This window comes from Larimichthys crocea, chromosome VII (assembly GCF_000972845.2).
Source record: "Larimichthys crocea isolate SSNF chromosome VII, L_crocea_2.0, whole genome shotgun sequence".
In the NCBI taxonomy this organism is placed as follows: Eukaryota; Metazoa; Chordata; class Actinopteri; family Sciaenidae; genus Larimichthys; species Larimichthys crocea.
The window spans coordinates 14,810,488-14,871,435 of record NC_040017.1 but is presented as its reverse complement, the minus strand read 5'-3'; the positions used below and the strand labels follow the sequence as shown (position 1 = coordinate 14,871,435).

General features: G+C 40.0%; 5 protein-coding genes across 8 annotated transcripts; 3 read left to right on the top strand and 2 right to left on the bottom strand.

The window, feature by feature from the left end:
- The first annotated feature begins 4,450 nt into the window (after positions 1-4,450).
- Positions 4,451-11,358, top strand: foxn1 (forkhead box N1). 2 transcript variants are annotated; one of them, XM_027280679.1, is made up of 8 exons: positions 4,451-4,585; positions 5,303-5,572; positions 5,665-5,760; positions 5,852-5,973; positions 6,156-6,252; positions 8,409-8,616; positions 8,800-9,228; positions 9,984-11,358. In XM_027280679.1, the coding sequence occupies exons 1-8, from the start codon at positions 4,466-4,468 to the stop codon at positions 10,259-10,261; spliced, it is 1,620 nt and encodes a 539-aa protein (XP_027136480.1). In that variant the 5' UTR covers positions 4,451-4,465; the 3' UTR covers positions 10,262-11,358. The 2 variants fall into 2 exon arrangements, with proteins under 2 accessions (XP_027136480.1, XP_010734128.3); XM_010735826.3 differs by having other exon boundaries at positions 5,300-5,572.
- An 822-nt stretch (positions 11,359-12,180) lies between these two features.
- unc119a1 (unc-119 lipid binding chaperone a1) lies at positions 12,181-28,143 on the bottom strand. 2 transcript variants are annotated; one of them, XM_019272480.2, is made up of 5 exons: positions 27,767-28,143; positions 15,035-15,148; positions 14,732-14,825; positions 13,281-13,453; positions 12,181-13,147 (listed from the first exon to the last, which is right to left on the bottom strand). In XM_019272480.2, the coding sequence occupies exons 1-5, from the start codon at positions 27,888-27,890 to the stop codon at positions 13,035-13,037; spliced, it is 618 nt and encodes a 205-aa protein (XP_019128025.2). In that variant the 5' UTR covers positions 27,891-28,143; the 3' UTR covers positions 12,181-13,034. The 2 variants fall into 2 exon arrangements, with proteins under 2 accessions (XP_019128025.2, XP_019128026.2); XM_019272481.2 differs by having other exon boundaries at positions 14,732-14,822.
- Positions 28,144-29,645: 1,502 nt separating this feature from the next.
- On the bottom strand, positions 29,646-33,263 carry crybb1l3 (crystallin, beta B1, like 3). 2 transcript variants are annotated; one of them, XM_010735798.3, is made up of 6 exons: positions 33,184-33,263; positions 32,075-32,148; positions 31,853-31,971; positions 31,625-31,757; positions 30,799-30,941; positions 29,646-30,628 (listed from the first exon to the last, which is right to left on the bottom strand). In XM_010735798.3, exons 2-6 carry the CDS (start codon positions 32,138-32,140, stop codon positions 30,460-30,462), a joined length of 630 nt encoding a protein of 209 aa, XP_010734100.1. In that variant the 5' UTR covers positions 32,141-32,148; positions 33,184-33,263; the 3' UTR covers positions 29,646-30,459. The 2 variants fall into 2 exon arrangements, with proteins under 2 accessions (XP_010734100.1, XP_027136466.1); XM_027280665.1 differs by lacking the exon at positions 33,184-33,263 and adding an exon at positions 33,017-33,120.
- Positions 33,264-36,419: 3,156 nt separating this feature from the next.
- On the top strand, positions 36,420-39,405 carry cryba1a (crystallin, beta A1a). Its single transcript, XM_010735800.3, has 6 exons — positions 36,420-36,497; positions 36,942-37,008; positions 37,179-37,297; positions 37,542-37,683; positions 38,268-38,410; positions 38,877-39,405. The coding sequence occupies exons 2-6, from the start codon at positions 36,970-36,972 to the stop codon at positions 39,022-39,024; spliced, it is 591 nt and encodes a 196-aa protein (XP_010734102.1). The 5' UTR covers positions 36,420-36,497; positions 36,942-36,969; the 3' UTR covers positions 39,025-39,405.
- A 2,355-nt stretch (positions 39,406-41,760) lies between these two features.
- cpda (carboxypeptidase D, a) lies at positions 41,761-60,380 on the top strand. Its single transcript, XM_027280205.1, has 21 exons — positions 41,761-42,572; positions 44,010-44,257; positions 48,284-48,426; positions 48,564-48,733; positions 49,126-49,538; positions 49,636-49,827; positions 51,506-51,673; positions 51,983-52,092; positions 52,305-52,407; positions 52,809-52,951; positions 53,047-53,216; positions 53,314-53,616; positions 53,805-54,000; positions 54,254-54,389; positions 54,560-54,706; positions 55,130-55,228; positions 55,328-55,392; positions 55,550-55,681; positions 55,862-56,047; positions 57,805-57,907; positions 58,096-60,380. Exons 1-21 carry the CDS (start codon positions 41,923-41,925, stop codon positions 58,320-58,322), a joined length of 4,104 nt encoding a protein of 1,367 aa, XP_027136006.1. The 5' UTR covers positions 41,761-41,922; the 3' UTR covers positions 58,323-60,380.
- The last annotated feature ends 568 nt before the right edge of the window (positions 60,381-60,948 follow it).

Here is a 60,948-nt window from a genome sequence, read left to right as displayed (position 1 = left end):
TAGGTGAGTTTGACACTTCTCCAAACTTCGAATGTTGTTTGTATAAACTGACTGCAATACTTTTGCTCTTTTTTGCTCTGATATACTTTAACACTCTTATTTACTTCATGTTAATACAGTAACTAAGACAGAACAGAGCACCTGATACTATTGGCACTGCTGTAGGTGTTGATGCTTGTTAACCTCTGTGAACTTTGCAGCGGCATCTCTGTCGTGCCAGCACTGCAATGAGTCAATATAGACATTAAAGAATTAGCTGTACTTAACTAAATGGAAACATTTGTGCAAAGTTTACATGCAGTTGGAACCATTCTGCACTTGAATTGTTTCTTTAGTAAGACATCTTTCAAATCAGTTTAATCACAAAACATTTTAAATGTAAATGCTCCCTTACGTTTAGCACATTTTAAAGAAGTTAGGGCGAATATTATTTTAGATGAATATGAGTTCAAATATTATTCTTGTTTGAAGAACAACATTTTGTGAAGATTACTTAAGGTTGCTGACAGATTCAAACTAAAGTGAAAGTAGCAACACAACAAAGCAAAATATTCAAAGATCCAGTATTCAAAATGTTACCAAAGTAAAAATAAAAAAGTATAATCAGCAAAATTAATAATTATAATAGGCCAGCACAATGGCCCCTGTCAGTGGTCTTATCAGACCACTGACAGGAGCGTATTTAAAATTTGTCTGTAAAGTTTAATAGCTCTTAGGGAAAGAGCACAATATTTCCCTCTAATACATTTCAATACTGCAAATGGCTGCAATATCTTTTGCTTTTGTTAGATGACTTTTAGGTGATATTTGTGATATTAAAACTCTCTATCTACCTACGACTACAAAGCTACTGAGAATCAACGCTGACAGCCAGGATGAAAAATAAATCGAAAAATAACTCCCAGATCAGTGCAGCAGTCTTGCAACAGTTTCCATCGGAAATGTCGGTAGACGTGTTAGCTTGTTAGTGTGTTGGAGCTAACCACAATCACACATCATGCTGTTGAATGAAGGCGCTAGTGCCTGTTTCAAACAAAACACAGAAACAGGTTTTGCTTGTTGCAATAATTCCTCCTGTTCGGTGTGATGATTTAAGATTTCCTCCTAATATGCAAATTCCACTCCAAAAGAGATGAGATGTAAATAAAAACATAATTTAATGATTTTCTCCTTTATTCCTCCAACATTTAAATACAGTGCAGAGGTAAGATATTTATTGTTCAAACTGAAAAAGCAAATATAAACTCTGATTACGGAATTTGATGCCTGCAACTTTTTTCCAAAAAAGGGACAGGAGCAACAAAAGACTGGGAAAGTTGTGGAAAGCACACGAAACACCTCAGGTAAACTGGTTCAACTGATTGGGTGTAAAAAGGGGCAACCTTGAGAGAAAGAGCAACTTTTATTATATCTTTATATGCACAACTGCAAAAAATATGCATTTGATCATCAGCTCAGGGCTCACGACTCTACCATGCCAAAAGAAAAGCCATATACCAACATTATCCACAAATGCAGCAGATTTCTTTGGGCCCGACCTCATCTGAGATGGAAAAGTGTGCTCGGGTCTGATGAGTCCACGTTTCAAATTGTTTTTTTCTTGGTTATTTGGTCAAAAGTTGACCAAATATGCTTTGGCAGTCTAATTTTGACAAAACACGTGGACATCTTCCAAAGCTACTTTTGAAACCTTATACTTATACACGTTGCCAGCTTGATTGATGACCTAATTGTCAGACGTGGGGCATTGTTAATAAAAATGGATGCAACAAAACAAAAACCACTGATTGTTTAATTACCTTGGTTGTTACCTTGTCAACCAGTAGTTACTGACTGATGAATGATGCATCTAACATCCTGGCAGAAAGACAAATGGAAGAATTTGTTTGTCTTTCTGCCAAACGAAAGAATTGGTTTGTCTTTTGCAACCTATTTTATCATGTTCCCTGATCCCTGTCTTTTAGTATTAGCTTTAAATAAAGTCATGTGAGAAAATAACCAAGAGGAATGATTACAGCAAGCAAAGCCTCTTTCAGTGTTCATTTAGGAACTTGATTCACGTGTCGGGTTGATAAACTTTGAACCTGTCTTTTAAGATCGGGGCAGAGGGGATGTTTCTCTTCCTGTAAACACGACCTTATACAGAGCATCATACATGCCGTACGCCTCACATTGCTTATTCTGCTCGGATTACAAAAAATAATTCAACTCAAGTTGCTGATTACAGTTAATATCTATGAAAACTGAAATACATTAAAACAAGAGCACATCATCAGAGTCATTCCTATTTCAATAAAATATTGGATGAAAGTGAAAAAGTAGATGTTTATAGTCCATTAGTTGTGTCAGTCAAAGAGTGCACGCTTGCCATTTTTCAAGGCTGTAATGGCTGCAAACAGAAACCAGCTAAGATCATTATGACACAGAGAGACAGCAGTGTTGTTTCTACAGTGATGTGCCAGTATATCTTATAAGAGTGGGTTAAATCTAGAAAGTTTAATACTTTTTACTTATTCATTTGTACACTTGAAAAATGCCTCAAACATTTTGACTGAAGATACAGAGAAAAACCACTCACAACCAACTCATGATCAAGGACAGCATTGTTTAGGATGTACCAAAGTATAAATGGCTAAAAATACAAACTAATGCCAAAAAAAGAGAGGATAAAAACAAACTAATTTACTGCTTTCATATGCGTACCTCTCGTGTATTGTAACATTTCCTTCACATCACAGCATGTATCTGATTTCCTGAAAAATAAATCCAAAGACAAAACAACAATATGTTTTTTTAACCAACATTTCATGTTATGACTGTATTTCCTGTATCCAGGTAGCTGAAAATGACACGTGTACTTGCTCTTCGTGCCAACATTTAGTTTATAGTTCATACTGTACAAATTGAACATCTATGTTTGGATTAGGCTAAAGTGGCATGACTTTTTGTTGTTTTAATACCTTCAGAATTGAACTAGCATTGTACTAAATGTTTTATAATGTTTGTTTTTTTAAAATAGTTTTACCTGGAGAATCAATTTCATTTGTACGTGTCACGCCTGTTTATCTAGGGATCATCCAGGGGACGAAAACAGCCAGAAAGATTTGTTCACTGCTCAGTTTATACTTCCCTGACTCTAAGTGCATGCGTTCTGGCTGGTGGCAGCGTGTCTGTCAAACAGATGAGAGGATTTGTTGCCACAGTGGTGAAAGGGGAATCTCTCAACTTTCACCTTGACACTTTAGCCTCCTTTGATCACACTATAGGAGAGGTCGACACCACTTTCTCCGCTTCAGCATTATTTGGCTTTACGTGACCTAACAGCCATGGTTTGTTGGCAGTTTTAATGAGTTTGGTTTATGTCGAGGGTTGAGGTTACCTTTACTGGAACCTGGGCCACGTGTCTGTCACCTCCGCTGGGATCAGATAACACCGGATAAACCCCTGTGCCATGTACATCCACTAATGTCAGGTTTTTTTTTGGCAGTGAATATGAACTAAACTGTTCCCACGCCTGCACTCATGCTGTCAGGGACACAGTATAGTGTATCTAGCAGATTTACTGGAGAATAATGACCCAGTAGATATGATCTTATGGGATCAGTGACGAGAGGTGCTTTGTCAGAACACTTCAGATATGCTTCCTGTCATGTGCCAACAGCAACATACAGTAAATCAAAAGTAGAACATAAGAAACAGATCTTTTCGACACTGGTTCCACGGTTTGAAGGACTTGCTTGACATTTTCTGCTTTCTTGCTGAGGTGATCAATACCACTCAGATGTCTGTTTGGTAAATATAGAGCTGGAGACAGCAGCCGGTTACTTTATTTTAACAAACACACTGGAAACAGTGAGTCTGCCCCTGTTGAAATGTAACAAAATCAGCCAATAACACATTCCTCTGACAGAACCAAGGTGTCTGTATGTTTCCCTGTTTCTAACCAGCTTAAAGCAAACAAGTACATTCCCCAAAATGTCATTGACTACCTTTAACAACTTTGTGTGTCCGTCCGTCCGTCTTTTCCCACTTATCCGAGGTCAGGTCACGGGGGCAGCAGATTCAGCAGGGAAAGCAGACTTCCCTCTCCCCGGCCACTTCGTCCAGCTCTTCCAGGGGAACCCCAAGGCGTTCCAGGCCAGCCGAGAGACATAGTCCCTCAAGCGTGTCCTGGGTCTTCCCCGGGGCCGCCTCCCGGAGCCATCTCTGAACTTTGTGTGGCCCTTTTTAATTTGAATTGATGCTGCTAATAACGGAAGCATGTCATCCATCACAAATTATACAAACCCCTGTTGGGCCAGGCAGTAATCAGATGCATCATCTGCCTGAGTGTGATCAAAGCCTGGCCAGAAAATGCCAAAGACTGAGGATGCATAACAGTTTTCTTCTCCCATCTCAAATTTAGTCTGTTTTTTTTTTCTTCTTTTTTTTAAAATCTCTTCACAGAAGCAGGTTTTGGTGCAGAATGTCAGACTCCCCACCATTTTGCCCCAGCAGCAGCGAGTCTCAAGGATCAAGCCCTCAGGCTGACATACACACCTGTGACCCCTGTGGGACCTCCTGCCAGCAGATGGCAGAATCACAGGTACTGTGCTGCCTCAGGCTTTTCTGTTTTAACCATAGATAGTATAAAACATTTTCACCCAAAACATCTTCTTCTGTCTTACACTGGAAATAGAAAATCAATCCTGACTCTGCTTGGAGTCATGTCCAGCTGCTGTCTGCAGTCCAGTATGCACAGCCCGAGGAGGTGTTTGTAAATGAAACTGAACATGACGAGTGGTTTGTGCTTTTCATGGCTTTTCCAAGAACAAATGTTTTAACATGACAAAGCATACTTCCAAAAGTGTCCCAAAAGTACTCCTCTAGCCATAAGTACTGGACAAAACACTAAAATTTGTGAGTATAACACATACAATTACACAATACAGTCTCATTCATAGATTCATATACGTTATCCTTGATAGGCTGCACAGAATAAAAACCTCAACACATGCTTTGGGCTTGATCATATCTACATACATTCATATTGTTTAAGGATTTCACAGGCCAACACGCCCCACAGAAGCAAGAGTAACTCACAACATTGTACTCTGTTTATTCCTGTAGGATCATCTATATGCTTTTATTTTTGTACATGGTTGCACTTTTCAGTCCCTGGGGCTGTTATGTCATAAAACCAACATAAACAGCTCATTGTGGTTTATTCTTTCTTCATTCTTTCTTCACACTGCTCAGACCTGATTGGTTTGTCAAGAGTTAGAACAGAGTGTGATTTACAGATTGTTTTATCACCCAGCAGGAGAGCAACACCTTCAACTCGAGGACTGCGGCGGTGAACAGGAGGCACAGTATTGATGGGACCATCAGTTCAGGACGACGAGGCACTGTTGATTCTGACCGTTTCCATCCGTACCGTCGTCCTCTCAGGGATGATCTCCAACAGTGCTCGTCCTCCTACAGCTGTTTACAGGAGGTGTGCAGCCCTGACACTTGTTCAGACAGCCCGAGCCACGAGGCGCCATCATCCTGGGACCAGTACAATGGCAGCTTTCAGATTTCAAGACTTATGGTACATTAAAGTTATCCTCTCCTGTTATTTCAGTTAAAGCTTTGTTATGTCGCCTGTATTAGGCTAATATTGTAACACTCTTATATTTGCAGAGTTCATATCCAGAACTACCAGCTGTACCAGTGGAGCCCTCCTGCTTCCTGTCTCAAAGCTATCCCTCCTACAGCTCGCCGAGCTCTCTACAACAGGTGAGTCAATGTGTTGTGTGAACCACTGAGGAGTGCTGTGTATTGGTTCTGAAGGTCATGACATTTGTGTGTGTGTGTGTGTTCTCCACAGGCCTCATCAAGACTGTATGGTAATAATGACCAGTCCAACAGCACAAAATACTCTCTGTCCACTCAATCACACCAGGAGAGTGTTACACAGTCCCTCTTCCCCAAACCCATTTACTCATACAGGTAATTTTACATCAGATTGTAGATTTTTGCTCACATATATCCTATTTATGTCTAGAATTATTATGTAATAATCATCTACAAATTAATATGATGGCATTAGTTTTTGTTAGAAAATGAATATGAGTGGGAGTATTTTGTTTGCAACAGATTTTAATGTAAAAATGTTTCCTTCATGGCTGCAGCATCTTGATCTTCTTGGCTCTGAAGAACAGTAGAACAGGAAGCCTGCCAGTCAGTGAGATCTACAGCTTCATGACTGAACACTTCCCTTTTTTCAAGGTGGTATCGCAATCAATTGAATTTTTATTTATATAATCACCTGCTGAATTTAACCCATTGAAATAACCTCAGGATCATCAGTGGCACAAACAAAAAAACACTGTATGTACAACACTTACAAACAACCCATACAAATACTCTGGTCTAGTGTGATCATGCTCTATTAAAAACTCAGCTCATATACTCTATAGTTCACAGTCATAGTTTTCCTATTTTGCTGCTCCTGGTTTAGTTACATCTTTTTAGTTGCAGGTGGATGGCATGGAGCTGGAGCTGGTATTTTTTAAAATGTCCAATTATCTATTACTATTTGAGCATTTTCCTTTTAAATTATTGATTTTTTTTGTTGAACTGACATTTGGGCTGTCACATTTATTGGTCAGTAATGAATGCCTGATTTTTTTAGTTCATCTGTTCTCAAACATTGGTGCCATCACTGGCGCTATGCGACCTCCCTGGTCTCGCTCTAATTCAGTCGTCTTAGCTCACCGGTGAAGGGTTCAAGTTTTTGTTTTTCACAGTGTTTTGTGGTCCCAAACCACATCTGTATTGTAACTGACATTCTCTAATGAGTAATAATGGACTGCAAAATGTGTGCTACACCTCCAGCAAGTGGCCCTGGACCAGCTGGGTAGTAACCTGTAGAGGGGTGAGACCGGCATGGGGAGTAAAATGAGGAGTTGTTTTGTATCTACTTGATATCAGTTAAGTGTGTGTGTGCGTGTATGTGCAGTTTGTTAAGATATTGCAGAGGCCGAAGAGATGGTAGATTAAAACGTGTTATAAATTCATCATCCTGTATTTGACCCTGTAGTTGCACCTTTTATTTGGGTTGCCACGTACTAGTATTTTCGAAAAGATTCCACATATCTACAAATCAAAGAAGTTGAGACTCACATCTGGAAAGAGCTCAAAGACTTCTTGCCATTCAAATAAAAAAAAAGGTGCTGTATAGATGGCTACTTTCCAAGCAGCTGCCTGTCACATTAAACTCAGGCTGCAGGGCCAGAAAATAAATGAAGCAGATGATTTTCTTTTTTTTTTTTGACACTTGCTATGGCATGCAGATATTAAACATTGCAGATGGTGGAAAAATTAATGCATGTTTTGATATTCCCTCCAGCGAAGGCCGGGTTTCTGTACATTTCACCTTTCTGTGAATTTATAACATTTCAAACAATTTGAACCCACAAAGTGGATGCGCACACGCCCATTTTCACCCTCACTGCTGTTGTGGCGAAACTGTTGAAATCAATGGTGAGGTGGAGCCACTGTTATCTGTTTATGTTAATAAAACGTCAACGGCAAGCTATCTATTATGTCTGTGAAGACAACATAAGGTCTCCTCGACCCTGGTCACCACAACGTTGAGATAGGCTGGCACCTGCTGTCCTCAATCAAAGTCAAACAACTAATACTGCCGAGGACCTCAAGGCCCACACATCACCCCGTGTAACCTAAGGATAGAAAATTCCATAACAATTGCCATATTGCAATTTAACCATGCTTGTTCATTTTAGCAATAGGTCCATCATCAACATCGGATTTTGTTTTGTTGCAACCTCAGAAACCCTCAACATTTCTGATTGTTGTTGTTTATTGGGTTAGTTGTTGTTTATTGGGTCAGTTCTGCGTTCCACAAGTTAATCTTTTCCTTTCGTTGCTACTTGCCGCATCCACCATGTGATCTTGAGACAAGCAGGAGTTACTCAACCTCCTGCCGGACTTACAGGACAGTCTGGATTGACTCCTGCTGATGGAGCAGTTGCTTTTTGGCTGTTGATGTTAGTGTGTAGTTGTGTGAATGTGATGTGTAGAACAATGGTATAAAAAAAACCTGACTAACTGTTTAGCTGTTTACAACTATGGCAACTATTTTCATTACTGTTGTCACAAAAAGATGTAGAAAGAACATTTACAGGTTCCAGCAGACAAAACAAGCTATTGAAAGAAGTCACTTGGTGATTACATGATTTATACCTCGAAAAAGTTTTGGAATCGCAGTGTTTTAAGATGCATATGTGGCAGCACTATTGTTAACTCATTACTGTCCTTCTTATACCTAGTCTGACGTGACATATATAACACTTATGAACAGCTAGTTTTAACCTTTTCTTTCCCATATTCTGCTTCTACCCAACCCTCTCTGTTTTCAGACAGCCCCTGATGGATGGAAGAACTCTGTGCGTCACAATCTCTCCTTAAACAAGTGCTTCGTGAAGGTGGAGAACAAAAATGGGAACTCGTCCCGCAAAGGCTGTCTGTGGGCCCTGAATCCAGCGAAGGTGGAGAAAATGCAGGAGGAGCTGCACAAGTGGCGTCGCAAGGACCCAATCACTGTTCGCAGGAGCATGGCGAGGCCAGGTGCGTCTGATAAGCTTATCGAAGGATATGTAGTTCACAAAGTCAGTAAGAAAGGAGAACAGATTAAGCAAATTAATTGGAAAATGATGTTCAAGCTTTTAATCAGTTTTTGTTGATCTGACCCGCACGTTAAATTGATCACAGCTTGATTTAAACTTACTTTGATACACACTTTTTCTACAGAATGCCTTGATCGTCTCCTGGGAGATGAACCAGACAAACAAAGGTCATTGCCACTTTACACCAACAACGCTTTGTTATCTAGAGTGAGCCCTATCTTTTCCACCACTTCATCATCTCGCACCCCACCCCAAGCTCAACCACCTTGTGTATCCATTCGGCATCCTGAGTATGCCAGTATTCAACCTCAGCTGCCCTGCTATGTTCCCCATGCCGCTGCTTACCCCAGCATGTACTCACCCTGTGGACAGCCAACAGCCAACGGGAGCCTGAACTCACCCATTGCTGGTAAGATACCATCCGCTTACAATGGCACAACGCAGGCTGACTGCAGCGATGGCCCGAGGAGCATGCAGGAGTTTCTCTTGGAGGGAGACGCCAGTTATGATGTCGACACGCTCAACCCCAGTCTGACTGACCTGCAGCTGCAAGGTAACACACATTATGATGGCTAAAAAACCTCATCCATCTTCTGCAACTATTCACTTTAGATATCGAATATATTTTCATTATTGATATTATTATTGTTTTTATTATTATCGCATGATACAAATTATTTAACATTTATATTTATTCAACTGTTTAAAGAAAAGAAAAGAAAGGCAGATGAACCTGAATCTGAACCTGTGTTGTCTTAAGAAAATCTAGACCGGTACAAAACATTTAGTCACAATATAATATTTGACCTTTTTTTGTCAAGTAGATGAATCAGGAATAGCAGTGGATTTACTTGAATTGGACCCTTTGCAGGGCATATGTTTGACACCCTTAGTTATTTTCCACTCATAGCATAGTAGTTGCTCTTTTTGTAACTTAGGGAGTCAAAATGTAGCATCATATTAATTGGGTACAAAGTCAATAGATTTGTCAATTAACACAAATCCTGTAAATTAAATCTTTTTGATGCTATCAGACCACAATAGACCTCAGCAGATACTTTGATGTCAAAGAAAAAAAGCACACATGCAATTAGTTATATCATTGACAGCTCTGTGCCAGTTTTTTCAGTCCCATTTATTCTCTGTCATCTTAAAAACAAACAAGTTAGGTAGCAACATGAGGCAAATATGTGACCTCACCTTTTTTCCTTAGTATGATCAAGAAGTGAATTCCAGTCCGGCATGAATCATTGTTTACTACTGAGCAATGACTCCTGAACACACCTCCTATTTCTTCATTTTCCCCAGGCAACATATGGGAGGAGCTGAGGAAAGACAGCTTGGTATCTGATTTGCAAATCACCACCACAACACCGACCATTACCTCTGCTCTGCAGGACCACCACGTTCAGAGCAGCTGCCAGCAGGTCACAGCTCCTACTGTCTATCGACGAAAAGCAGAGTATGAGGACGGAAACACAGGCAGTGCACGGGGCTGTTGGAATGGGTTGCACCCTGTGGTTTATTCAGGGATGGAAAGTCTGGCTGGGTATCTGACCTGCACCACGTCCATCTCTTTAATCTAACTGTAACCCCCTGACCAATTATTATTATTTTAGGCAGCTTCAGTATTAGCCTGGTGGTTATTTAACCCATCATTTAATCCTCTGTTTACCACTGTGTGACCGACTCAATTTCAATTACTGTAATCTATTACCAAAGGATTATTACCAGCGTGTTGTTGTAGCGTGAAAGTGAGTGTTATCTCTCTCTCTATGCGTCTGCCCTTTGATTGTCTGGTGACCTGTCCAGGGTGTACTCTGCTTCTTGCTCAATGTCAGCTGGGATCAGCGCCTTGTGACTCTCCAAAGGATAAGGATTACCTAAAGGGATATAGCTGATAGAGGGACAGATAGTTCACCCGTATTAAAAACATAAACATATGTAAATTATTAGAGGATGTCCTCTACTTAAGCACCTTACCTGAACTGGCTATAACCTGCAACCTTTTTTAAAAATTAAATGAGCTTTATAGCGACTTTCAGCTCATTATTTTGCTGTTCACGTGCAACTTTATTAATCACTGTTCTCATAGAGTCATTTTTGGCAGTAGCAGTCAGCTGTTTACCCACAGTGCCTGTTTAGCAGCATGGTGGATCGTTTAGTAGTAAAGGAGCCAAATATTTCCCTCAGGAGTTAGTGGAAACCAAATAAAAAAATCAGGTGGCCAATAACACAACCCACTAAATCGACTCAAAAGTTGATGTTGTGTTCACATCTTCACATCATTCGCATTGTAAATTTTTTCTATTAAAAACAAACCAGTGACATAATCTGTTGTATATTTTAGATGATTGGCTCCATTGTGATGTGGCCTCAGCACAAGAAAAGTTTTCCATTTGCTTCAGCTGATGTTAAATCACAAGCTTACGTTATGGACGATGTTAGAGCTGCTGTGATGGCAACAGTGTAGTAAGTCTGTTGTCACAGAAGATGGCAGCAAAGACACTTTGTGACCTGCAGCTTGTTTCATGTGATTCATGTTGTCATCTGATTTTACAGTCACATCTTTTGCTTTATTTTCTACTTACGTTGTCCACGTTAAACAGCCTTGACATGATGAAACGTACAACAAACAAACAACCTGCTAACTTTATATGAGATATTATTTTAGCAACTACTAACTAATGACTACTGTTTTACTTTTTATATATATGTATAAGTATTGTCATAAACTGATGAGTGTTGTTTTTTTAAATAAATCTGCAAAATTTTCAGTGTAACTCTTTTCAGTTTTAATGTGTAAAGTATTTTTATGTGTTAAACGTCCAGTGTGTAAGATTCAGAAGTATCTATTGGCAGGAATGGAATATAATATTCATAACTATGTTTTTATTAGTGTATAATCACCTGAAAATAAGAATTATCATGTTCTTATTACCTTAGAATGAGTCTTTTATATCTACAGAGAGTGAGAGCGGGTCCTTTTCCACAGAGTCTGTCACGTTGAACCGCCATGTTTCTACAGTAGCCCAGAACAGACAAATCAAACTGGAGTTTTCCCTACATGTTTGGAAGGAGAGGGTGAGGCATGGGAGACTATTCATTTGGTTGCAGTCTCCACTTCACAGCTAGATGTCACTAAATCCTATACACTGGACCTTTAAAACACATCTGGACAGGATCTTTAGTCATTATATTATAATACAGTATTTCCAAATCCATGTCTGGAAATCAAGAGATGATACCTTATATATTTTATCTATTGAATCATCATTTAGAAATACATTTCCATCCTACTAATAGAGATTAGTTAAAGCTGACAGTATACCTTATATTTATTGGTTTGAATTCCTTTTACTCTGTTTGTACTAATTCTGATTTTTTGTTTAACAGTTTATTGTTGTATATATGTTGTATATGTTGCTCAGCATTTCGATTCATCTTTTGTGAAAACAAACAAACAAACAAACGATGGATATCAAGATTTCGAAAAAATCCCATATTTATTGCAGTGATGGAATTTCCGCCAGTCAAAACTTTGATGTACTTTTTCATTTTATACTTAAAACATTTATCATAATTAAAGTATACACAGTGTTCAGTACTACAGAGAACATACTGGATATCAAAATTGGTATCTGACTTTTGGCTAACGTAGGTTTTTTTTCCGACACTTCAAAATGGCTATTTATTTAAAAAATACTCCTGAAGTAGTACTATGAACATGAAAACATACAACAAATGACACACTCACATAGACAAAAGTACACGTTTCTTTTTGGTCATTCAAATAAACGATGACAGACGATGATGGGAGGAATCATTCAGATGTGTGCTACTAGAAATTTAAGAAACTTCAGGAGTAAAAACGTAATGACATTCCTATACAAACTATATAAATGTACATCTCAATGAATTAATTATTATCAAAGGGTAAATTCATTTCTCTCTTGGTCTCATGATGTTTTTCTGGTTCAGTGAAGACAAGCAACACTCAGTGTTTTCCTGATAAAGTGGGACCCACATATACAGACTGAAATCATGTACAGACACTGCATGTGTTTGCTGCCCACACACTCACTCACTTACACACACATACACACACACTGATGCAAACTGATGATGATGATGATGATGATAATAAAACCGACTTGCTGTTCCTGCAAAGACAGAAATCTATTGGTCTGGCAGCTGAATACCTGAATGGAAATTCATGGAGTTAACAGGAGTGAGACAAGAGTGTTTAATGCCAGCAAATTGTCCATCAGTTCATCTGTTTCTGGTCCTGAAGTGGTACATGTGGATGGTGGAAAATGTCTAGAACCAGAAGGACTGAAGGGTGCAGGGGTGGTCTTCCTATGGGCCCCCACTGTAGGAGTAATCTGCCTTGTTGTGCATCACCAGCTTGTTGTCCACAAAGTAGAAGCTATCAGACTGCGTCTCGTAAGGGTGAAGAATCATCTCACGCACTGAGAGAGAAAACAGACACTCAGGTTTTGCATCATCAAATCCTGTTAGATCTAATAAAACAGTGTCTATGTGTGGGTGTGTTTGTCTCTTGTGGTTACGTGTGTGTGTGTGTTGGAGTACTGCCACACTCACTGATTTCCTCAGACAGTGCGGGGAACTCGTAGATGTGCTCGCATGTGTTCTTGCTGCTGGGCATACAGAAGCCAAACTCGAAATCAAAGCTCTTGAGCAGCTGATCGCGGAAGTAGTGTCTCTCAATCATGCGGAAGTTGTTGATGGGTGTGTCTCCCACTGTGAACTCCACTCTGCAGAGACACAGTGGAGGAAATTAATTAATAGAATTTTTTTAGGACTGCTCAAAGGTCAGATAAAGGTTAATACAGTTTATTTTCATACATTTGGCCATCACTTCTAGCAGTTATGATTGAACATTGTACTTACTTACTTACAAATTATTAATTAGTTTGTTTGGCTGTCTATTTATGTATCTTAACCTGCTTTTGCACCTTTAATTTGGATAATTTACTACATATTTAATTTTTTAAAACTTTTATTTAGGAGAATTAGTTTATTTTATTTTATTTAATTATTTTATTGATCATTTGTAGTCTTTTATTTTCTTTTTTTAAAAAAAACATGCCTCCAATGTTGCCTCACTGCAAAATGATGAGACCATAAACTGATGAGATTCCTCACTTTATGTTCTGCTTTACTGTGGCGGGGTTGTTGTGTGAAGCACTTTGTGTTACCTTTTGTTTACGTGAAAAGTGCTATCAGGGCAAGAAAAATGAGCATTTAACCAAAAAAGTATTAATGAGTAAGAATCAGAAAGGTTTATTTCCAAGTAGGTTTTCACATAGAAGGAATTGGCCTTGGTGTATTGATGCATAACAAATGAAGAAATATAAATATATGTACATACAATATGTTTTTTTTTAGATATTTTAAATGAAAAGAGCTATTATCCAAATATCTAATTTGTGCACAACAAAATGCAATATTGATAATTATCCATCAACGCATAGAGGAACTCTACTACAACTACTACAAAAAGTACATTTGTGACCTAAGCCTTCATCGTGTCAAAAGTCAAAACATTATTTATTATCCAGGAGCCAGTTGTGCTCTCAGTTATGTCCAATTTCTGTCCAGAATGAGGTTTGGTTGGGGACAAAGAGTGCATCATGTTTCTCAGGTGCTTTTTTGAATAAAAACATAAAACTTCTACCATTATATGATGCACAAAACACAGAATATTTAATACGGATGGAGCTTTTTCATTGAGATTATCTAGATGAGTCAGTAATTGGGTTAGATTGAAATCAGTCACAGAGTAGGAGTTCGATGATGAACAACACTCAGGAGCCCTGACTCAGCAGGTGGGCTGGGCCGCTCTGTGTATTCACTCTCATCATCGTCAGCCTGTCATCCCACACTGACGCCCACACACACCTCCTACATCCGGTACATGTCTTCTGTAGTTGCAGCGGGGCTGGCCGGACATTATGGCAGCATTTAGCTCAGGATACACAGATCTCTCACTCTCACAGATTGTCATTTGGATTGGATCAAGGTTAACTTACGTGGCTCCAACCTGCCGCAACTGGAGGAAGGCTGGGGTGAACTGGTATCTGACAAAACGGCCGGCGTTGGGGTCACAGTGTTTTTTGCCTCCTGCTAAAGACAAGACATTTACAAGAAAAGAAGCAAAACAAAGTAGTTTAATTTCGTCTGCAGAGTCATGGAGACAAGGAAAACATCATACAGTAACATTTAAGTTAAACCTTTAAAAGATGGTCTGTGAGATAAAAAAGTTGTTCACATGTAATAAAACATCGACTGTGTGGCTCTGTCCCATAATCTGTTATCTGAGATTTTAAGATGACCTGGTGTTGGAGGTTTGGTGATCTCAAACAGGACTGTCCCTGTTTCCATGTCACGGATCTTAAACCTGGTGAAGTCGATCATATGGACATTTTCTTCTGGAGAGCAAAGATAATCTGAGAAAGAAATAAAAAAAATATTATATTCTCATACAAAACAGTCACTTCCTTCTCTTTTCATGTTATGACTGTGAATAAAGCAAGCCTTTCATGTCAGGAAGCAAGCTGTCAATTAATGAAATATCGCCACCTCAGTAGTTTTCTGCCAAGACACAATAATATCTGGCGTTATAGGCATGTCTAAACTGATCTTATTAGCATTTATTCAAGTCGGCCCCATGCTGTTGGATGCACACCACTGCAATGTCACAAGGATGGCTTTTTTTTACCCGCCAGATCTTTGTCTGTGTCAAGGTACGACCACAACAAGTGGTGCACATTACCTGAGTAGCTCGGCTACATTACTACAAGCTCAGAGAATAATTCAGGTTCACACTTTGTTGGATACATAAAAATGAAAAATATTGTGCGTGAAGTCAGATGGATTAAAAAAAAAAAAAAAACTTTTGGAAAGACATAGTCTGACCCGAATTCTCTTCTTTATCTGAGATAACACACCCATCGATCAGAGCGCAGCGGCAACCTTACAACCACAATTAGTATGATATATTCACACATAACATACACGCTTGCGTCACATCATGTGCATATGTTCTTTTTGTATATTTTCAGTCATTATGACTTTGCTGCAACAGGTTTTTATTTGCATTGACACCCACTGAAAGACAGAAACCCGAGTCCTGCTGGCACTCTGCATATGTGTATGAGCATGTGTGAGACACTACCCTCCCAACAGGGCAGGATTAGACCTAAGAGGCTTATTGTGTTTTATCATCACATGGGCCGAGTGGTTGGGAAACACACACACACACACACACACACACACACACACACACACACACACACACACACACACACACACACACACACATACACCTACTATCTCATTAGGGTTATGGTAGGGACAGTTATTATTGGCAGTCTACGTTACATAAAGGTTGAAGGGTCTTTTGTATTGATGACTTCATGCAGCACATTTCAAAAGACAGTAAAGGGGGTGAGATAAGATAAACACACATATGCATGTATTTGTGCACACGTGCGTGTGTGTGTGTGCATAGACAAACTCGCTCTGCTGTTTCCGAGGGTTAGAGAGCAGATGGGCCACACAGGATTAAGCCACCTGTTTGAAGGTATTTATAGACCTTCTCATAACGTAAAGTACACTATATGTAACACCTTGTCTAAAAATGTCCCTCTTGTGAAGCAGGGCTATTTAGAGCTTGTTGTTTAATACAGTAGGTGGAATATTTTGAGCACTGGGTGACAGATAGATAGATAGATAGATAGATAGATAGATAGATAGATAGATCGATCAGTCCTTGTAAGAGTGAAGCTGAAACACTCTTTTGGAGAAAGTGCTGTGCTGTCTGTCTGTCCAGTACGAGGTGGAGAGGGTGGTCAGGATTATTCATGATGGATTACAGTTTGTTCAGTGTCCTCCTCTTAACCACAACTTCAAATGTGTTTGCAGCCAATTACAGAGCCAGCCTTCTTAATCACTTTATCAAGGCTGTTGGTGTTGCTGACTCTGTACTGCAGAAGATTTCCAACATCTTGCTGCACACGTTTCACAAACTACAGCAAAGATGAACGTCTAGTGTCTGTCTTTCTTAAGTTGTGATGTATCAAAATTATTGTTGGTCCTACACGGTCAAAATGCCACTGAATTACTAGATCATCTGGTAAAACTTTAGTTAAACATTTCAATAGTTAATTAGTTGTAGTTTAAAAACTGTTTTCTGATATTACGCCACTGAGGTTAGGATAGGATTATGCAAATATATATGATTTACAAGTCATTGGCAAACCTTCTTTTTCTTTTTTTTTAAAGATATGTTTTGGGTCTTTTCGAGCTTTTTATTGTATAGAGACAGCTGAAGAGTGACAGGAATGTCAGGAGAGAGAGATGGGGACTGACATGCAGCAAAAGGTGCGGCCCCCGGTCGGATTCGAACCCTGGGCTGCTGCGGCAAGGACTGAGCCTTTGTACATGGGGCGGATGCTCTACCAACTTAGCTAAACGACACCCCAAGCAAACCATATTTTTAAGCACCAGAACAGGAACAAAGACTAAAGGTCTAATGTTTAATGACGAATTAAAAACATCATTTTACATTTTATATTAAAGTGAAGAGTGTTATGCTCTTCTTGACTTGTGTAATCATAATTTTCATGTCTTTTGATGGTAACCGATGGGAAATACGGCATTAACTTTGATTAAGTAAAGCCTTTTCCTAAAGTTAGTCACATTAGATGTCTAATATCTCGAATAATTCACCAGTTATTAACAATTAACAATATCATGTCTTGGGTGATTACATGTGTGGAAACATGTGAATAGACAAATCAACTGTAGGAAGGTGGTTAGTTTGATAAATGCTGATGGGAGGGATGCTTTGTATGCATCCATGTGTGCAGAGCATACCTTTGTATGGATTTTTATGTGAGTATGTACTCTTGAGTCTGCAGAATGCACTTGGCTCATCTCTGGTGATGATGCTAACTTATGTAGATGTGAGTGGAGCATTTCCATGTTGAACATCACAAGAGTGGTCAAGATATTTCCATGTAACACTGGTCTGGCACATTTGCTTATCTGCTACTGTTAGTAAATAACTCCAACTTCACATGTGGTCATTAAAATGAAGTGACATAATTTCAGTTGTAATTACCATATAGATCAAAATGTCTCTTTTAGAAAATAAATACATCATAATCACATTACCAATTATTTTTTATCATTTAACTTTCGTTTAAATAAAGCAGCAACCTCTGTTGCAGTTCCTCAAACGGCCACTTGAGGCTGGCTACAAAACAAGTCAGTCTCCATAAGTCCCCATGTTAAAATGTCCAACTTCACAGCAGAAATAAACATGTTTACAGCCTGGTACAAAAAACAGTTTTGGTCTCAATAGCTAATTTCCCCAGTCATGACAACTGTACTGAGTTATGCATAATTAACAGCGTGGTTGCTTTGATTGATAGATTAAGTGTTGTTACCGATGGCTTGTTTGGCTTTCTGCATCATTCGACTCGCCTCAGGTCCACCGATGAGCCACGTCTTTCCCGATTTTTAGATTAGCCAGAGGCCGAGAACGCAGGACTGCCAACATGACAGCGGCCAGAGTCGCATATTCTGAGCTTCAGTTTTTCAGAAACCTGTGGGTGACGACGTCTTCCATTCTTTGGTGGTTTAAATACCACCAGTATAGGTAACTGGTAAAATAGATTTTTCTTCTCCCTCAATGCAAAGTCCTGTAAGCACTCTTCCAAAAAGAGCGTTTCTAAAGGGTAAAATATGTGTCATCTGCTGAATTTATCATTTTTGGCAAGATGGCACTTCATTTAAAATCTGTTGGCAGAGTATTCTGTACACATCTTGTGAAGTTGTCACTGAGCAGCTCTCTTTGTGGGCAGATGACCGCAAGATGTATTTTGTGAATCAGAGATGGCTTCTTGCCAAACCTGCTGTAAAAAGGCAGATGGAGCATTTCATCTGATAGCACAGCCAGTGAAGTCACTTCTAACCAGTCCCAGAGCTCGTTACCAACTCCGCACTACACCACAGATGAATTTGATTTCTTCACCTCTGCACACGGAGCAGCTTGACTGACGACGACTGACTGTACTGTAGTGCAGAGATTTGTAGCAGTAATAATAAAGATCCGCCTGTTCGGATGATTACTGAGACAACAGAAGGAACAAAACACAAACACTGAATGACGAGAATCATTTCTAGTTTGTGTCAGACAGAAAGGGAGACAGAGGATAGTGCATAGTGTTGACTGCTGTATCTGATGAATGGAGTCTCTTTTCACAGACTGCAGTCTGTCACAGTTGTTTTTACGATGAACCCGGGCCCTTTCACAGCACTAACAGATGTCTAGTCTTGTAATTGGGAATAATTAGGCTTATTACATAATACATTTTTGGGAAAAAAACATTCTCATTTGTCAAAGTGTAGATACATTTCAAACTGCTTTCTGAAAACAGCTGGGACAAATCCACCATACCAAGTGATCATTGTTTATTTAGACATGGTCTATTAGAGTCATTTTATTATATAATTCATGCTGCATAGTGTGAAGAAATATATATCTATATATATAATGTCTCAAGGCGAACAAAAAAGACATGATGGTGTCTAACCATTTACATGTAGATGTAACTAAATGCTGAAATTATTCAGAAAGAACGTTCTTATAGAAGCAAAAAAGTGGAAACAATGGGAACTTTTCATTGGGAGCTTAATGTACAGTTTATTTTGAATAACAAACTATGCACTGTAAGCATTAAAGTAACTCCTTGCATTTACTCAGTGGGCATCAATACTTGACTTTTACACTAAAACGAAGAGCACATGAAAAAATGGAGAGAGCACTTCAGAGGCAGGACCAGAACATACGGAAAAATAATATGACATCTTGTTTGACATTTGGGAAATAACACTTGATACCAAGATTGATACCACGCTTACGTCTGTTCTTTTAATAGTAAACTACATCAGCCAGTTAGTTCAGCCTTAGCCTGACACATAAAAACGTATTTTCACTTTGGTTTTTGGACACAAAAACAGGCTAGCTGTTTCCCCTGTTTGCAGTTTTTACACTAAACTAAACTAGCTGTCTGCTGACACACATGGAAGATGTGATTCTCTGATCGCGTAACGCTTGGCAGCAAAATTAATGAACATAATGTTGAACTATACCTTTAAACTCTGGCTTCAATGAAAGTACTTGAAGTAGTCACGTTGTAAAAAGGAAAACCATAATGCAGACATTGTTGCCGGAGTCATTGTTATTCTAAAAGGAGAGTGGAAGGAAATTATTCTTGCTATATCTGTGTGTCTATGCAAAGACATCATCGTCCAAGTTTCTCTCCCGTTTGCATGAATTACCTTGTCTTGACATTACGAGGGTAAAATATTCCAACAATATGCCAAAACACTGTGACATACATGTTCATACCTCAGTTCTTTCTTTTTGCCTTCTGTCTTTTACCCAAACACACACACACACACACACACACACACACACACACACACACACACACACACACACACACATGAAGTGCTCCACTTCACTTCCTTCAACACTGTCACCTAGCAACGCTCCTTCTGATAGTGTGCCAGCTCGATTAGCTTGTCTTTTTCCTTCCCCTCATCCACCTGGCTGCTCCGCAACAACAAGGAATCAAAGGAGAGTATCTCAGGTTAGGCATCAGTGGTATGCAAATGACATGTTCCTTGTATACCTGAGGCCTCCTCCTGGAGACTGAGAGCCTCCTTTTGCCTGATTTCACAACCTTGTAGCACGGGAGGAATCAGGAAGATCTGCATATGTGATGCAGAATATTAAGGAGGATGTGTGTCAACAGTGATTTCAATTACAAACATGCCATTAACTCTCATCACAGGTGATCTGACATAATTACACACTGATCTTTCTACACTTATTCGGAGGAGGAATGTACAATTTCTGTATTCATTTTTACAGCTTATCATGATTGGTAACACGAATTAGTCACAGAGCCCAAAGGCCAACTGTTAAATATAAACATCTGAACTCTGCTGGAGAACAAAGTGAACTCAGTCCTAAAAAGATCGGTTTGGCAGCAGCCCTTATAAAGAGAGTAAAATTAGCATTAAGTCTTGAGTCATGTTGTGTTCCTGTGTTCAGATACACAGCGCCTGTCAGACACCAAAATGGCATTCATAAAGAGCAAACGAGCTGCCATATATAGCTCCTTAATCCCCAAGATTAGCCTGGAGTTACAGACTTTCAGCCACAGGGATTGACTTGACATGCCTTATTCTCTCCATTCGACTCTGAGGTTTCTGATCACTGCCCATACTATATGTTCAATTAATCCCAGAACATGAGGAAGAACAATGCACACACGCTTACTTATCTTCACATTAAAATAATTTATAGCCCGAAGAGTCAGCTAGTGTCATTAACATTACATCTTGATGTTCACGATATGATATACAGTGCACCTGTGTATAGCAGGCTGTTTCATGTCTCTCGGTTAATAGCACCTGTAGGCAAACTGGCAAACGTCGCGGTTCATGCAGAGGTTGAACTCAGAGCAGCTGAATGCAGATGAGAGTCTTTCCTCTTATCTTTCTCCAGCCTGCATCACCAAGTGAGGGGAAAAGAATACCATATTTTTTATGAGAGGGTTTCATGAGGACAGAAGTTGTGATCTAAACTTCCTGGGTGAGAATGACACAGGTAGCCTGTGCCACACATCAGGCATGTTAGATGATAGATTGATACCCACTCGCATATCTATACAATAAATATGAAGCTAGAGCCAGCAGTGGGTTCGCTTAACTTAGTATGAGCAACAAAATTAGACTACCAGCAGCTCTAAAGCTCACAAACTAATATGTTTAATCTGGTTTACTTGATTAGTTAGTGAGCTTTAGAAGTGCTGATAGGTGGATAGTGTTCCCTTGGAACAGAGCCAGGTTAGCTGCTTGAAGTCTTTATGTTAAACTAACTGGCTCCTGGCTGTAGCTTACTGACTGTAGTTACATAAGAATAAAAAAACTGCAGATTTCAGGCTATATGATCAGGACCTGGAGGGTCATAGGATTTTAATCAGATTTAGATTGTTCAGAAACTTCTTCCTATCAGGAGAAGAGATGAGAGAGATGTACCTTTAATCTTTGCTGCCTTGTTACCAGATTATCTTGTACCAATCACTCTTTCGTACAGTGGCCATCGCATTGGTTTTAGGGGTCAGAAGCTAAAAAGTTTGGGTACCTCTTGTTGAAACATTGCAAGCATGTTCAGCTTGAATCATAAAAGGCTGTTAGCTGATATATTGTCACATACAAGCCATCGAAAATCCCATTGTGCCATGTAAGAATGGTATCCATGTATGTGCAAGTACTAGCAGAGAGGTAATATCTGACTGTGGAGAAACTGTGTCTGATTTCTATAGAGTTTCAAATTGTTTCACCATCTGACATTTTTTCTCCTGCAGCCTTCAGGATTATTCTGCCCTGTGGAGGCTGTTTGCGTCCTCCCCCCCGTCACATTGTTTTTCCTGTCGTTTTCCCCTCCCATTGTGTTTCTGTCTGTCTTGTCTGTCTCTGTGGTTATGGTCAAATAGTCAAAAATAAATCACCTCCTATGTCCTTTCCTAAACACTTTTCCTTGACCTCGATGGAAAACGTCACTAAGTCAAGGAGAGATGTGAAGGACAGGTCATGAGGACTTAGGAAAAGACATCTGTGGTGCTCAGAGAGTCCGACTGCACTTACGCTAGACTACGTCATTATGCGACGGCACTTGTTGCTGACGTGGTCTGTGGTAAAACTACAAAGTGAATGGAAATGAGAATGGCCGTTCACCCTCCTGTCCACTTTTTTATAGCAAGTTATGGCAAAAGATGGATGCTTAATAATCAACGATAATGTACATAATGATCTGTCGGGACATCTGTCACAGTTACAGAAGGTAATAGCTGTCAGAGTAAATGTGATGTTCATGTTTTATAGATTAGTTTGAATGGACAGGATAACTTAAAGCATATCTAACAACATTTTGAGAAAGTTTTTCACTACAGCAACACCTCTGCATGTGAACGCAGCTCACAGTCAACAACAGAACTGGCTTCATGATCAAAGTTTTCACATCACATCATCACGTCTGTCCATATTCATACACTCTCTCTCTGCTGCAGTCTGCATCACACTTGTTTAGATGTTTTTTTTATGTCTAGTCAGTGACGGTGCAGTTTTGGGGGACGACATTATCTCCTTTCATTACGTAAAGGATGGTCCGCTCTATCCTGTGCTAAAGGAGATAAGAAAGGAAACATCAAACTAAACGTATCACTGGGGCTACGTAAATAGTCGAGCTCATTTCGCTCAGTTAGAAACCTTACTGAGCAAAATTGACTATTTGACCAGACCTTGAGCGTGCTATTGTCGCTGGGTGTGGCCTCCTATTTCCCTTGCACCTGTCTGACTGGCTCACCACCTCATTCACCAATCAACCACTGCACAGTACAAAAAAACTTGGCTCTTCCACGAAGACTCTACCACATTGTTCTGTCGCCCTAGTGCTAAAAGGCCAATTCTCTGTTCCCTGTGTGATTTTTGCCTCTGTAACTAATTGTCCTCCTCTGCCACCACTAGCCCTGCACCACCCTAGGATCACCTACTCACCTACACATCCTCCTTAGTGTTTACAATTGTGTGTTTCAGTGTCTTGATGCGTCATCATTCAGCCTAACATATTCACCTCATATTAATACCAAGAGGGTCTTCCGGACTTCTTTGCGTGTTGGTCTGAGCTAATATGAGTTAGTACCAAAACCTGAAAGAATAGAGGCAGCTAAATAGCCAGAAGATAGGCAATTACAGGTATTGATCAATAGATTTATCAAACTCTGATGCACAGATTTTGGACTATACAGTACATTCAAAGATTATGCACCTTCAACATGTTCAAATATTTAAATATTGAGTTAATATGATCCTGAGTCTGGCAACAAGTGCCTGATTCTGAGTGTTAGACCAAGCACAGGCATAAGATTGTGTTGATTATCGATTTGGATGCAACAAACCGTCTCTCTCCATGTCAAATCACTTTGAAAGAGTAACCTTGTGACAGCTGTGCATGGGAGATTAAGAACCGGCAGCACCAATCAATTTTAATTAAAGCTGTATCCATTGTGTTGGCAGACATCACAGAGTGGAAATCCCACCCGACGTAGATAAAGCTCTGCTCTGTGTCCCAGACTTATTAAGGCAAAATAATTGATCACCCATTAGTGTAAAAGGAACCAGACTGTTCTGAGTAAATCATCTGGATGAAGCAAAATTACACACCAGAGCAGATCCTTGGAGTCAAAAATACCAACAGAGGATCAGGTATACAGTCCATTTCTACATCCCATTACATCATAATTACAATTTTGTTTTTACTTTTTGAAGCTATCGTTCTCCTAATTGTCTGTATCTATTCTTGGTTTTGTTTTGGTGTTGCGGTTGTGTAAAGTTTTTAAATGTAATATGGCAAGAATATGTTTGAGAATTTCATAAATAACATCACTGGCTGTAACTCACAACTTTAATTTTAGCAAACACAAGCAAATTATTTCAGGATTCTTATGACGAGATTTAGGGGATTTACAGTATTATTATTAAAGAATAAAATATTACCAGGCAGCTGCTTAAGATCACAGTTCATTTGATGCTGATGGACACTTTATTTTGCGTCTTTAAAGGCATCAGTATGCCTTTAAATAAAGTTCAGACACTTAATGCGTAACTTTTGAAACTGACAATACAATAACCACTTCACAAAGTCAATGTCAGGACTCAAACTTCTCTGTCAATCTCTCTTTTTTTCATTTTACATACCTCCCCTTTGTTTTCATGTGTACGCCTGCAGCACCAAAATGATAACCATTATCCTATGGTTCGGCTAAACTAAAAATAGGCAAAGACATGGATCTGAGGTGGCCCTGAGGTGGGCCGAATGACACCTGGGTGCTCAAACAAGCCATCTGTAATGGCATCTACCTGTCAGTCAAAGTGGTCACACTGTTAAATATGTATAACTTTAAGCCTTAACATAATTTTAACGGGTGAGTTGAAACACCCTGTTCTTCCTTGAGCTACAGAGAGAAGCATGAGAGAGAGAGAGAGAGAGAGAGAGAGAGAGAGAGAGAGAGGAGAGAGAGATTTCTTGAGTCAGTTTTAGACGACAACCAGCAAATATATCTTATTCTAGATATCAAAACACAGGAAAAGTGTAAAACATGGCACCTTTAAAGTTCCTATGAAACAGAAAGCAGAGTACTATTTGCACATTTACGGGTTTCCTGTAAAAACATAGGACATAGGGAGAGACTTGTCAACAACATTTATTTGTGTTTACAGTAGTCAGTACGTGCTGTGCATCTAGCAGTATGAGCTAATATCAGTGGCCACCCTAACAGGACATGATAAAAACTTTTTAAACATCACTTTTGAACTCATAGGGACTTTAAGAGATCTCTCTTCAATGCACTTCCAACAGGAATGATGGGGGACAAAATTCAAAGGCCCTCTTATGTGCTACAATCTGCATCAAAGTTTGTCGGAAGTTAATATGAGTTAGCCACGCCGAGTGATCTTTCAAGAAAACGTTTCGTTTTAGTTCAAAAGTCCCTCATGGTGACACTCCACTGCAACTCAGGATGGAAACATGTAGCTAAGCACAAAATACAAGTTATTTAGATAGCAATAAATTGATAAAAGATAATAAAAGTGTTCTTTTGGCCATGATAATCATTGAATGAATATATGATGTTATGACAGCCCTAGTTTAAATTCATGCTTCATTAAAAGACGAAAAAGCATTTCCTGTAAGAGGTCTGATTTTCACTTTTTATCACCCTCTTGCTCTGATTCAAATGCACTTACATGGAAACACAATTAGACCTGACTAATGAGAAGAAAGTGTGTTCGACAAATCAGTAAATAACAATTTCAACACAATGGTTCTACAAATAGTAAGACAGTTATAATATAACAGATCAACAGTGGAGGTAACATATATTCAGTAACAACAGCATTTCTGTTTAGCTGTTCATCATTAATCATCCACTGTGTACACATTAAACTGATGTGCCATCTTTCACATCACAGCAGCGCTTCTCTGTCTGGATTATATTTCTTCTCCTCTCTGCCTGCGTGACAATGAGGCGCTGTGCCTCGCTTATCAGCAATGAACCACCGTGACAGACTGGAGCCGGGCTGCCCCAAAATGGTGGCATTCACCTCCCAAAAGCACAACTGGAAAAGTCATTTACACTGTAGTGTGAGGCATTTTCTGCTTCCCTCTTTTCCAACTGCGATTTTCTTTCTCTTGCAGCAGAAAATGATTGCCAGCAAATTGCGTGGCACACTATGCTTATCTCTGCAGTATGGGTCTTTTGTACGGTCTGACGTTTAAAATGATCAGAAATTTGACTTCCATTACTTGACAGGAAATGAGGAAGGAGATTCAACATCAGTTTATTTGTATAATCCCAAATATTATCCAGCTATTGTTCAAATTAACAAAATTGTAACTGTTGATATGCTTCATTAATGGATATAACACATATTACATCTCTCTATGACAGTTTGTAGCCAATAAATGAATCTGATCCAGAATGTAAACAACCTCACTTATACTTCAGCTCCAGGGTCATTAATTACCTGAAGTGTATCATGTCATTGTATAATGCTGTGTTACAGCCCTCCTGACATAATCTAGATTACTTAGATTTCAATGGAGAGCGGAGATTACTGCACAATCATAAGTGGTTTAGGTATTAGTGCACTGACAGAGCTCTAGTTTTGCCTTTCCAAATGAAAACAGATGTGATGGTCTGAGAAGGGATGAGAAAGTTGGTGGTAAATTTCAGACTTCACTGTGAGTCACTGTTGTAGACGTGAATTATTGAACATAAATGGAAATTAACCTTTTACATCATCAGAAGACAGACAATGATAACTAGTTGTGTTTTGTGTTCATTAAAAGCTCATTAAAAAAAAACAATTTGAGAGAGGAAATGGGTTTCAGTCCTTGTTAAAAAAACAAAAATTCTTCACATAAGGTCTACTGTATAGCTTCTTTCACTACACTACATTGTCACCTTGAGATGAGGCTGAAAGCCCCAGAGAAAAAGATAGTAATTTTTCTTAATTTGTCAAACTAATATTTCAAAACTCAAGAATAAACTTCTGTTTTCATGAACTGATCTTAAGAGACTTCACTAATCACATTTCTTTCTTTGAATCAACTATATTCTGAAGTTCTCGGGTATCAACAGTAAGTTTCGACTTCATTTCAACCATTCAGTCCCTGTCACACGCTCAGTTACACCATCAGTATCTTGACCAGCAAAAATAAGTAACCCAGGTGACAGATATTATAGATCTGTAAAGTTTAAAATGTATGAAATTCAGCCCTACAAGTTGACTTACACTCTCTCTGTAGCCCTTAACAGCCCACCCTGCCAAGTTTCCATGACATAACATGGAAACTGTTTCCATAATGCGTTAAACAACAGGCTGATAGTATTCTTCTCTTGTATTTGTTCCAGTTGACAACTGTCCGTGTCAAGCTATAATCAGCGGATCACATCTCTGGCCACCTGTTACCTCAGAGCCACAGGTGTCTCGAGGTGAGGATGTAGTAAGAGCCAGGTTTTTTCTTCAGCAGGATTTGAGAAGCACACCAGGAAGTACAGTACACTCACCTGCACTCTCCTTCAGTGCCCACACACTCAGACACAGAGACACAACAACACACATTGGTATTATTGGTGGAGCTGACATGCTGCTTGTCCTATACAGCACTAAATAACAGTAATATGAGTGCTCACTGGTTCAAAGTCGTATTTAAAGCTATGGAGAGGTCCATTCAGACTGTGTCGCTGTCCATGGTATTTCCTCGACACAGCCAGTAACTGAACACAGTCAATGTGTTAAATAATACACATAAAGACAGCACGAACAAGGAAGCAACAGCAGATGGGTTTCACTAATCTCCTCTGACTGTAAGGCTTTAACTACTCCTCTCACCGTGCCAAACACAGGAGCAGGTTACTTACTCTTGGTGATCTTCTGTAACCCAAGCACATCCTCGGGCGTAATTATGGTATTTCTGCGCAATTCTTCTTCAGTTGTAACCGGGATCCCCATATCTGATGAGTTGCAGCCTTGCTGCACTTTCATGTCCAGCAGAAGAGGGCTAATCGGTGTGCAACCTGTCAAGGAAACTGGAGGCTTCTCTCTCTCTCTCTTTTTTTTTCTGATGCTCTCGGCGTCGTCGCCGCAGGAGCCGATTTACTTGCGTCGCAGCCTTTTTTTTTAGTTGCGCGCTGGCTAAAGCACGGTACAGCAAACAGGCTCTGTGCTGCTACAAGAATAACTCATTCTCCTCCCCTTCTCGATCCGGTAAAAGATAAAAATCAGCCCCTTAGCTCCCTCCCTCCCTCCCTCCCGCGCTCAAGGCTCATCGGCTCTCTCACAAGCTATTTAATCCAAATCCTGTGGCTTTAAACCGACCAGTGGTGCGTGGCTGACAGTCTGCGCGCCTCGTCATCTGCTCTTACACCAGTGCGTGCATGGCTGGGCTTTACTCGGGAACAGTAACTGATTACTCAGTACTCGTTTCTCACCTCAGTGATGAACACCCTTCCCCCGCTTGGAGGAGGAGAAGTTCACAGGTGTCAGGAATAACCTCTTGAAATGATGTTGTTTAGGTAGCTAAGCTGAAAAGAGCAAAAAAGAAAAAGAAAAAAGAAAAGCTGCTCATGTTTATCTTATTCAGAAATGAGCATTTTAGCTTCACAAAACACAGAAATAAAAATATCTTCTTGACGCTTGGCTCTATCAACATGTTTTTATTTTTATTTTTTAAAACAGCATTAATTAATTAATTGTTGTTGTTTTTTTTGGCCACTTGGGGGCTGCAGAGCAAAACATTGACATATTATCACCTTATAATGTGTTAACATCAGCATTCATGTGGAGCTGTCCATTATTTACTCTGCTTACAGCAGAGGTGTAGAGCTGCAGGAAATAGCTGGCTCTTCATTTGTTAAATACTGCTTTATTTAAGCAAGTTTCTTACTGTGTCCGCCTGTTTTCTGGTGCTGGGTATATAGTGTACAGTGTGTCCGCCTGTTTTCTGGTGCTGGGTATATAGTGTACAGTTTTTTTGTTGTTGCTGATAACAGCTGCCTGCTGCATCTGGAAACAAGGTTGATGAGTCTAAAAAAAAGCAAGCAAACAAACAAACAAACAAAATCATTTAGCTGAAAGAAGCTAAAGCATCCCATAGAGTTGACAGGAACTGCAGAGTCTGATAAATAACTGGCTTTATATTTATTAATATCAGTGAGCCCTTTCACATTGCACATATTCACTGTTAATAAAAAGTCTTGATCAAGTATAAAATCTGTGTGAAGGCAACACTTTCTTTCAAAATGCATTAAATAGGGAAATAGTTGATGAAAACATGTGAAAAGACTTGAACGATATATTACTGAAATGTGGAGTTAGAGGTTAATATTACTGAAATGTGGAGTTAGAGGTTAAAACAGTCTTTCATCCATTTTCAGTCAAGGACTTTGTGGGCGGTCCTAAAGGGTGGCTCGATGACACACTGAGGCCACCCTGAGCATACCCCTGCAGCCCGAGCAGAGAGACAGTGATTAATTCATCACACTTAGAGTGTTTCAAAGTTAGTCATGTCATTTTCTGAACTCATCTGACACGTTTCATTCGCTTCAAAATGGCTTTTTACCTGATTTTGACACCTAATTTCATAAACTTCTCGATATTTCTCGATTATTAATCATTCAGATTTGGCTGGATTGTCAATAACACTTTCTTCTTTGGTCTGACAAACTCAGAACACATATTTATTCTTTCTTTACACAGACTTTAAGAGGAAATACACAAAAGAAGATGAGACTACTTTTCTTTGAGATTTATAAGATCTTTATTTCATTTCTTTCATTGGAAAGTTGCTTTCCAGATGCCAGCATCCCTGAGAAAGTGTACAATGCAAATCTTCTGGACAGCCCCATCAATAAGCTGAAACAGGGCCAGCCAAAAGATATTCACATCTGCAAAACACAACCCTGCACAGCCACCTTTGTCTTGTTAAATCACAGACTGGCTAGTACCCTCCTCCAGTCACTGAAGTGAGCCTATTGCGTTGTGATGAGGAGATAGTGCCTCCCTCTGCTTGGCAAACTTACTGCAGGGCATGTTCAGAGCTGAGAGCTGTCCATGGTAGTACTTTGTGAGGAGTGATGTGATTGTTTATCCCTTTACTCTCTAAAATCTGTGGATCCCAGGAGAGGGAGAGCGCTCTGGTGAACAGGCTTATTGGCATCATTTCAGCTAGAAATACATAGGTAAATAAATAAAAATAAAATAAAAGGGGTATAATAGCATTGAAACAAACTAATAAACAAAAACTATCAACTTAAATCTGCTAATCCCCTATAATCCTGCTTTCATCAATAAATATGAGGTCTGTAGACAGAGAGCATTGCTACCGTTTTTACAGGTGATACAGTTACTCTGGAAGTCTGTGTCAATCAGAACATCTCATTCACGATGCCACATACTCCCAAATCCAACCAGTAAAAGCAGTAACAATATTCAAAAGCCATTCGCTTATGTGGCTAAGTGGCTGTTGAAGAATTTCCAAGGGATGGTTAGCAGCATTGCAGGCCTGACCCCTTGCTATTCCCTCCTGTTAGCCCACAGTCTGCTGGACTCCTCTCTATGCGGTCATCTCGAAGCAGCCCCTGCGGTGTGTCTGCATGTCCCTCACCCTACGGATGGACTGGATCTGGGGGTGGTGGGCTCCCCAGTCATTCCAGTGCTTGTAAGGACCCATTTCAAACACATACTGGTAGCCACGGTAGCCAGGGTACTGGTAGCCCACCCAGCTGTGTCGGGAAGAAGAGAGAAACATGTGTGAATCAAAAAAGTTCTACTGTTATGTTATGTTGTGAGATTTCATTTTGGATTATCTTCTTCTTGTTCCTATCCTCAATAGATATTGTCATACACTGTCAAATGAACTCTTCCCAGTAAAAGGTGCCTAATAATGACTTACGTTCCACCGGTGACCTGAAGACTGGCAACGCGGTCCTGGAAGCCGTAAGACCACAGGCTAGGAATATCCTCATCACAGATCTCCATCTTACGACCCTCGAAGTTGGGGCACTCAAACAGGCAAATCTTGTGGTCCTGGGGATCCTATAAGATCGGAACAAAGAAGAAGTCAGGTTTGTTGCCAAGTAGATATTTACAATTGTTTCTTGTGTTTCAGTGCATAACATTAGACGTGGTACAGTTTGCCAAATTGGTCGTTGGTTTCTATTCAATGGCTTTGGGATGCATGTTTCCATGTAAGGTGCGATTTGGAAGTTTAAAGTTTAAAAGAGAATTAAAAAATAAAACAAGTTCCACAAAAGTCAAGAATCATAAATTAAATATTATAATGAATATATAAATTACATCTATTTTTTTTATATAATTTTCAAGTGAGCTGATATATGAGATATTTGTCGATTTTGGTGCAGCTTCTGGTTCACTCTCTGAGAGATTTCAAATAAGAAATGTCCAGTCAAGATCATTATGGATGCATGAATACTGTCATTGTTATAATATACTTATACTGGTTTGAATAGATATGTTGTTTTCTGGGGGAAAACACTGAGTATGCGCAGTTTTCTGGATTTTTTAATTGAAAAATAGTGGCATGTCAGCTAATAAAAGCTTTAATCCAAATATACTGGCAGTGGAATGAGCCTATAAATACACATATAACTGCAACCACAAAAAGCTATTTCCTTTGTGCCAACAGAAGTTAGATGAGGGTCGACAACAGCCACAATAGACAGGAAATATGGCAGCCATGAAGACTTATCCCAACTTACCATACGGACGGGCCTGACCGACATGAAACGGTCACACCTGTAGCTGTTGGACCAGGTGTCCCAGCGGGGGTACTCTCCCTTCTCCAGCATGAACATCTCACCGGTCATGTTCTGCTGCTCATAGCCCACCCAGCTGCATAGACAGACAGATAGATATTTTACTTCTAACCGATTGGGTTAAAGATATACATTGTTGTAACACATATTTGAATGGCAGGTTTGACTTACGGTCCACACTCCACAATGATGGAGCCGATTCTGTCGAAACCCTTCTCACACAGGTTACGGCACTCTCCAAACAGGTCCATCCTGCGGCCTTGGAAGTTCTCATATTCATAGAGGTATATCTGAAAAATTAAACAAGCTTAATGCATGCATTTCTAATATCAAATATCTTCATTGCATAATTATTATTTTATTAGTCGATTAAAGAAAAACAAGTAGACGTACTTTGTGATTGTGCATCTGCATGGCAGAGTGGCTGCCAATACTGCCCTGAGCACCTGAGTGAGACATGATCAGATCTAGGGAGAGAAGAAATAGAAAGTAGGTCAAGCATTTTCAGAGAGCACTGTGGGCTTATGAAGTATTTACTGTTTAATGACAGCCGGAATACAGAATGTACTCCAAAATACTGAGAGAAAATCTTTAGGACCAAAGGACTAAATCAGATAAAACTTTCTTTTCTTTTTTTTGCCTTAGGGCTAAAAAGGACAATTTTTCTAGATTTAGCTTGAGCACGCTGTGAAATCACACTTGATTTACACCTTTAAAACAGTTTGAATGTGCATCATCCCGTTGGAGTTACTAACCATAACCAAAATAACTGATGGGTGCTAAGCAACCATGCCCAACAACTAATCCTGGAATGCACAAATACATCACTGCAGTAAAATCATTTGAAGTCAGTAAAAACAAGATTTTCACGAGGCGTTAAGTTGCTCCTCAAGGTTAAAACATATCATGAAAACAGTCTAGCTTTCTTTTGTAATTCGTTTCTTCTATAATGGTCCAAACACAAACCAAACAAAACACTTGAAATCTTTTTTCACCCGAGCAAAAAAACATAATTCTGTGTTTCCAGTAAAAGCAGAGTACAGCGTTTTATTGTTTTGCTTGCTCAAATCACTCTCAACAACCTTTTGTTAGCAACATATTTTCATAAGGTTCTGCCCTCAAAGTGGAATTTCCTCTATAAATTTCCCAGTACACGCCCTGAATTTCTGTCATGAGAGCAAAATTTAACCAGCCATAAAGAACTAATCTGTCCAAACCTGCCATGATCCATTTCTTTAAGGATAAAGGATTAGGCACAGTCCCTGGTCTTTCTCCTCATCATAACTTGGGATGAGCCACTGAATATGAGAGCAGCACTGAAACATAAAATCATACCCTGCTGCATTTTATGTTAATATTCCATCTACTCGGTCCAGAATTAAGCTTTAAGAGATGAGCCAATCCACGCTTGGTTCTTTCAGTCCAAAATGTTAGTAGACCAGAAAATCACAGTATTCCTCTCAACATCCAATGATTAAAGAGTTACAAGAGTGGAAACTTACAATTACAAGTGCAGGTTCAAATGGACTGACCTTTGGAGAAAGTGATGGACACAAGGCGTGCCAGTGGGGATATATATATACATTCACTACCAGTTTGTGTCTATAGAGGCTGGATTCTGACTTCTTATTGGCTGGGAGCTGTTTGGAGCATGGTGCGGGATCAAAGGTCATGATGCTTATCTGCAGACAAGTCATGCTGAGTCGGCTGCCTGTTTTGTTGTCCGGCACCATTGTGGGGCACCGGGGACAGTCACTGCCATCAGCAGAAAGTTAGCCCACACACATACACACTCACACACACAGTTACGTTTGCAGTCAGCGCCCTCACGTCTCACTTTCTTTCTAATTTATTTTCCTATTTTTTTTCCTTCCCTTCTGTCGTTGTCTCTGCTTTCTCTGTGATCTGGTTTTGTCTTTCACCTCCATTTTTTTCTCTCTCTTTTTTTTCTTTTGATCCTTAGTGAAGCCGGTCCAAGCCTTTGAGCCCTGTGTGTGTAATGTGCTGACTGCAGGAGTGGCATCCATCTCTCTATTGTTTAGACAGACGAGTGTTGAACAGTTTTTTGGCTTATTAAAGTGCTGGACAGGCTGTATCCATACATACACACATCTCATACAACCCTACCTACTCACTCATGCCGTGTGCACACATGCATTTGTACTGAAACAGTGACATGTATGCACATTAACAGAATATTTTCTTTTTATGACTTATGATATAAATACAGCTATTAAGACCACAATTATGTTTCAGTTTCAGCAAATCAAAAGATCCACATTTTGTCTGGCTGCTTTCTCTGTGTTCATATAATTGATTTTACATTTAGGATGAATGGATATTTTCCCATGGATCTCTCACACCTGTGGCACTATGAGCTTTTAGATGCTTGCAGAAGAACTAGAAAATTGTGATTTTCCATTTGATGTAATTCTAGTGAATGTTTAGCAGCTGTTAGACAGCTGTTAATGGCCTGTGGGCAACTACTCACAGCTTGAACTTGAAAATGGATTATTGGATCATAGAAAAGGAAGCCGCAGCAAATGTCATATTATGTTTTTGACAATACAAAGACAACATCAACTGACATCTGAGCTGTGTTAGACATTTATAGAGTAGGCAGAGAGGCAAAAAGATAATTTTCACTATGATTGTAATCATTTAATGTAGAGCGAACTGCTCTTTGTGCTCAGTGACAGTTTCGAAAACAAACATTTACAGCTCAGATGTCTGTGGCTGAGGAGGTAGAGCGGGTCGTCCACTAATCAGATGGTTGGTGGTTCGATCCTTGACTCCAACAGTCTGCATGTCGAAATGTCCTTGGGCAAGATACTGAAGTGCTTCCTGTAAGTTGCTTTGGATAAAAGCATCAACTAAATGCAAATTTACAGCACAATAGACTTTCCACAGGACTGGTGATCTTAATACCATCATGCAGCCCTGCATATGTGTGACCACAGTTTAGATGCATTTCTGAGGCTCACATTTTGGTGTTTTAGTCTAACCTTTGTCTTTGCAAGTCTACATACTACATACCGGATTTACAGTTAGAACAGCATTAGTTTTGAGATTGGTTTTGCTTGCTTAAAGAAAATAAGAGGTGGGAGAAATGTCAATGTTTGCTTAGGTTCTGCATCCGTCAGGTTCTCATACATCAACCTGCCCTTTGTTCAGCTTTATGCTAAACACAGGGAAGGATGTGAAATGTTAAACTAAGATGTTCATTCAAATTGATACCATACAAGCTATACAGACAGAGTTGGAAGATATTTTACTAAAGCAAAAGTAGCAACATGACACTGTAGGAATACTCTGCAACAAGTCCTGTGTCAAAAACTTCATTTAAGTAGAAATACAGCATCTCAGTGTTGTCATGGTGACTTTCAACAGCTCTACATACTGTTAGGTAGTTTCATGAATAACATATAATATACAGGGTTGTTCTGAAAAGTATCAAGTCTCCAATCTGTATATAAGTAGCCTACAGTAGTCAAGTAAATGTACTTATATTCCACTACTGCATACAAAACATACATACCGAAAGGTTTTTTTGCATGTACTGTATCAGTACAGAGATTAAGCGATTGTCCAAACAAACCTCAAACAAGTTTATTGTTTCAGACAATTATTTCATTCCTCACCAACCCATCAACTTTGTAATATGCAAACAATGAAAATGCATTGACGGAGTTTAAAGTTTAGACAGTTAGGTGATCTGCTTTGAAAGCACTGACCTGTCGAGAGGCTTCTGCAAATCATTTTTGCAGTTTTTTTTTGTAGTTTATTTAGCTGAGGAAGTACGAAACTTGGCTCAACTCATAAAGGAACTTTTAATCCCTCAGTTTATGAAAAAACAAGTACAAGATTTTCCTCTGAGATGTTGTCAGGGTAGAAGTATAAAGTTGCATAGAATGGAAATACTCAAGTAAAGTACTTTGAATTTGTACTCAAGTACAGCACTTGTGTACAATGTGCTTTTGCAACAGTTTTTAGGCTTAAATTAGTGTTTTAATTATTAGTTATTTTACTGCCATAAAGGAAAAAAAGGATTAAAGTCACAAAAGTACAGGACATGGTCAGTTATCATAGCCTAAATAGATTTGTGTAAACGTGCATGTGTGTGAGTTCCTTTGTATGCTCTGAATGTATGTGCGAGTGCATGAACACGCCTGCCGTCTGTGACTGTGTGCGTGCATGACTGAGCATGATGTGCTTATACTATGGGACTATAGGATTGAGTGAAACGGTGACAGGAGATGCAGATGCGGGGAGATGTGGGGTCAGTCGAGGTGGACATGGTGCACACATTGGAGATGGAGCACAAAGGACTCAGTAAGTAAATTATTAAAAATTCTAATCCAGCTTGTTTATTAGACACCTCTATCATTTTGAGTCTAAATACCAGTAACTACAAAGTCAAAGAGACAAAATGTTCTCTCTGTAGCCGACCATTTCTGTTTTTGTGCTTCACCACTAAATGTGTTGTTGCACTGGCACATCTGTGATGATCTGTTTCTTGGACCAGGCCGTGCTGGGACTTGGTCCAGCCCACTGGTCATGGACCATTTGGAACTTGTGCTTATCTGCACTGGGCACGGTGCCCTCCATCCAGTCCCACTGTGTCAAACTAAAGCCCAGTAGCTCAGTGCTTAACAATGACTGGAACAGCAATGTGCTGACTCCTGAACCGACCAACAGGCCCAGCTACTTTTCAGCACCAGCATGTATAAATAGGTCCATTTACTCTGGGTTCAGGACATCGTTTTTGTGGAGCCCCCCTGTGAGTACTGCACTGCTTTTCTTTGGGGCCGGTCAGGTAAGCCCTCCTTCTTATAGACTTGTGTAGGCCATTGTCGCTTTAAATTTTTGTGTCTTTTGTCTTTGTTGTTTCTGCTGAGCCATGTAAATGTATAGAGGTCAATGCATAGACATACTGACCATGCACTGGGAGAACAAATAGCAATGTGCCTACGTCAACAGCTGGCTCCATTTAGTGTGAGCATGTAGTAGCTTCAAGAAAGGTTACAGATAACATGCAAGAGTTGATGAATTATTTTATACAGGTCAAGATTCCTTTAATAATATGATCAGCTGATATTCACAAAAATATTTCAAACACACACACACACACACAAATAATACTCCTTCTGCATATCTAATAAACAGTAGCTTAAAAACAGGTGTGAAATAGTTTACATCTAGTGCTTGACCTGTGTGATGTATAAACATAAATATGACTGTCCCTGTCTCTACACTGAAGGTAAATCAGCATTGAGATACACAGTAGCATGGCTCTGACTAATCCCACCCCACTTGGACCATGGAAGGTGAGTGTGATGTCTCGCCTCAGGATGATGATCAACATGAGTAGATTGCAGTACATTACACTACAAGTGGTACATTTGATGATGATGCCAATGACGTGTGTGTCTGTACACACATCAGTGTGTGCGTGCGGCATGTGCATGCTACATGTATGCATTTATGTCCTCTCCAGATCACAGTTTATGACCAGGAGAACTTCCAGGGGAAGCGTGTGGAGTTTACCTCAGCCTGCCAGAACATCATGGATTGTGGCGTCGACAACATCCGCTCCCTGAAGGTGGAGTGTGGCGCGTAAGTCTGCCAAAGAGCCCAGCAGTTATCAGATGTAACTGTCAGCACATTTATAATCTTAAAATTGAGCAACATCTTTCATTTAAAAAAGATATTGATGCCTAAATAGACTATTTAATGGTTTATTTGACTGTAAATAAGTCTACAAATGTACTACTAAGCCATTTTTAGCAGGTGATTCATCTGATGATCAATCTGTTCTTAATGGTCCTGAATGTTGTGTCTATCTGCTTGCTGTCTACAGCTGGGCAGGATATGAGCACTCCAGCTTCTGTGGACAGCAGTTTGTGTTGGAGAGAGGAGAGTATCCTCACTGGGAGTCATGGAGCGGCAGCAACGCCTACCACATTGAGAGGATGATGTCCTTCCGCCCCATCTGCTCAGCTGTGAGCTTCTGTGTCCCTCTTCAGAATTAAAATGCACTAAATACGACCCATCAAGTTGACTCACTTGGGATCAGAACCCTAGTTTCTCATGTGATGAGTCAGAGTTATACTTATACCAGCTGCTGTCTGCAGCTAAAAAATAGACTGTAATAAAGTGTGATCTTAAGCACTACAACAAATTGGACACTCTACATAAATTGTACAAATATGGAGAGAATTATACAACTTTTTCCCTGACAGAAGGCTTTCTTCAACCTCTGTGAACTTAAATGTTTGTAAGATTTATGACTATTTACACAGAAGTAGAAAATAGATTTGCCTCACCTTGTGAAGGATGTCTTCAGAAATATTTATAGCATCTACTGAACAAACATAGAATCCTAACCTGGTATATTGCTGTGTTCAGTGTCTTATTTACATCACATTTTCTTTATACTAAAACAGACTGACTTAGCCAAGAATGGCAGCTAAAGGCTGATTCTGTCAAAGACGAGATGGTTGAAGCCCTGAAAAGGTAGAAGTATGTATTTGTTTGTATATAACCTGTGCTGAACTTTTTCTTTTCTTGCATCATGTGCACACAGAACCACAAGGAGTCCAAGATGGTGTTGTTTGAGAAGGAGAGCTTCATGGGACGCCAGTGGGAGATAAACGATGACTACCCCTCTCTGCAGGCCATGGGCTGGGACAACAATGAGATTGGATCTATGCAAGTTCAGAGCGGCTCGTAGGTCTCAATCTCTTTACGGGCCTCTTACATGTGACTGCTGGCATTAACCAACAGCATTTAAACCTAAGAAGTAATAAAATATATAACAAATATCGTTCAGCTATTAACAAGCATGTTGCAATGCATTTAAGAATCTTTGCACACTTTGTTTTGCTGTTTCAAGAGAGCGAAAAACTATAATTCATACTGCTAATAGACACAAACCCTTGACCACCCTCTGATCCTATCCTATTATGTATTTCATTATTCATTGCAACTTCATTTTGTCACTTTATTTGTGACTATTAGTACCCCAACAATGCACTTTTGTAGTTATATATGAAATGTATTATATTAGGATAAAACTCATGAGATGCATTGTTGGAATGCAATAATAAGACTACATCTCAGTCTCAGTGATTAGACAATGTTTCATTTAAACCATATGTTTATCATTAATCATTGTTTTCCTCTGCTCCTCCAGCTGGGTGTGCTACCAGTTTCCAGGTTACCGTGGTTACCAGTACATCATGGAGTGTGATCGTCATGGTGGCGAGTACAAACATTACAGAGAGTGGGGCTCCCATGCTCAATCCTTCCAGGTGCAGTCGCTGCGTCGAATCCAGCAGTGAGACCTGCAGCCACCTCACCCAACCTCTCTCTCTTTACCTCCTCCGGCTCCATGTCCTCCTCTCCCTCTTCCTCCTCCGCACCCCCACGTCCCTTCACCCAGTCATTCCAAGCTTTAGCCAGCTCTGTCAGATCTTAGTAAAAAAATCACACTTTTTGTTTTGTTCTGTTGCCAAATGAAAATAAAAAGAAATGTGCTGAAGACAAAGAGTTAAAGAAAGAAAAAACTGAAGAGAAGCACCTGCCTGACGCCCCCATTGAGGACAGAAGAGGGCTAATAATGTCTCTCAGAGTCATTGGTTGTCATATTTGTGGGTAAACAAATGATCAAAGGAGAAATGGGCAACATGAAATAAACAGAAATACAAGAGTCTGCTGCTAAACTGGTGCTGTGTTGTGATTTATTTTCATATTTATACAAAGATTTCTCCATTTGAATCCAACCATAGCAGTCCACAGATGCTGTATTCACATCAAATGTTACTTTAAACCTTTAACAAAGGAAGAGTACAAGTCCACAGGAAAATCACATCACCAACATGTAAGTCAGTGAGTGCAACTTAACACTTTACTGTGAGGATACCATCCTCTGATATCATTGTAACAAAGGTTACACACACTTAAATACTCAAATTTGCAAAAGCACAACAAACAGGGGTATGTATTGTGGTTGCTGCACCGTACACACATTAACAGCCTTTGCATAAAGGTTACTGATAACATTTAATAGCATTACAGCATCGATAAGAAAACCACAGCATGAATTTCATTTTCACTTAGATCCCTAATGTTTGCATTACTGAATTAGCAATTTCAAAGAAGATGAACTCAATAATCTTGAACCAACCAAGTTATTAACAACAAAAAATATATTGGGTATTAAGTCTCTAAAGCATAGAGAAACTCTCCATACTTGTCAAGTATTTGTGATATTAGCTGGTAGCCATGTGTATTAAGTGTAAGCTTGAGTGAAAAAGGGTTTAACAAGGTCCAAATAGTCAGCTGCACTGCTGGAGTACCTAGTCTTTTTTTCACATTTCTTTCGACAATTTTCATACTGCGCTATTAACAATGTGACAAAAGTCTGAGTCATAAAACATACATAAAGCAAATCTGACACCTACAGTAGTACAAAATGACACCTGCTCAGCAGTATGTTCCTAATAACATGCAGCCCCCCGTAGATTACATGACACATATGTTTCTTTATTTCTTATTTTTTTACATTAAAATATATATGTATATATGTATATATACATATATATATAATATATATATATATATATATTATATATATATATATATATAATTAATAATATATATAAGATAATATATATATATATATATAATATATATGTATATATATGTGATATATAGGTGTTAGTGTGTGTGTGTGTATATATATATATACTATAAGATAGATATATAATATATATAGATATATATATATATCTAATATAGAGAGAGAGAGCGAGAGAGAGAGAGAGAGAGAGAGAGAGAGAAAGAGAGAGTTATTTTATGTTTATGTTTGCATTTATTATGCTCCATAAACTTCTCATGGACAATAACTCTCACTACATGACCTCCTGCTCAAAGAACAGAGCAGTTTCAGTTGGAGACTCTTGCAGCTCAAAAATAATCATCTGTACCATGACTCCCCTCTGTGCAGAGAGAGAAGACTCATTCTGTAACAGTTGATTTGATTGATGGGCATAATAATGATGGATGCATAATTGCACTCTCCCCATGTAAGTTTTTCACAAGTTATTGCACAAGAGTCTATATGTATATTTTTCTTATGTATATTTTTTTAGAGGTAGAACCATATGTTCTTCCTCCTTAGAGTTTATTCTTATACTGTGTCACCATTTTTACCTCATGCCTGTGTGTAGTGTGTGCCTGTTCTGTGTTGTTACTTCTACATCTATCTATCTATCTATCTATCTATCTATCTATCTATCTATCTATCTATCTATCTATCTATCTATCTATCTATCTATCTATCTATCTATCTATCTAATCTGTCAAGTCCCTTTCATATTAACTGTACTTATGTCTATACTTGTATAAGAAGAAGAAGAGGAAGAGATACTTTATTAATATCATAACATACAATTGAGAGCAAAGTGAACAAATTCCTTGTGTGTGTGCCAGACACACCTCGTCAATAAAGTAGTGATGTGTTGGCTGCGAATGAGCCGGTTCAAAGAGCCGGCTCTTTTAAGTGAATGAGGTTACTTTTTTTTTTTTTACGTTTCTCTTTAGGAAAAGTAGCTGTTGGCGCTGTGGGCAAAGATATATTATTTTTTACATTACTGTATACCAAAAACATTTTGGTTTTATTTGTCCAGATGTCAGTGGTGGGCATTAACAAAGCACATTTACTTGAGTGTTGTTATATAGGGAGTTACAAGGGATTTTACAACTGTAAATTGGCAATTGGCTACAGCAAATTATTGAAATTCAAGTGATATATGCGTTCAAATACAAATCACAAGTCAAAACAGTGCTAAATTTGCCTGAATTACAAAAGGTATAAGTGGTAAAATGAAGAGCCATTTGGGAGCCGAAAGAGCCGGATCTTCTTGAGTGAGCTGAGTCAAATGATCCGGAATTCCCATCACTACAATAAAGTGATTCTGTTTCTAAATCGGATCAATCAAAAAACAAACGAACAAACAAACAAAAAAACTCCACCGGTCCACCTTAAAATATTACGTCACCGCGTAGCCCCCGCCCCGTGAAATGAGCGGAAGTGGATGGAAACAAGCAGGCCAGACTGTCTGCGAGGAAAAAACACGTCGGTCGCAGGGGAGACAAACACTGCTCAGACATCCACCGCTGCGGTCTGTCGGTTAATCTGACACCCCGGATGGTTTAGAAGTAGAAGACACATCAGCATGGGACACATTTGGGAGCATCTGTCGACGGCGGCCAAACTCCGGCTGCCACTTCTCGCCTTTCTCCTCTGCCTTGTTGTCTCCCTGGGCGACGCGAGGCTGCGCCGGGCACGGAGCGTCAGCTCCTCCACGGAGGACACGGTGGAAACTTACAGCAGATACTACAATTATGACAACCTGACCCGACTTTTACAGTCTCTAGCCCTGCAATACCCTCACATAGCTAAACTGTCGAGCGTGGGTCAGTCCGTGGAGGGCAGGGAGCTCTGGGTGATGCGGATCACCAAGGACCCCGACACGGACTCACCGGGGAAGCCCAAATTTAAATACGTAGGGAACATGCACGGCGATGAAACCGTGTCCAGACAGGTGTTGGTGTACCTTGTGGAGTACCTGCTGGCTAACTACGGGAATGAACCTCGTGTTTCTGAGCTGGTGGACACCACGGATGTTTACATCATGCCCAGCATGAACCCGGACGGCTTTGAGAGGTCCAGAGAGGGGGACTGCAATGGCGACAACATGGGACGAAACAACGCCAGAGACAAAGACCTCAACAGAAGTTTTCCTGACCAGTTTGTCAGCAAAAATATCAGTCAAGATGATATCCCAGAGGTCGTGGCTGTGATGAGGTGGATTCAGCTGAAAAAGTGAGTGTCTAATCAGCAGGGACTGGTTGTCTGAGGTCGTTTTGCCCAGGGCACAGGCTGGGAAGGCTTCAGTAAACTGATCTCACATATTTCCTTTGGTCAATGTCTGTCTCAGGGGTTTGGAGAGTGACAAACATTCCCTGTCAATGAGCAACTCAGTTCTTTGTCTAAGACCTGAGGGGACACCAGGTGTTGAAGACGGGACCTGCAGGATGCCATAATGTCATACGGTGTAAGACTGTGGTGAACTTGGGAGTAGAGCTGAGACCACTGGTTGTTTTATCTATGTGTAATAGATTTATTGTCAGTTCTGAATGTATTATTATTATTATATATGATAATTGTGGGGTTAGCGCTGTTTCCTGGTTCCTGGTTTGAACCTCGGTTGAGGCCTTTCTTGTGTGCGTGCTCTTGCTTCCTCCCACAATCCAAAGACCTGCACAACAGGTAAATTGGCTGTAGGTGTGAATGTGAATGGTTGTTTGTCTCTATGTGCCCTTTTGATGAGCTGGCGACTTGTCCATGGTGTACCCCGCCTCTCGCCCCAATGACCCAGATGAGGATAAGTGGTTACAGATAATGGATGGATGGATACTGAGTATGTTTTGGCTCTGCACTCAAGCAGTTTCGAGATATCACCTTGGGGTTTCAACAAATTGTCGTAGACATATTTGACTATTTTTGAACGTTTGATCGATACATAAAAAGGTTCTGGTAGCTGCATGTGGTACACATCTCTTTTTCTTCCTTTATTTTCTGTCTGCGTCAGTATTATCAGCTATTCAATAAAGCTCCCTCAAAAAAAAAAAATCTTTAATAAAAACTTTGCCAGATTATTCAGTAATGAAAATAGTCATTAGTTGCACCCTCATTTGGCAATGAGTGACTAATTTCTCCTCTAGTTTCCTTCTTCGTTAGGGCCACAGGTGTGACCCTGTCCTGTTTAACCTCTGAATCAACACAAATATTTATCCAGTTTGGTGCCCTGTCAGTGTCAAGGCTGCCATGTCCTCATAGCTTCTGAGTCTGAGTTAGACAAATCCAGTCCAAATTTACAACGTGTTTAGTCTTTTTGCTTCATGGACTGTATGAACGGGACAAATAACCTTTCATTTACGTATGAGCATGTGAGTATTATTTTAAAATGGATGTATATGGCCTGTAGCACCTTTCCACTCATAAACTGATGGCATTGGCTGTCATGCAAGTTGCCACCTGCTTTTGAACTGCAGTTTTAGATGCTAACCATTCACACCGATGGCACAGCCTTCGGGAGCAATTTGGGGTTCAGTATTCACCCAAGAACACTTTAACATGCAAGACTGGAAGAGCCGGGGATTGAACCGCTGATGGGCGATCCGCTCTCCCTCTTGAGCCCCTGGCGTGGACAGTAGAGATGTGAACTTAACCTTTTTCTTTCCTCATCCCTTCCTACAGATTCGTGCTGTCCGGGAACCTTCATGGCGGCACTGTGGTTGCCAGCTACCCTTTTGATGACTCAGCCTCCCACCAGCAACAGGACCTCTACAGCAAGTCAGAGGACGACCGCCTGTTTCGCTACTTGGCCCTGGTGTATTCCAAAAACCACCCTGTCATGAAGACCGGTCAGCCAAACTGTCCCGGCGCCAAGGACGAAACTTTTAAAGACGGGATCACCAATGGGGCACAGTGGTATGACGTGCCTGGTAAGATGATCCGTTTTCTTTTTACTTTCTGCTAAAACATTTAATGCTCTGAAGAGAGACAACTAGGTTGTGTGTTGCCATGGAGATGGCCAAGAGGAATTGGTGTACGGAGTAAGATTGCAGGCTTGTGTAAGATTTAGTTGTATGTGAGGATGTTCGGCCAGCCATTGTTCTCTCATTTCCTTTAAAGTTTTAAATTTAGTTGTTGACAGTTTCTGCAGAATATGTTGGTTTGTGTACAAGCTACAACCTGTTTGAGGAGACCCAGGAACAAATGATGATTATAAGCTCATGACAAAGTTTTCTCCCGCAGATCACAAGTAAGACATCAGTCTTTTCTGAAGTTTCAGTCCAGAGATCATCTTGAAGAGTTTTGTTCACCAAAGCTGCTTGGAGCTAGACTCCAGCAGGCTCATTCTTTCATCTAATAAGCACTTTTGAAATGCAAAACGTTCATTGTTACTGTGGGTACTCTTCGTTTAGCTGCATTATGAGACTTGGAAGTTTTCATAGGTAACTTTGCTAATTGGCACTAATCCAAAACAAATTTTAGTCATTAAAGCACTGAATGCAATGACCTGATTTTGGGTTACCAGCTGTCAGAACACTGCACGCAACTGAGCTCAGAGTGCACTCTTCATCATGCTTGTTTGTCAATGTTTATAATTATCTACGTGTTAGAGCTCAAGACAGATTTAACACGATGGCTGGCTCTTCTGTTGGGTTAGCTGAACTAAATGCTGCTGATCCATAAACTTAATTCAGGTTCAGAAACTGCACTGCTCTGCAGCGCTTGGGCAGAAACTCGGTCAGCATAATTTTTTGTGCTGTTGGTTTGTCTGACGTGTTGGAAGGTGTTGATGTGCCTGCAGCTTCAGGTTACCACACTGCGTTTCCTGTTGAGATATGCTTCGTTGTAGTAAATTTCAGGTGAGGGTGTATCATTTCGTTGTTGTCTATTTCTGGTTTCAGCGCTTTGGGCTGCTTGTTTACATGAATAAATAAAGTGTGTGTGTCTTTCAGGTGATTTCCCGTAGATTCACATGAACTGGCCTGATTAAACCGTAACTCTTCATGCTATTCCTTACCATACCTTTCTTTTTTTAAGTGTATCAGAAGTTTAGTGTTTTTATTAGAGGAGCCAGCTACTCCATTTGCATTTAGGTCATCCATAATCAGGTATTAACCCTCAGGACCATTAAGTAATTTTATAAGTCCCTGGTTTTAGATTTTTGTAATGTTTCAGAGAAATCTACAGGCCCCCAGATTTCATAATGTAGGTAGTTAAACTGATTATTTCAGGACACCTTAAGAAAAACTAGTAGCTGCAGTCTGTTTGTTCCTGTTGCAGGTCACTTACACGCGATATTATGTCATTACGTATCACATTATCCGTTTACCACTAGAAGGAACCAGAGCTGTAAATCATTACCAAAACCATTAGTGCACACACTGTGTAACTCTTGGCTTTTATAATAATCATCATCGGAAACTTAGAAGCACAGTGGCGGTTTTTAGCGGAAGTGTACCTGTTTTGTTATTTCAGCATTCAGGCAGAGCAGGTTCTGGTTGTAAGAGGAGCCAGTTATTTCCAGCAACAAATCTCAAGATGAAAACAGCCAAAAGTGTAAGGCAGTAGGAGTGGACAATGCTTGAATCTCTATGTCATGTCTCAGTTCACTAAATGTAACTGCTAGAATTGGGCTAATGGCAGATGATGGAAACGGTCAGGACATTGTGTGGCCATAATGCGTGACCCAGGCAAAGTGCCAGGACCAGGAGTTGGGAACAGGAGTTTTTTGTGTGGCAGTCAGGACTTAGAATAATGATTCAGCATAACATCTTATCTGGACTCATAATCTTTTTGAAACAGTCTTACCTTCAGAGGGAGTTCCTTTTCTTTTCTTTTTTGAACTGTATTTTGGTAATGTAAGCCTCAGCACATAACTGGGGCACTCTTTTGTCTCTGCGTTTCAACTTGGCATGGTGATCGCTTTGTTGTTGTTTTTCAGCGATCCAGAGTCTAAAATGTTTTATGGGACATTTGTTCTAAACTGTTGAAGGACACATGTCAATGTCAGCCAGAATATCATGTTACTGTATGCAAATATGGCTGTGATAATCAGTGGCCTTTGAAGCGCCTGGTTATGTGCAGAACTCATGCTGCAGTGCTGACAGTCATATGACAGTATGACTTTCCAAGATAGTTTGTCCTCCTGGTTATCATTCATCAAATGTTTGACTAAAAATAGGATACTTTTTTGTTTTATTGCATTATATAGCTAAACCTCTGAAGTCACCCTGTACTCTAAACAACAACTTTAGCTTCCAGCTCTCACTATGGCTCCATTGTCTGACCAGTACTTTCCTGCTAAGTTCAGGGTGTGCCTCTGGATCCGGTACATAGACAGGATACTTAAGGTTGCAGCTGCCGTAGTCTTTCTGTGTGTGTTTGTTATTCTCTGACAGCATATTGGAAGTGTGTTTACTTTATTTGAATGGCTCTTTATTCACTTTGAAACTAATTAAGATGCCTTATGTCTTGTGACCTGGAAAAAGGCTTTAACGATGTTTGTCATGTCGTTGAATGGATTTCCACACATTGTCTACTGTTAGTTTTAATCATGAGCAAATAAGTTCAGTTTGGTTGACATAGCACCCTGCTGTCTCTGCTGTCACCACAGAGGTTAACACCCCTAAAGAATTACCCAGACACATCTCCACACACCACCCATATTCAAAATAAGCTCAGAGGGCACGGTCCCTATTGCTCTGTGTGAATGTTTGTCTACTAGTTAAGTACTGGTAGATTACTTCAGGGCATACAGTGTGGATACCGCTCCTGTATTTATTAACAATTAAAGCTTATCTGTTCCGTCAGCCCAACACAAAATGGACAACTAAAACCCCCTGTCTGAAACGTGTCCAATGAGCCGTCTTCCGAAGTTGCCCTTCTCGGTTTCCGGTGAATGACATGCCAGTTAGTCACCCTCGCAAAGTTTCAGACATCTGAGCAGCTGTTGCTTGACCGGAGATGACTCAGACGAGCTTGTGTTTGTGGTGTATATTTTGGCATGTCCACTCTCGAAAGGCCACACCGCAGAACAGTCTGGAGCATTGTAATTTTCTTTCCAGTTTCTAAAGCTGTAATACAAGAATCTCAGGATAATCTCACCATCACGCAAGCAGACCAGATTCTCTAAAAATGAGTATGAATGTTTGGCAGTTGAACCAAATGTTCAGCACAAGCATAAAACTGGTTGCAAACATGAATGAAGCTGTACTCTTTGCACTTCATTGCCCATAAAGAACTATGGTGTTAGAGTATTTTTAAAGTTTTGGGATTGTAGATATTATTTTGTTGAACACAATCCATTTAAAATCGGTCATATATGCTTAGATTTGTCTGTTTGACCACAAATAGCTAAAGTGTGCAAAGAGCAGCGTTTCTCTGTTGTGGAATGGTTAATGTCTTCCTCGTTGATACAGCTGTGAAGCTGGTTGCTTTGCTGAAGTTATTTGTTAGTGTTTGATGTGTGAGGCCTTTCGCTTTGACCGTTAAAACTGGCAAATAGTGGCTGTTTTTAATGGGTTCCTGTGGCCACCTGGTAAGCAGTCATGGCAACACTCCAGTCTGGGAGCCTCTGGCTGCCGGCTGTCGCTCCCGTGGGATGGCCAGGCGAGCAGACTGCACTCTTGTGTGTCTTTCTGTTTGCCTTACTTGGGGGGCGAACTGCAGATGTCAGGGCTTGTTGCCACATTGAACACTATGTTTAAACTATGACGCTGAAGAGACAAAGACAGGCTCAAGACTTATCACACAGACTTGCTTTTCTATGTTAATTAACTGACTTGGGACTAGTGGGGGTTACATTTAGGGAGGCAGAGCATATTTAAGAATTGACTTTATGATTAAGTTTTGTCCACATCAGTTTAATTCCTGCCTTCATCTTTGATGTCATGTAGTGAATGTGTTACGCAATAGTTGGCATGATTGGTTTACTACATTGCTGTCTTGTTATCTAGGAGGGATGCAGGACTACAACTACCTCCATGGAAACTGTCTGGAAATCACCATGGAGCTGAGCTGCTGCAAATATCCTCCTGCTTCTGAGCTCCATAAGGAATGGGACCTGAACAGGGAATCTCTACTAGCCTACATTGAAAAGGTAGAATATTGACACACATGCATTCATAATAATGTACCGTTATGTTTTCTGAATTAAAAGAATAATGCCACAATCTGCCATGAAATGCTCCAGTTCAGCAAGATGTGCTTCGTATTTACAACACAATTGTCTTCCAGGTCCATATAGGTGTCTGTGGCTACGTGAAAGAGGCTATCAGCGGTGCTGCTCTCGCCAATGCTAGCATCATGGTGGCCGGCATTCGTCACAACCTGACCACAGGAACACATGGAGAGTACTATCGTCTTCTAGTTCCAGGAACATACAACATCACAGCTGTGGTTCCAGGGTGAGAAATACCATTGAACTTCCAAATACCGAATAAGAGGCAGGTTTCCACTGAAATGATCAATGACAGGCTGACAAGTGATGTGAACATTGCTGCTTTTTTCATGTTGATTCTTGCCCGATGGCAATAAATGAAACTGAATTTGTAATCTGACCCTTCAGACTATCAAACAATGAAACTTAGAGCAACCCTTCTGGATTTACCTACACGTTTTTCAAATACAAATAGCACCAGTTACTTCCTCTTTCCTCATTTGCTGTGTTTCACAAGGTTATTATTGACTGACTTCCTTGTAGAGAGGTTAAAAGAAAAAAAAGAAAGACATTTTGATACTTCCTGGAGTTTTTAAGGTGGAGTTAAATAGTTTTTTGTTTTTTGTTTTCTGTACACAGGTACAAATCAGTGACAATCAACAGTGTTCAGGTCCTGGAAGGAAAGGCTGTAGAACATAACTTTACCATGTCACCTGTGGTCAGTGAGGGTGCAGATAGCACTACTGTGCGTACAGAATCCATGACATCCACCAGTGGTCCAAGCATCCCCACCACAACTACAAACTCTCCTAACTCCACGGTGGTTCCCTCTGAGGAAAACAAGAGCAGCCCTCCCATTCTTCCACCTGAACCTCAGCCCATCCAGCCCCAAGAATTTCGTCATCACACCTACGTAGACATGGAGCTGTTTTTGCGCAAGTACAGCAGCGAGTTCCCTTCTATCGTCCACCTTTACTCAGTTGGCCGCTCTGTGGACGGCCATGAGCTCTATGTGATGGCCATTTCAGACAATCCTGCAGTCCATGAGCATGGTAGGTCTAAGGTGCATTTTAGCATTGCTGACATTATGTCAATATTATCTGTTATTAGGATTTTTCACTCGGACCTCTTCTTTTGTTTCCATGTCAGGTGAGCCGGAGTTTAAGTATATAGGCAACATGCACGGCAATGAAGTGGTCGGACGAGAGTTATTGCTCAACCTCATCGAGTACTTGTGCCGTAACTATGGTACTGACACGGAGGTCACTAAGTTGGTTAACAGTACCCGCATTCACATCATGCCTTCTATGAACCCGGATGGCTATGAAATTGGCACTGAAGGTAAGAAACACTTAGAAGTTCTTACACAGGCAACAATAAACCTGTAACATTCCTTGCACAATATGAAACAAAGACTTGCAGCATTATGGCAGATATTTTGGTGTTAGATATACTGCTTTGGATACATGAGCCAAGGTATAACATTACAGGACCTGTCTGGTAATTTGATCACTGAACTAACTTTCCTCTAGTATATGTTGCTAAAAGCTATCAAATTTACAGAAGACGCAAAGAATGTTTGTAGGTTAAGGAGGTAGGGGTAGTATACAGTGCCTTGAAAAAGTATTTATACACCTTGAACGTTTTCACATTTTGTCACTATACAACCACAAACTTAAATGTTTTTTATTGAGATTTTATGTGATCGATCAACACAAAGTAGCACATAATTGTGAAGTGGAATGGAAATGATACGTAGTTTACAAAATTGTAAGCAAATAAAAATCTGAAATGTGGTGTGCATTTGTATTCAGCCCCCTCTGCATCAATACTTTGTAGAGCCACCTTTCGTTGCAATTACAGCTGCAAGTCTTTTGGGGTATGTCTCTACCAGCTTTGCACACCTAGACGCTTAAATTTTTGCCCATTCTTTGCAAAATAGCTCAAGCTCAGCCAGATTTGATGGGGAGTATTTTGCAGCCTCCAAGAGGTTTTCTTCCAGGATTGGCCTGTATTTAGCTCCATCCATCTTCCCATCAACTCTGACCAGCTTCCCTGTTCCTGCTAAAGAAAAGCGTGATGTTGCCACCACCATGTTTCACAGTTGGGATGGTGTGTTCAGGGTGATGAGCAGTGTTAGTTTTTCCACCACACATAGCGCTTTGCATTTTGGCCAAAAAGTTCTCATCTGACCAAAGCACCTTCTTCCACATGTTTGCAGTGTCCCCTACATGGCTTGTGGCAAACTGCAAACGGGACTTCTTATGCCTTTCTTTCCACAATGGCTTTCTTCTTGCCACTCTTCCATAAAGGGCAGATTTGTGGAGTGCAGGACTAATAGCTGTCCTGTGGACAGATTCTCCCACCTGAGTTGTGGATTTCTGCAGCTCTAGAGTGACCATGGGCCTCTTGGCTGCTCGCTCGTCAGTTTAGGTGGACGGCTATGTCTTGTTAGGTTTGCAGTTGTGCCATACTTTTTCCATTTTTGGATGATGATTTGAACAGTGGTCCTTGAGATGTTCAAAGCTTGGGATATTTTTTTTATAACCTAACCCTGCTTTACACTTCTCCACAACTTTATCCTTGTTCTTCGTGATGCTGTTGTTCACTCGTGTTCTCTAACAAACCACGAGGCCTTCACAGAACCAGTGTATTTATACTATGAGTAAATTACACACGGGTGGAGTCAATTTACTAATAAGGTGACTTTTGAAGACAATTGATTGCACTGGATTGTATTTAGGGGTATCAGAGTACAGGGGTCTAAATACAAATGCACACCACACTTTTCAGATTTATATTCGTTTAAAATTTTGAAACCCATACATAATTTTCGTTCCACTTCACAATTATGTGCTACTTTTTGTTGGTCTATCATATAAAATCTCAACTAAATACAGTCATGTTTGTGATTGTAAGGTTTTTCACAAAAAAAACTTCACAGATCATGTACCAATGTCATTCAGCTGATAGCCGATACTCACTGCTGATGTGTAACAGAGCACCTATTTCCTAACAGGTGATGTAAAGGGCTACAAGGGACGCAACAACAGCAACAATTTTGACCTGAACCGCAACTTTCCAGACCAGTTTGCCACCATCACAGATCCCAGACAACCAGAGACCATAGCTGTGATGAACTGGCTGAAGAGTATTCCCTTTGTCCTGTCAGCTAACCTACACGGAGGCACGGTCTTATTTTAAGCTTTTAAATGCCTGATATTGTGGTCTTTCAGTGTCACAGACACCTGTTGATAGTGATAGTCTGTTAAACGTGTTCAACAATATGTTTTGTGATTTTTTTTTTATTTGTTATTTTTCTTGTCTGGAAAATCTCTAACTAGACTACTAAGGATTACTACTACAGCTCCACAGTTTAAGTTTAATCTATGATAGATTAGAAATATCAACCAGTTGTGAATATTGAAGGTCATTTTAACCACACTTTTAAATTAGTTTTTCTCTCTTCTTTCTATCTTTGTGTTGTTGAATTTAGGTTCCTTGGTTGTCAACTACCCCTATGATGATGACAAAAAAGGGATAAGTCAGTACAGTCAGTCACCTGATGACCAAGTCTTTCAGCGGGTGTCTAGAGCCTACTCACAGGTAACTGGACACTGTTGTGGTTGGATCTCTCTCAGCCTGGAATAATGTCTGCTTGTGGTTTCACTGTGTTATTTGAAAACAAAAGTAGGATTCATAAAAGCAGCTGGCTTTTTTTTTTTTTTTTTTTGTGTGTGTGAAAGAGACTAGGTTTGAAAACTTGACTACAACAGCACTCATTGTTTAGTTCTCACTTGTGTGTGATGTGTGTGCAGGAGAACCCTCTGATGCACAATGGACACCCTTGTGAGGACCTGTACCCTGGTGAATATTTTGAGGATGGCATCACCAATGGTGCCCAATGGTACAATGTTCGTGGTATGTCTACATTATTCATCCTTTGGTGCTCATTCACTTTGTTTACACAATCAATCAGCCAAAGCAACCTTTATATTTGAATTTTTTGTTTCAATAATCAATTTTTTTTGGTGTAAAAAGTCTTTCCCACACGTCTTTAGCCAATTCACATCGCTCTAATAGCCTCAAGATACACAGAAGGTTAATATTTATGTTTTTATTTACAAGTTTAGGTGTAGTAAAAGAAAACCTAAATTCAACTGCCATGGTTGTAGGCTTCAGTGTTACTGGTTCTTCCATATTGTAAATATTGTAAATCTGTCATGATTTATACTTACATACTCTCTATGCCTGTGTGCAGTTGATCACAAAAATTTAATTAACCTCTGCATGGAGTTTAAAGCAGCACTGTTTTTCTCCAGGCAGTATGCAGGACTGGAACTACGTGAACACCAACTGTTTTGAAGTGACCATCGAACTAGGTTGTGTGAAGTACCCAATGGCAAAGGAACTGCCAAAATATTGGGAACAAAACCGACGTGCCTTGCTTCAGTTTATACAGCAGGTAGTAAATACAAATCTTAACATTACCCTGAATTTTCTCCCAGCTCTACGCGTTTTTGCATCTACTCACGTTTCCGTGGTAATGTGTCTATGTAGGTCCACACTGGAGTGAAGGGCACTGTCTCCGACAGTAGGGATGGTACAGGGATTCCCAATGTCACTATTAGTGTGGACGAGATAGACCATAACATCACCACGGCTCATACTGGAGACTACTGGAGACTGCTGAACCCTGGCACTTACTCTGTAACTGCCTCTGCTCATGGGTGAGATTTACATTTTAGAAAGGAAAAAAAACATTTCTATATACAGTATGTGTCCCCTTATTTCCAGTGACTTTAATTAACTTTTTATGTTGTCCAGATATAAATCTGTGAAGACGTACGCCACTGTCCCAAAAGATGGTGTTGAGGTGGTGGACTTCAGACTGACACGTGTACACTCAGACTCTAACGGACAGCCTCTGAAGGGACCCCAACCCACACAGAACCCATCTGAGAGGGAGCTCCAGAGCTTAATCAAGGACCTGTCTCTAGGCCAGGGTTTAGAGCAGTTGGTCAGTAGCACAGACACAGAGAACAACTTTCGCTACCGAGGCTACAAAGAGCTGGCAGGCGTTCTGAGAGGCCTCACACTTAACTTTCCCAAAATTACATCTTTACGCAGGTAAGGAGGCTTTTATTACCCCAAAACCTGTACCTGAACCAGCCAACATCATTCCCTTTTAAGGATACATAAATGTTTGACACCATACCTAATCATACTCGTCAAAATCTGCTGTGTGTCTCATTACTTCAGTTACTTTTCTCGATAATACTAACCTCTATTTCTGGTTTCTTCTCTTCTGTGTCCAGTTTGGGCCAGAGCGTAGAGTTTCGAACCATTTGGGCTTTGGAAATCTCCAACAAACCAGGGGAAGCTGAACTGTCTGAGCCCAAGATCCGCTTTGTAGCAGGGATCCATGGCAATGCCCCAGTGGGCACAGAGCTGCTGCTGGAGTTTGCTGCCTTCCTGTGTATCAACTATGGCAAAAATCCAGCCATCACCAAGGTAGGTGTTTGAGGAAGTATTGTCTTTATTGCCCGAATTATGTACTGTTTGTATAAATTGTTCAGCATGTCTCGACTTTAACCTTTCAAAAGTTTTAAGGAATACACAAAAGTCTTTCTCTGCACTCTTTCATACCTGGGTCTGGGTTCAGTGTACTATCATTTTTGTCTGGGTTGGAAAGAACTATTCCCAGTAAATACAGTCTTTGTTTCAGCCATGCCTATAATTGGTCTGTCTCCTTTCCACTCTCTAGTTGATCAATGAGACCCGGATTGTCATCGTGCCCTCTGTCAACCCAGATGGACGAGAACTAGCTGTTGAGAAGGAGTGCACCTCCACCCAGGGCTTGAGCAATGCTCACGGCAAGGATCTGGACACAGATTTCTTTGGTCAGTTTATGTATTTATCTTTGTGTGTGTGAGAGAGACCAAATACGTTTCTGTTTATTCAGTCTACAATTGTCAAAGAGTTGTTCTGAACGTAACAAATACATTTCTTTGTTTCTACATATACTTGTCATTAGCTGAACATGCTCCATATCTTTTCCTTCTTTTTTCAGGCAATGCATCTCAGCGTGTAGTGGAGTCCCAACCAGAGACCAGAGCAATGATGGACTTGATTTTAGAAAAGAGCTACACTCTGTCTGTAGCCCTCGATGGAGGCTCACTTGTTGCTACCTACCCTTATGACAAGCCCGTCCAGTCTGGTAACACCACCATGCAGAAAACAGTTTTTTGTTTGAATATGTAAAAATATATAATTCATATTCCCAAGAGGATATACCATAAACCATTTTTTAAAATGCCACCCTCAGGAAAAATTATATTTTTACCCTATTATTAATAAGCAGATACGATTAGTTACAGCAAATAATCTTGTGTTCTTGTGTTCAACACTTCACACATTAGTGGGGCTTTAAACTCAGTCTTGTTTTTGTTACATGTAATGTTGAGAAATGTTGTCAAAGTGCTAATACAGATCTCCTTACAGTGTTTCATTTGTAGTTCTCAACATACATTATGTAGCATCGATTTGCAAAGAGTAAAATCTCAACTCTGATTTCTGTTAACATTACTTAATATTACTAAATTTGGCTGTGTGGTTTTATTTATTCATTGTTTTTTCCCAGTTGAAAATGAGGGCACATTGAAGTACTTGGCAAGTGTTTATGCCAACAACCACCCCAAGATGCACCTCGGGGACGCTGGCTGTTCAAACAACGGGCAGAGTATGTAATTTAAGTACTATGAATAATTCTTCTCATGTTTGTATTGAATATCATTAATGATAGCTATGTTAATGTAATGGTAATCTTTCTGTTACTTAGTGAGCAACATCCCAGATGGAGTTATGAGGGCAGCAGAGAGACAAAGTCACATGGGGAGCATGAAGGTAAGTCTCCACCGCAGTGGCTCTGATGTTAAGATGGCCTCCAGGCTGCTAAAAACACTCTCAGCTTGTTAAACAGCTTTGAGGTCCTGAATGTTAGAAATAGACTTCTGCCCCAGTAATGTCTCATGTGTCATCTTGTGTCTATGTGCGCTTTTAGGACTTCAGTATGGACTTTGGACACTGTCCAGAAATCACAGTGTATACTGGCTGCTGTTTTTTCCCTCCTGCTGAGCAGCTGGCCACTCTCTGGGCTGAGAACAAAAAGGCTCTCCTCAGCATGTTGGTGGAGGTACGAAGGAAGAATTTATCAGCACCACATGGAGACCTGTTTAACATTGCTATGTATAGACTTTTATTTATTTGTGTGCTGTGTAACCCATTTTAAATGAGATATTTGCAGCTATTTCAGATTAGTGTTTTTCCCATCACCACATAGCCTTAATTTTCCCTCCATCTCTACCCAATCCAGGTCCACAAAGGGGTGCGTGGTGTAGTGAGGGACAAGAGTGGAAAGCCTATTGTTGGGGCAATCATTGTATTGAATGGGGGAGTGAGAGTCTTTACTACAGAGGGGGGCTACTTCCATGCACTGCTGGCTCCTGGCAACCACAACATTGAAGCTGTCGCTGATGGCTACCAACAACAACGTCAAGAGGTATACAGTTATATAAACACTGGGGTTGTTGAGTGAAATAAGAGGCTTACCATGTTGGTTTTTAGTACTGATTTTTATGAAAGCAGACAACAGCTGTGCCCCAGTTGTGGCCACATCTGCCCATTTGAACACAGTACATTATTGTAGTGGTTGGCAAGCTTTCAGACAAATGTTTTGATGAACTTTGAGCACTCTGTACACAGTTTAGGCAAATACAAAACCCAATTTAAAATGCAGAATTCACAGATTTTGGATTTACAGGTCTTGCATAATTTGAAATGTCAAACATTTGACACATTTCTTTCAGTAAACATTTGAAATGTAAATTCAAACACTGGATTACATTTCAGGTGAAAATAAAAATAGTCTAAATTAAGCATCAAGAGACATAATGTGATAGACAGTCTGAAAATTTTACTTTGGTTCCCCATTACGGTCTATGTCTATGAAAGGTGTAGGACGGAGCACACAAAATCTCTCCTGCACCTCCACTCGTCCGTTTGGCTGCTCTGAAATTTGAAGCATGGGATAGGCCAGCTCTTTAAACAGATAGTCCTTAACGTGACACCCCAACTCCAGACTGTAGGCTGTGAGCTTCCCGCACGGACTAAAGAGCAGAGGATCCACCACTGAATGATATTTCTGCTGGTACTCTGGTACTGTGAAGCCGTGGATCATCAGTGGTCCTGGCTGACTAGTTAACAATCTGCTGGAGGTCCTCTCTTCAGTAGTGAGTGCGCCGTCGCTGTGGGACAGTTTGAGATCTGGAAGAACGGCGGCATTCCTTTTATACCGGTCATCTAAAGGTTTCTGGGGGTCCGCTTCACTCTGCTCACACACAAGGTCCAAATCATAACTTGGGGCCAACATGTATTTCCTCTCTTTAATAGTCTCCCCATATTTCCTAGGACACCGAATACTCCGCCTTAGGTCATAGGGACGCATTTCATTCCTCTGGAAATTAAAGTGACAGTTTTAGTGGATTTGATGCCTGTGTAGGTTCCTCTGTGTCTCGCTGTCAAACAACCAGCAAATCATATTAATAATGAAAAGACAGGAAAGAAAATAGGATCGAGAGGTGCAGTTTATATCACATTACTGACTGACATTACTGTCAGTGAAACCACATGGTTTGAAATACAAGCTTTGAGTCAACTTCACCCATTTTTAAACTGCACTTAAAGAATGAGACTGTGAATAAAGCAGAGAGACACTTCACTTGCTGTGGAGAAGAAAAAATCAAGCAAATTACAAAAAGCAAATTCTGAGACTTGTGTAATTTACCTCTCAGGTGAAAGCTGAGTAATTTTGGATTTTTATGAGCCAGCATTCAAATCCTATTTTAGACATACAAAGACAACCTGCACCAGATTATACTGAGCAGTCACACCTGCAATTGAGGCTTGCTAATTAGGTAATTAACAGCTTTACTTCTGTCGGGAGTCTTAGCAGACAGCTGAATGCCATAAACTGTGTTTGGAGAAACAAAATAAGATGTGGTGAAGCTTGATGGTTTTTTTTTTGTTGTTGCATTTCGAGTGTAGTGTAAAATAGTGAAAAGTTGATTAAAAGTAAAATTGGTGAAATAATAACAAGCTTTTTGCTGCTGTTATTTTTACTAAGACCCACTAAGATACTTTTTAAGTCAGCAAGTGTTGCTTTTAAGAACCTTGACAAAACATTGCCTCAAAGTTTTGTGATGATTGTCAGGAATGTCGCTTTTACACTGTGATGAAATGTGTTTTTCTGTGTTGCAGGTGGTGGTATCTTCCTATGAAGCTGCTAACTCCATCATCATTGTGTTTGACATGGACAACAGTATCTTTGGCTTGCCCAGAGAGTTTGTGGTGGCCAGTGCAGGTAAGCATGTGTATGAAAAGGCCAGTAATGCCTCCATCATATCTAATTTTGCCTACTGTTATATGCTAAAACAGTATCCAGTCTTGTTAGGTGTGTGATGAAATAATTTAGTCTTAATGTCCTCCCAGTAGAAAACTGCTTGTCATATAGCGACATACTGAGTTGCGTGTTTCTCTTTCTCCTTGCAGCGGCCTCCATGACCGCATTAGTGGTGACGGCGTGCATCATCTGGTGTGTGTGCGCGGCCAAGTCTAATCGTCAGAAAGATGGCTTCCACCGTTTGCGGCAACACCGTGATGATTATGAGGATGAGATCCGGCTCACCTCTATGGGCTCCAAGAAATCGCTGCTTGCCCACGAGTTTCAGGACGAGAGTGAAAGTGATGAGGAGACACTGTATGCCAACAAAATCTGAGAAGTGTTGCACTAATTCAGCTGTTGGCTCATTGTTTTGTTTTGATCTCCCCCTTTAATTTAATACCTGGCCAACAGGGAACACCAGGCTCTCTCCTTATGACTGAAATATAAGAGTGATAAAGACACTTGGTTCTGTTTCACCAACAAGTCCTGAGGGCTCACTCCCAGTCACTCAGTTATCAGTGGTAGTAAATGAATACGTAAAGAGCATCCTCCTTTTTATTATTTGCTCCATGTCTACCTGACTGGCTCAGGAGGAAAAAGACGAGGAAAAAAAAAGAGCAAGTGAGGAATAAAAGTTTGCTCCACTGTGGGACTCATCCGTCCAGGTTTCGAGTGCCACAGCTTTTTCCATTTCCGAGCCATGCAAGAGTGCTATTTTAGACCACTACCTGTCCTGCCTGGCTGAGGGGGTTCCAGCCGATAAGTCCAAATAAACTCTTATTTAGTGGATGTGTAATGAACTGTGGATTGAAGTGCTCATTCTCACACAGTCTCCCCACTGATGTCATGCGTTTCTTTCAACACTGATTTGAGTTAGGGAATTAGAAATTATACATTTCTTTTGTTTAAGACAGCATTGCCACATTCAAGTGTCCAAGCCTTTGACTCAATTCAATACTGTGCCTTGGCTTCTGAAAAGATTACAGTCTGCTCAGGCTGTAGCATGTGACAAAAAGCAACATAGTGAATAGATCACACATGGTCCATGTTGGAATTTAATCCATCCTTTACTCAGGTGGTAGAAAAAGAGGGTGATTATGATGAATGGGCTGCTGAGTTCCAGTGTTGCACTGTTTCTGCACAGGTGACTCTGGGTTGGCCGACCTGGGTTCAGCAGTTTTCTATTTTTCTGTGAGTAAATCATGAGAGGAAAAAGCTTCTCAAAAGCTTTGAAGCATCAGGGAGACTCTGTTACCAATGAAATGCTTGAATGAAAACATTTCCAGTTAAGTGGAGTGTGCTCTAATGTGTACATGGAGGTCACTGGAAGGCAAGGATTATCCCATATCATTGGCCAGGAAAAAAGTAGGAATCTAAAGATGTATTCATAGAAAGAAAGAATGTATTTGTTTTTCCCTTTTTTGTTTTTAAATATAGCTTTGTTGTGGGGCGATTTCAAACTGCCTGTACATGGAGAGTTATTGACTTTCATGCATGTCACATTGAGTCTCTGCCCTGTTTTTTTGTGCATTATCACCATGTCTATAATTTCTCACATGGTATATCTGTTTTCAGTTTTAGATGTTTGTGTTTAGTCTCTCACCGCACAATACTTTGGAGTGCAAAAGTCATACCAGGTTTGTCCGTCCATTAATGATCACTGTCTATGAGTCAATGCCACAGCCACCCCTTGATTTAAGGGTCCAGTGCAAATAAATTTATATTTCCCTAGCAGGAATTAACCATTTCTCATTAGTCATTGCATGACAGAATCTGAGTAGAGTATGTTGGTGTGCAGAAATGCAAGTAAAGTGGAGAGTTATTGGAAGAAGCAAAAAGCGAGATGCGTTGTTAATCCTGTGCTTAAATGTCCAACATGGTGTAGAATTTAACTTTAGGCATCTTCCAGTAAATCAAATGAACTGCCAAGAACCAAAATCTGGCTTTTCTTAATATCATAAATCCATGTGTAACTACTCCTAACTTAATTAAAAATTCATGCACTGGATCATTAAAATCATGTCTTAAATCGGGAATGCTATGCATGTTTTTCATCACACACACATATACACACTTGTTCACTAAAGAGTTTGCCTTGATTTCCAGGTACTTTGCAGCTGACATCAGTAAATGTAAAAACCTGAGAGACAGTTTTGTATATTACTTTTCTTTCTTATACCGTATCTGTGAATGCGTGTGTATGAATTGAGCGAGAGTTGAGCGTGTGTCAGGGTCATGCTGTGTCGGTGAGAAGATTTTATATAAACTGGGATCGGTTGTAAATAATGTTTACCAATTGTAAATGGGGAAAATAATAAAAAAAGTGCAATTCATGTTAACCATGAATACACACAAAAACTCAAAACGATGAAATAAAACATCTCACAACTTCTCTCTTGCTTTTGTGTTGCATTGTTTGGTGCTGCTATTATTTTTGGGACACTTCTATGAGAGATTTGATGGGTGAAATTGAACAAACAGATCTTTAATCCGATTAGGGCATCATTTTCCGACATCGGTGAGTGACTCACTCACTTAACTCACACTGAACGAGACTGAAACCGTTCAAGGAGTCAAACAAGGAGTGGCACGTCTTACTTGGTCAGGAAAAATTACAAATTGTTGCAGACAAGTCACACCTCTTTCATAGCCTACCTACATATAAGTGGTATGATGGATCACTACATTAAAATTAGGATTTCTAATTATTTATGTAAGCATACACATGATGAATAATAATGGATCTGAAGAGGTTATAGAGAGATGTTATAATGTCACAGAGACACTGATGCCTGAAACTGATGAGAAAATTAAAAAAGTAACACTGCTATAGCAATAAGAACTGACATAAAGTAGACAATAAAGATACCTTCTAGCCACTATCTTTGTTTTGCACAGTATGTTTATGTATTTCTTTCCAGATGATTTAATGTGTTTGTAAGGTGAGACTTAGCACAGAC

Coding starts and splice junctions, on each gene's coding strand:
- foxn1 (XM_010735826.3), top strand. CDS start 4,466: ATGTCAGACTCCCCACCATTTTGCCCCAGCAGCAGCGAGTCTCAAGGA. Junction 4,586..5,299: donor AGCAGATGGCAGAATCACAG/GTACTGTGCTGC, acceptor TTTATCACCCAG/CAGGAGAGCAACACCTTCAA. Junction 6,253..8,408: donor AACACTTCCCTTTTTTCAAG/GTGGTATCGCAA, acceptor CTCTGTTTTCAG/ACAGCCCCTGATGGATGGAA.
- unc119a1 (XM_019272480.2), bottom strand. CDS start 27,890: ATGAAAGTGCAGCAAGGCTGCAACTCATCAGATATGGGGATCCCGGTT. Junction 14,826..15,034: donor CACCAAACCTCCAACACCAG/GTCATCTTAAAA, acceptor TCTTGTCTTTAG/CAGGAGGCAAAAAACACTGT. Junction 13,454..14,731: donor TTGCGGCAGGTTGGAGCCAC/GTAAGTTAACCT, acceptor GTGTCTCTGCAG/AGTGGAGTTCACAGTGGGAG.
- crybb1l3 (XM_027280665.1), bottom strand. Junction 30,942..31,624: donor CGGTCAGGCCCGTCCGTATG/GTAAGTTGGGAT, acceptor CCGATCTTATAG/GATCCCCAGGACCACAAGAT. Junction 30,629..30,798: donor CTTCAGGTCACCGGTGGAAC/GTAAGTCATTAT, acceptor TTCCCGACACAG/CTGGGTGGGCTACCAGTACC.
- cryba1a (XM_010735800.3), top strand. CDS start 36,970: ATGGCTCTGACTAATCCCACCCCACTTGGACCATGGAAG. Junction 37,298..37,541: donor CTGAAGGTGGAGTGTGGCGC/GTAAGTCTGCCA, acceptor TGCTGTCTACAG/CTGGGCAGGATATGAGCACT. Junction 38,411..38,876: donor ATGCAAGTTCAGAGCGGCTC/GTAGGTCTCAAT, acceptor CTGCTCCTCCAG/CTGGGTGTGCTACCAGTTTC.
- cpda (XM_027280205.1), top strand. CDS start 41,923: ATGGGACACATTTGGGAGCATCTGTCGACGGCGGCCAAACTCCGGCTG. Junction 48,734..49,125: donor ATCACAGCTGTGGTTCCAGG/GTGAGAAATACC, acceptor TTCTGTACACAG/GTACAAATCAGTGACAATCA. Junction 54,390..54,559: donor TCTGGACACAGATTTCTTTG/GTCAGTTTATGT, acceptor TTCTTTTTTCAG/GCAATGCATCTCAGCGTGTA.